This window comes from Eumetopias jubatus, unplaced genomic scaffold (assembly GCF_037043125.1).
Source record: "Eumetopias jubatus isolate StellerSeaLion01/CBP00866 unplaced genomic scaffold, mEumJub1_p1.0 scaffold_23, whole genome shotgun sequence".
In the NCBI taxonomy this organism is placed as follows: Eukaryota; Metazoa; Chordata; class Mammalia; order Carnivora; family Otariidae; genus Eumetopias; species Eumetopias jubatus.
This window is the reverse complement of record NW_028274829.1, coordinates 2085019-2157107: the sequence shown is the minus strand read 5'-3', so window position 1 is coordinate 2157107 and position 72089 is coordinate 2085019. Positions and strand designations below refer to the sequence as shown.

Below are 72089 nucleotides of genomic sequence, written 5' to 3'. Positions count from 1 at the left end.
CAGCAATTAGAGTTCCTGTTGCTCCACATCCTCATCAGCATTTGGTGTTTTCAGTATTTTGGATTTTGACTCTTTTAGTCGATATTTTTATCAAGTTGAGGAATTTCTTCTGTATTCCAAATTGGCTAATAGTTGCCTTTTATCATTAATAGATATTGCATTTTATCTGCATCTATTGATATGATCGTGCAATTTTTCTTTCTTAGCCTATTCATGTGACAGTTTACATTAATTGGTTTTGAATGTTAAATGAGCTTTGCATGTCTGAAATAAATCTACTTATTTGTAGTATATGTTTTTTTCTACATTGTTGGATTCTATTAACTAAAATTTATTGAAGATATTTAAAATCTTTGTTCATAAGTGATATTGATTTGTATTTGTCTTATAATGCCTTTGTCAGTTTTCAGTATTAGGGTAATGGTAGCCTCATAAGACATTGACAAGCAGTCCTTCTGCTTCTATACTCTGAAGAAGATTGTACACAATTGCTATAATTTCTCCTTTAAATGTGAAATTCACTGGTGAACCCACCTGGGTCTTGTGCTTTCTGTTTTGAAAGGATTTTTGGAGGTTATCGATAAATTTCTTGAAGAGATAAACCTATTTTAATCACCTATTTCTTCTTGTGAGGTTTTGGTAGATTGTGTCTTTCAAGGAATTAGTCCATTCCATCTAGGTTATCAAATGTGTGGGTATAGAGTTGTTCATAGTATTCCTTTATTATCCTTTAATATCCATGGGATCTGTAGTGATGTTACATCTGTTTTATGGCTCAGTGCTTTTTTACTCTGACTTCTTTTAGGATTTTTTATGTTTGATTTTCTGTAATTTGACAATGACAAGCCTAGGTAAATATCTTTTTTTTAAATTTCTGTTTTATTTTATTTTATTTTTTATTTTAATTATTTTATTTAATTATTTTATTTTAGTTATTTTATTTTATTATTTTATTATTTTATTTTATTTTGTCCTGTCTGGTGTTTTCTGAGCTTCCTGGATTTGTGGTTTGGTGTCTGATATTAACTTGGGGAAGTTCTTAGTCACTTTTACTTCAAATATTTTTTTTTCTTTTATTACTTTCCTCAACTCTTGGGCCATTGGCTAAAAGTCAATCTATTTAAGGTAAAGATCTCTGGGAATGTCTTGTGTCATGGGTACCCAAAAGATGCATTACAATAAAAGACGTGTCTGCATATTCTGTGGGCATAATGAAAGACCTTACCAGGAGACTCCTTATTCTCTTGGGAGTTTGAGACATTGTGATAGTGACCAAGACAACCATTTCATTTCTCCGAATACAGATGGTGGACTTTTGAAGAAGTCATAGTGGAAATTCCTCTCCCCCAATTACCCCTAAACTGCTGGTTTAATTAAGGAGCATAATAGAATATTCAAAGAACAAATATCTAAGTTACAAAGTGGCAGTTAGGTCCAGTTCCCCACCAAACACATACAACCACACACATATTGCTGAGATTTATTATTATCACAGGCTTTGATTAATATAAATTCGTACCCTGGAGACATTCCTCAGTATCATACTGTTTGGTGCATTTATTGGCCATTAAGGAGGACAGCTCTAACATTTATGTTTTGATAACCACCTTGCCTATGTCTCTTTCTTTTTATCAGGTTCACAGTTTGCCTTCTAAGGAGGCACCTCTCAGGGCTTAAAGACATTAGGGGATCAGGTCTGGCAAAGGGCTAAATTAAAGCCTAGTATTAAGTGCTGTCTTGATGGCTAGGGGAAACTAAGAATGCCTCAAGTGGCCTAATTTCCAATTCCTATTCCCATGAGTTAGGGTTCTGCATCTCATCAGTCATCTTTATCAAAGGGATCTAGCACATTTCTGGATGATACCAGAGTAGCAAGTTTTAGTTCTCTGACTAGTCAAATTACCCAAACAAGACAAATTATTCCTGGGAACCATGTGGCACTTCATTCTCTTGATACTAAAAGACCAATTCCCACAATGCCTATTCTTTTTTTTTTTTTTTTGAGTCTAGTACTCATGTGAAATGTGGTGTCCTCATATCCTGAGCTGTATGTAATTGATAAACCACTATTGATCTCATCTGTCTAGCCCTGGTTGTCGTGTGTTCAGGTATCCCCATAACCATAGGGCAGGAAGCCACCCTATCAATTGGTGGAGAGTGGTGATGAAAGCAGAGGTCCTTAAAATAGGGGTGGAATTATAATCAAATACAGAGGCAGGGAAAAAAAATGGGGGGGGAGGGTGCTTTGGAAAGGATGAAGGAAGAAGATGGTGGGTGAAGAGGATGAGAAAATATGATGTGAAGGAAATGACAGTTTCAATTATTTATAAAAGGTAACTTGTACTCATCTCAGCAAAGTAAAAGCTGCAGTTCAGTGCTAGGAATGAGTTTAAAGCCTTGAAATTTATGAAAATGGAACAGCAGCTTGTAAAAGATCAACAGAGTAGTCATCTAAGAACTAAGCAGTCTCCCTGAATCTTGGCAAGGGCCCCTGTAAATCAGTCCTGAATTCATTTCAAAATTCTTTAGAAATTTATTTTCTGGAAATTAGGTACTCACCAGAACAAGGTGGAAAACAGAAGGGAGAGGCAAAATGGGAACAGCACCTGACAGAATGAAGGTAGAGAGATAAAGAAGACACAGTGAACAGCAAGAAGCTTTAGAAAGTGGATAATAATAATTACCCCCCAAAACCCTCTAGAAAACTGGATGAAGAAAGGGTAATAATTATGACAGTTCTGTGCACTGATTTCTTCCATATCCCATCAGTACCTTGACCTAAGGAAATGACTCATTTACCATGTCCCAAAGTCATAGGACTGGTGAGTAGGTAACTTTTGAAGTTACTATAGGCATCCCTCTCCTTACCTTTCTTTCAAAGCAGTGAGAAAAGCTAAATATAACTTCTTAAGAGTTTAATAGTATAGGGGATCCTGGGTGGCTCAGTTAAGTGTCTGCCTTTGGCTCAGGTCATGATCTTGGGGTTCTGGAATTGAGTCTTGAGTTGGACTCCCTGCTCAGTGGGGAGTCTCGGCTCTCTCGCTCTGACCCTCCCCCATCTTGTGCTCTCTCTCTCAAATAAATAAAATCTTTAAAAAATGTTTCATAGTATAGGGAGGAGGGAAAAGATGGTGGAGGAGTAGGGGACCCTATTCCAACTGGTCCCCGGAATTGAGCTTGATATCTATCAGACCACTCTGAACACCAACAAAATCAGCCTGAGATGTAAGAAGATAGATCTGGATCTCTACAAACAGAATATTGCAGGAGGTTGGTTTCGAGGTATAAAGTGGGGAGCCGTGAATCCGTGGGTACATATTGGAGGATAAATGGAATGGAGAGGAAGCCAAGCCATCAGGATCCTATACCGCAGGTGAGCAATAGCCTCCCACGCTGGGGAACAGGCACAGACTTGCAGACTGGTAGCAATAGGGAAAGGACTTTAGAGCAGACCCTGAGACTGAAACCCAGAACAGCGGGGTCATGCCTTTGAACAGGTGGTGGCTGGTGGTTTTAGAAGCACAAAGGGCAGAGACATGACCTGACCTGGAGGCAAGGACTGGGAGCACTGCTGAGGGGTACACAACCCAGAATACTGGGTTGAAGAACAGACTGTGATCTCTCTGCTCTGAAGCAGAGGGTTGGGAACAAGCTCTTCTTTCCTGACTCTTGGAAGAGATGTGGAAAGCCGCAAGAGGAAAAAACCCCCAGGAAACTGGTTTTCCCTGAGCTCATGCCCCACCACAGGGGGCAGGGAAACTGCCCAAACAGGGTTGCCTGAGTAACAGCATGGCAGGACCCTCCCCTGGAAGACAGGCTGGGAGAACAAGAGGCCAGCAACCCTAAGATCCCTATAAAACAGGTGCATCTTGCTTGGGTTGTGGTCAATAATTTGGACTCTGTACATTCCCTCAACCATCCCTCAACAGAATGACTAGGAGGAGGAACCCCCAAAATAGGAAAGAGTCAGACTGTGACTACTTCTGCCACAGATTTACAAGTGGATACAGATATAACCAAGATGTCAGAGATGGAATTCAGGATAGCAATTGTGAAAGCAATAGGTAGAATGGAGAAATCGGTTAATGGCAACATAGAGTCTCTAAGGGCAGAAATGAAAGCTGAATTGGCAAAACTGTGGCTCAGTTTTTGGGCGTCTGCCTTTGCCTCAGGTCGTGGTCTTGGGGTCTTGGGATTGGGCCCTGCATAAGGCTCCCTGCCCCGTGAGAGGCCTGCTTCTCCCTCTCCCACTCCTCCTGCTTGGGTTCCCTCTCTTGTTGTGTCTCTCTCTGTCAAATAAATAAAATCTTTTTAAAAATGTTATCAATGAGATCCTATCTAATCTTGATAATCTAAAAGCTAGGATAAGCAAGGCAGAAGAATGAATTAGTGATCTAGAAGACCAATTAATAGACAAGAAGGAAAAAGAGGAGGTCAGGGGAAAACAACTCAAAATCCATGAAAATAGAATCAGAGAAATAAGTGAGTTCCAATGTCAGAATTATTGGGATCCCTGAGGAGGTGGAGAGAGAGAGGACTAGAATATATATTTGAGCAAACTGTAGATGAGAACTTCCATAATCTGGGGAATGAAACAAATATTCATATCCTAGAGGCAGAGAGGACCCCTCCCAAGATCAAGGAAAACAGGCCAATGCCCTGGCATGTAATAGTAAAACTCACAAATCTCAGACCAAGGAAACTATCTTAAGGGCAATTAGGGGGAAGAGATGCCTTACGTACAGAAGGTGGAACATCAGAATAACGTCAGACCTATCCACAGAGACCTGGCAAGCCAGAAAGGCTTGTCAAGACATATTCAGGGTACTAAACGAGAAGAACATGCAGCCAAGAATACTTTATCCGGCAAGGCTGTCATGTAGAAGGGATGGACAGATGCAGAGCTTCCAAGACTAGCAGAAACTGAAAGAATATGTGACCACTAAGCTGGCCCTGCAAGAAATATTAAGGGGGGTTCTATAAAAGGAGAAAGACCCCCAGGAATGATATGGAACAGAAATTTACAGAGACAATCTATAAAAACAAGGACTTCACAGGCAACATGATGACAATAAATTCATATCTTTCAATAATCACTCTCAACATGAATAGCCTAAATGCTCCCATAAAATGGCACAGGGTTGCAGATTGGATAAAAAGACAGGACCCATCCATATGCTGTCTACAAGAGACTCATTTTGAACCTAAAGATACATCCAGACTGAAAGTGAAGAGATGGAATTCTATCTTCCATGCCAACAGACCTCAAAAGAAAGCTGGGGTAGCAATTCTTATATCAGACAAATTAGAGTTTATTTTATTTTATTTTATTTATTTATTTTTTTAAAGATTTTATTTATTTATGTGACAGAGACACAGTGAGAGAGGGAACACAAGCAGGCGGAGTGGGAGAGGGAGAAGCAGGCTTCCCGCTGAGCAGGGAGCCCGATGCGGGGCTCAATCCCAAGACATGGGATCATGACCCCAGCCGAAGGCAGATGCTTAACGACTGAGCCACCCAGGTGCCCCCTCAGACAAATTAGATTTTAAACTAAAGACTGAAGTTAGAGACACAAAAGGAAACTATGTCATTCTTAAAGGGTTTATCTAACAAGAAAATCTAACAATTATAAATATCTATGTCCCCAACATGGGAGCAGCCATCTACATAAGCCAACTATTAACCAAAATAAAGAGTCATATTGATAACAGTACCTTAATTGTAGGAGATCTCAATGCTCCACTCTCAGCAAAGGACAGATCATCTAAGCAGAAAATTGACAAAGAAACAAGAGCTTTGAATGACACACTGGACCAGATGGACCTCATGCATACATACAGAACATTCCACCCTAAAACAACAGAATGCTTAATCTTCTCGAGCACTCATGGAACCTTCTCCAGAATAGACCACATACTGGGTCACAAATCAGGACACAACTGATAGCAAAAGATTGAGATTATTTTCTGCATATTCTCAGACCATAATGTTTTAAAACTCGAGCTCAGTCACAAGAAAAAATTTGGAAGAAATTCAGACACTTGGAAGCTAAATACCACTCTGTTCAAGAATGTTTGGATCAACCAGGAAATCAAAGAAGAACTTAAACAATTCATGGAAATCAATAAGAATGAAAACACATTGGTCCAAAACCTATGGGATACTTCAAGGGCGGTCCTAAGGGGGAAATACATAGCCATCCAAGCCTCACTCAAAAAAAATAGAAAAATCCCAAATTCACCAACTAACTTTACACCTTAAAGAACTAGAGAAAAAGCAACAAACGATGCCTCTGCCACACATTAGAAGAGAAATAATTAAGATTAGAGCAGAGATCAATGAATTAGAAACCAGAAACCAGAAATTAATGGATGCCTTCCTGGAAACCTATAAAACTCCCAAGACTGAAACAGAAAGTAATTGACAACCTGAATAGGCCAATAACCAGTAACGAGATTGCAGCAGTGATAAAAAAAACCTCCCAAAAAACGAGAGTCCAGGGCCTGATGGATCCCTTGGGGCATTCTACCAAAAATTCAAAGAAGAAATAATATTGATCCTCCTGAAGATGTTTCAAAAAATAGAAACAGAAGGAAAACTTCCAGACTCATTATATGAGGCCAGCATTACCTTACTTCCCACACCAGGCAAAAACTCCATCAAAAAGGAGAATTTCAGACCAGTATTCTTGATGAATATGGATTCCAAAATTCTCAACAAAATCCTAGCTATTAGGATCCAACAATACATTAAAAGGATCATCCACCATGACCAAGTGGGATTTATCCCCAGGGTGCAAGCGTGGTTCAACATTCACAAATCTATCAATGTGATAGAACCCATTAGTAAGAGGAGAGAGAAGAATCATATGATCCTCTCAATTGATGCAGAAAAAGCATTTGACAAAATATAGCATCCTTTCCTGATTAAAACTCTTCAGAGTATAGGGATAGAAAAACATTCCTAGTTCATAAAATCCATCTATGAAAAACCCACAGTGAATATCATCTTCAATAGGGAAAAACAGAGAGCCTTTCCCTTAAGATCAGGAACACGTCAAGAATGCCCACTCTCACCACCGTTGTTCAACATAGTACTAGAAGTCCTAGCAGCAGCAATCAGACAACAAAAAGAGATAAAAGGTATTCAAATTGGCAAAGAACTCAAATTCCATCTCTTAACAGATAGCCTGATACTTTATGTGGAAAATCCAAAAGACTCTAACCCCAAATTACTAGAGCTCATACAGCAATTCAGTAATGTGGCAGGATACAAAATCAATGCACAGAAATCGGTTGCTTTTCTATACACTAACAATTTAACTGTAGAAAGAGAAATTAGGGAATTTATTCCATTTACAATAGCACCTAAAACCATAAGATACTTCAAAACAAACCTAACCAAAGAGGTAAAGGATCTATACTCTAGGAACTACAGAACACTCATGAAAGAAATTGAAGAAGACACAAAAAGATAGAAAAACATTCCATGCTCATGGATCAGAAGAATAAACATTCTTAAAATGTCTATGCTGCCCAGAGCAATCTATACTTTCAATGCCATCCTGATCAAAATTCCAATGACATTTTTCAAAGTGCTGGAACAAACAATCCTAAAATTTGTGTGGAATCAGAAAAGACCCCGAATTGCCAAGGAAATGTTGAAAAAGAAAAACAAAGCTGGGGGCATCACATTGCCCGATTTCAAATTGTATTACAAAGCTGTGATCACCAAGACAGCATGGTCCTGGCACAAAAATAGACATATAGACCAATGGAACAGAATAGAGAGCCCAGATATGGACCCTCAACTCTATGGTTAAATAATCTTAGACAAAGCAGGAAAAAATATGCAATGGAAGAAAGACAGTCTCTTCAATAAGTGATGCTGGGAAAATTGGACAGCCACATGCAGAAGAATGAAACTCGACCATTCTCTAACACCATACACAAAGATAAACTCAAAAATGGATGAAAGACCTCAACGTGAGACAGGAATCCATCAAAATCTTAGAGAAGAATGTAAGCAGCAATCTCCTTGACACCGGCCACAGCAACTTCTTTCAAGATACATCTCCAAAGCCTAGTGAAACAAAAGCAAAAATGAACTTCTGGGACTTCAGCAAGATAAAACCTTCTGCACAGCAAAGGAAACAGTCAACAAAGCAAAGAGGCAACCCACAGAATGGGAGAAGATATTTGCAAAAGACACTCCAGGTAAAGGGCTGATATCCAAGATCTATAAAGAACTTCTCAAACTCAACACCCAAAAAACAAATAATCAAGTCAAAGAGTGGGCAGAACATATGAAAAGACACTTCTCTGAAGAAGACATACAAATGGCTAACAGACACCTGAAAAAATGTCATTTTTTGGCTATCATTAGCCATCAGGGAAATTTAAATCAAAACCACATTGAGATACTACCTTACACCAGTTAGAATGGCAAAAATTGACAAGGCAAGAAACAAATGTTGGAGAGGTTTTGGAGAAAGGGGAACTCTCTTACAGTGTTGGTGGGAATGCAAGTTGATACAACCACTTTGGAAAACAGTGTGGAGGTTCCTCAAAAAATTAAAAATAGAGCTACCCTATGACCCAGCAATTGCACTCCTGGGTATTTACCCCAAAGACACAGATGTCGTGAAAAGAAGGGCCATATGCACCCCAATGTTCATAGCAGCAATGTCTGCAACAGCCAAACTGTGGAAAGAGCTGAGATACTCTTCAACAGATGAATGAATAAAGAAGATGTGGTCCATATATACAATGGAATATTATTCAGCCATCAGAAAAGATGAATACCCAACTTTTACATCAACATGGACGGGACTGGAGGAGATTATGCTAAGTGAAATAAGTCAAACATAGAAAATTAATTATCATGTGGTTTCATTTATTTGTGGAACATAAGGAATAGCATGGAGGATATTAGGAGAAGGAAGGGAAAAATGAAGGGGGGGAGGGAATCGGAGGGAGAGACGAACCATGAGATACTATGGACCCTGAAAAACAAACTGAGGGTTTTAGAGGGGAGGGGCATGGGGGATGGGTTAGTCTGGTGATAGGTATTATGGAGGGCACATACTGCATGGAGCTCTGGGTGTTATACAAAAACAATAACTCGTGGATCACTACATCAAAAATGAATGTATTGTATGGTGACTAACAACATAATAAAATAAAATAAAATTTTAAAAAATTATCATAGGATACTTTCACATGCCTTCTTATTCTGATCCTTCAGCTTGTAAAGGATGTTTACCACCCTTTGCTATACATCTTTATCTTATAAATGGAGTTTAAAGAAGACACTTTCAAAATCAGCTAGCTGAACACAGAGGTGGGACTAAAAGAACCCAGGGAAATGACTGCTAGTTCATGCTTGCCTTCACAGTCTCACATGCTTTCTTTATTCTTTCTTTGCTTTCTGTGTCCTGATTCTGGTTCTACACTGATAGATTACTCTACCACTTAATATGCCTGCTAAATTTCACTTAAGTTACTTAACAGACTATTCTTTGCAGTCAACTTGAATCTAAAGCACACTGTACTTTGGGAAATTAGTCCCTTCCTTGATTGAGATGACATGATTGAGAAACTACTCTCTGGTAGGAATCATCTGAATTAAAAAAAAAAACCTATAATTTTCTGGCTTGCAGGTTGTATTTAAACAAAAATCAACATTATATCACTATGTATTTTTTTAAACATTTACGGTGTATTTAAAAATATTTTAATGTATTTCCTATTTTTGTACTCATCTGTTTTATAAAGGGTGATTGAAAAATCACCGATGACTGAAATGGAAAATAACTGAAAAGAGTATTCAATAAGCTGAAGAAAAATATGCTGATGGTAAAAATAGTTTTTAAAAATATCATTCAAGATGAGTGAAGATGGTGGAGGAGCAGGTGGACACTAATCTTTCCCCCTCCCTCAAACACAGCTGGATAAACATTAAATCATTCTGAACACACAAGAAATCGAGGACTGAGACAACAAACTGCACATCTACAGGTAGAAAAGTGGCCACGTCGTTGAAGGTAGGAGCTGCAGAGTGTTGATTTGAGGGAGAGAAGAACTGTGGGTGCTGTGGAGGGGAGGAAGGCCTGATCACAGAGAAGGGAGGGAGGGAGAGTGGGAAAGCACACAGGGGACTGCCCTAGAAAAACTCTTCCCCAAAACTGTTGACTGGGAAAAGGAGAGGGGCTGATTACTGCAAGTCATGAGAAGCAGCGGAGCACAAATCGGAAGCTTTAGAAGTCTGTGTCACCCCTGGGGTTGTGCCTGGTGGGCTTAGCGGTGCTCCAGTGGGGAAGGAGGGCAGAGGCCTGGGAGCAGGATCCCCTGCATCATGGAGAGAAACAGTTCCCCTTCTTGGAGGACATTTGGGACTGGTGGCAAGGCCTCTCCGGGGACAAAAGAACTGGCTGTGCCAACATGCTGCCCTGCTCATTAGCATAGGAAGAGAGACATCAGCTCATGGCAGCCAAACTTGGCACTGGCTTTTTGCTCTGCTTTACCATAAACTCTGAACTGTTGTGCAGTCTTGGGACTGCTTCTCTGGGACAAAAGGACCCTGGCCACAGCACAGTGAGACCCTCCCCCAGGGGATCAGTGAGGGCCTGTGCCATGTCAGTTCCTAAAATTTGGCAGGCAGACATCTCAGACACAGACAGCATGAGGGCAGGGATCTGACAGAAGCTGGGGACACAAGAGTGGTGATTGCTCTTCTGTGAGGGCTTCCAGTAACCCAGATTAGCACGCATGAATTTTCCAACTCAAGGGACAAGAGAGTGTGGAAAACCATACCCCTTCTTGCCCCCTATACCCCTCAGCCCATCAGCACTGATAAACTCAGTGAGCAGCACAGTGCCCCCCTGGAGGCCACAGCTGCTTACATCAAACTCTGACCCCTGCACCCTGCAGGTGCATCTTTACTGGGCCAAGTCCACCTGATAATCAGTATAGCAGGCCCCTCCCCCAAAAGACCAGCCCAAACCCCTTGCACACAACAGGTCTACTTATCGTAGAGTTGCAAAGCTTCAGCTCTAGAAGAAAATATGATCAAGCTGTTCCTTCTCCTTCTCCTCCTCCTCCTTCTTCTTTTATTCTTATTCTTATTCTTCCTATCTAGATTCTTTTAACAAGCAGACCAAAACACACCTAGTTAAAACTTGCCACACAGTGGACAAGGTCCAAATACCCACCACTGTAGGCAAGGAGTAATTTTGGAGAGGATTGACCTGAGCAAAGGGGCAGTCAATACACAACAGCAGAATGTGCACTCTGAAACACTTCCTGAAGCACCAGGCCCAAGGAGTATAGGATCTCTTCTTAATATAGCCAGTACTCTCAGGAGCAGGAATATAACATGCTTTCCTAACAATCATACAAAAAAACCAGTGACCTAGACAAAATGACAAGACAGAGAAATTCACCCCAAGCGAAAGAACAAGAAGAAGTAATGGCCAGGGACTTAATCAGAATTGATATAAGTAAGGTGCCTGAACCAGAATTTAAAACAATTATAAGGATACTGGCTGGGCTTGAGAAAAGTATAGAAGACACTAGAGAATCCCTTACCGCCTCTGAGGAAGAACTTAAAACTAGTCAAGCAGAAATAAAAAATGCTATAAGTGAGTTACAAAACTGACTGGATGCCATGAAAATGAGGATGGACAAAGCATAGGAAAGAATCAGTGATATAGAAGATAAAATTATGGAAAATAATGAAGCCAAAAAGAAGAGGGAAAGAAAGGCACTGGATCACTATATAGACCTGGATACTCAGTGACTTCTTAAAATGTAAAACATTTGTATCAAAGGAGTCTCAGAAGAAGAAGAGAGAGAAAAGGGGGCAGAAGATTTATTTGGGCAAATTATAGCTGAAAATTTCCCTCATCTGGGGAGGGAAACAGACATCCAAATCCAAGAGCTCAAAGCAGGCCATCACCAAGGCATGGCATTGTCAAATTCACTAAATACACAGACAAGAAAAGAATTCTGAACGCAGCAAGGGAAAAAAGTCCTTAACCTAGAATGAAAAACAGATCAGGTTTACAGGAAATCTGTCCACAGAAACATGGCAGACCAGAAGAACTGGCATGATATATTCAATGTGTAGAATTGGAAAAATACACAGCCAGAATTCTTTACCCAGCAAGGCTGTATTTCAGAATAGGGGAGATAGAGCTTTTCCCAGACAAACAAACCTAAAGGAGTTCATGGGCACTAAACCAGCCCTTCAACAAATATTAAAGGGGATTCTTTGGTGGAAAAAAGACCCAAAGAAACAAAGACTACAAAGGAACAGAGAACATGACCAGAAACACAAACTTTACAGACAACACAATGGCACTAAATTCATTTCTATCAATAATGACTCTGAATGTAAATGGAGTAAATGCTCCAATCAAGACACAGCATATGAAAATGGATTTAAAAGCCTATATGCTGCCTATAAGAGAATAATTTTAGGCCTAAAGACACCTGCAGATTGAAAGTGAGGGGATGTAGAATGAGCTTTCATGCTAAGGCATGATAGCTCAGAAGAAAGCTGTAATAACAAAAGTTATATCAGACAAACTAGATTGTAAACCAAAGACTATAATAAGAGATGGACACGATATTATAATTAAGGGGTCCATCCATCAAGATCTAACAATTCTAAATATTTATGCCCCCAACTTGGGAGCACGCAAATATACATGTCAGTTAATAACAAACATAAAGAAACTCACTGATAATAATACCATAAGAGTAGGGGATTTTAATATTCATAGCAATGGACAGATCATCTAAACAGCAGATCAATAAGGAAACGAGGGCTTTGACTGACACACTGGACCAGATGGACTAAGAGATGTATTCAGAACATTTCATTCTAAAGAGCAGAATACACATTTTTCTCAAGAGCACATGGAACATTCTCCAGAATAGATCACATACTGGGTCACAAAATCAGGCCTCAACAGTACGAAAAGACTGAGACCATACTGTGCATATTTTCAGACCTGTGCATATTTCACAACACTGTGAATCTTGAAGTCAACCACAGGAAAAAAATTGGAAAGACCACAAACACATGGAAATTAAAGAACATCCTACTAAAGAATGAATGGGTTAACCAGGATGTTAAAGAGGAAATTAAAAAATTAATGGAACCAATGAAAATGAAAACAGGACAATCCTGAACCTTTGGGATCAGCAAAGGTGGTCCTAAGTGGGATGTATATAGCAATTCAGGCCTTCCTCAGGAGGCAAGAACAATCTCAAATATACAACCTAACTTTACACCTAATGGATCTAGAAAACGAACAGTAAATAAAGCCTAAAGCCAGCAGAAGAAGCGAAATAATCAAGATTAGAGCTGACATAAATGATATAGAAACCAACCAACCAAAAAAACCATACAACAGGTCAACCAAAGTAAGAGCCGGTTCTTTGAGAGAAGCCAAATTGATAAACCCCTAGCCAAACTATTCAAGAAGAAAAGAGAAAGAACCCCCCAAAATAAAATCATGAATGAAAGAGGAGAGATCCTAACCAACACCACAGAAATACAAACAATTATGAGAGATTATTATAAGTAATTATATGTCAACAAATTAGGGGATCTGGAAGAAACGGACAAATTCCTAGAAACATACAAACTACCAAAAGTGAAACAGGAAGAAATGGAAAATTTGAACACACACATAATCAGCAAAGAAGCTGAATTGGTAATCAAAAATCTCCCAGCAAACAGAAGTCCAAACCTAGATGGCTTCCCAAGGGAATTCTACCAGACATTTAAAGAGTTAATACCTATTCTTTTGAAACTGTTCCAAAAAATAGAAATGGAAGAAAAACTTCCAAACTCATTCTGCGAGGCCAGCATTACCTTGATTCCAAAACCAAAGACCCCACTAAAAAGGAGAATTACAGACCAATATCCCCAATGAACATGGATGCAAAAAAATTCTCAACAAGATCCTAGCAAATCAAATCCAATAGTACATTAAAAGAATTATTCACCATGATCAAGTGGGATTTTTCCCTGGGGTTCAGGGATGATTCAATATTCACAAATCAATCAACATATCTCACATTAATAAAAGAAAGGATAAGAACCATATGATCCTCTCAAAAGATGCAGAAAAAGCATTTGACAAAGTACAGCATCCATTCTTGAAAAAAATTCTCAACAAAGTAGGGAATAGAAGGAACATACCTCGACATCATAAAGGCCATATACAAAAGACCCACAGGTAGTATCCTCAATGGGGAAAAACTAAACTTTTCCTCTATGACCAGGAATAAAACAGGGATGTCCACACTGACCCTTATTATTTAGCATAGTATTGGAAGTCCTAGTCTCAGCAATCACACAACAAAAAGAAATAAAAAGCATCCAGACCAGGAAGGAAGAAGTCAAAGTTTCACTATTTGCAGACGAGATGATATTCTATGTAGAAAACCTGAAAGACTCCACCAAAAAATTGCTAGAACTGATACAGGAATTCAGCAAACTTGCAGGATATAAAACCAATGTACAGCAGAAAAAGAAATCAAGGAATGGAGCCTATTTACAATTACACCAAAAACCATAAGATACATAGGAATAAACCTAACCAAAGACGTGAAAGCTCAGTGCTTCAAAAACTAACGAATCTTTATGAAAGAAATGGAAGAAGACACAAACAGTTGGAAAAACATTCCATGCTCATAGATTGGAAGAACAAACATTGTGAAAATTTCTATGCTACTCGAAGCAATCTACACATCTAGTGCAATCCCTATGAAAATAACACCAGCAAGAGGCAAAGGACACAAAAGGAAGAATAAACTATTGGGATCTCATCAAGACAAAAAGCTTCTGCACAGTGAAGGAAACAATCAACAAAAATATTGGCAGCCCATGAAATGGGAGAAGATATCTGGACATGATATATCTAATAAAGGGTTAGTATCCAAAATCTACAAAGAACTTATCAAATGCAACAACCCAAACCTAAATAATTCAGTAATAAATGGGCAAAAGACATGAATAGACATTTTTCCAAAGACCCAGATGGCTAACAGACATGTGAAAAGATGCTCAACATCACTCACCATCAGGGAAATACAAATCAAAACTACAATGAGATACCACCTCACACTAGTCAGAATCACTAAAATTAACAATACACGAAACAACAGGTGTTGTTCTTTCCCAGCATGGGGAAAAAGAGGAATCTTCTCATACTGTTGGTGGGAATGCAAACTGTTGTAGACAGTCTGGAAAACAGTATGGAGATTCCTCCAAAAGTTAAACATAAAACTAACTACTTCAGAAGCCAACAATTGCACTACTAGGTATATACTTAGAGGATACAAAAATACTGACTCGAAGGGGTACATGCACACTGCTGTTTATAGCTGTATTATCAATAACAGCCAAATTATGAAAAAAGTCCAAGTGTCCATTGACTGATGAATAGATAAAATAGATGTGTTATGTATATACAATGGAATATTACTTAGCCTTCAAAAAAATGAAATCTTGCCATTTGCAATGATGTGGTTGGAGCTAGAGTGTATTATGCTAATTGAAATCAGTCAGAGAAAGAAACACAATCTGATTTCACTCATATATAGAATTTAAGAAACAAAACAGATGAACATATGGGAAGGGGGAAAAAGAAAGAGAGGGAGGCAGACCGTAAGACACTTTTAATGATGGAGAACAAACTGAAGTTTGATAGAGGGAAGTGGGTGGGGGATGGGCTAGATGGATGATGAGGATTAATTAGGGCACTTGTTATGATGACCACTGGGTGTTGTACGTAAGTGATGAATCACTGAAATCTACTCCTGAAACCAATATTACACCATATGTTAACTAACTAGAATTTAAATAAAAATTTGAAAAAAATATTCAGCATGAGATAAACTGGGAATTGGCAGCTAAGGTGATAATGCTCTGAAGAGAGTGATCTGTAGGTAGGGATGGTATGCAAACAAGCTTTTTAATGGGTTATAAAAAAACTTTTGGCTAGGAATTTGTCATCTTCATTAAGTAGACCACAAGGTAAAACCATGAAAATCCAAAGTACAAATGGAGTCTTTAGTTTTTAACATATATAACACTCTTTCAACAAAATCTCATAATTTTCACATGGGTATAAGCTTGAGGAGATTTTGATTTGTCCAAATTTGTAAAGACCGGATTGTCTATTATTGTTTAAGAAACAAAGCTCTATCAATTACTAATGAATTCACTAGGGCTGAGACATTAAGTATGAAGTACTTAATGAGACAAAAGTCTGAAGTGCTACAGAGACTTGTAACACACAAATATAGTTTGGAAATTTGCTAAACTTAGCATGAAAAAGTAACCAATTTTGTAGACTCAAATTATTTTCATATACATCTCAAAAAACTTTTTTTTAAAAAAAGATTTTATATATTTATGAGAGAGAGAGAGAGAGAAAGCATGTGCAGGGGGAGTGGGAGAGGGAGAAGCAGGCTCCTTGAGGAGCAAGGAGCCTGACATGGGACTCGATCCCAGGACCCTAGGACCATGACATGAGCCAAAGGCAGATGCTTAACCCAACTGAGCCACCCCACCCCACAAAAAAATTCTTGCAGGAATTGTTTCATTAAATAATATATATTTAATTTAAAAATTCCTCCTTTCTCTTTAGAGTTCAAAAAAAAAATACCGTGAGAAGTCTCAAGAGTGGGCACACCACTATCTAGTGACAAACAGGAAAGATATGGTTGTGTTCCCATCCAAACCATTATTACTAGTTTTCTCAATGAAGGGAGGCTTTGAGATAGAAGAGGTTGCCTGTGAGAAATTATTGAGTCATTTAAAACAGATGACTTAAGAAAACTGTTTTTTATTATTTGTAAAAGTGAACCTGATACTAATTATAAGCAAGGCAGACACTCTTCACTGAATTAATGAGAACGTTACGAAGCTATCAGACTAAACTTGACACGAATATTTTAAATTTTTTTCTTTTCTTTCCCCAGTTTAGTTTCATAGGCTTTTCTCATGAAAAACCAGATGACTTTTAGGGATAATATTTGCTGCTCAGCTTTTTTACATGTCCAAGTGAGAATTTATATAATGTTTAAGGCTATTTAAAAAAACCCCAGAAAATTCTTAATAAAGATTTTATGTGTAATCCATTGTGATTTTTCATCATTTCATATGATACTATAATTATAAACCAAGAGTAATCTAGTCATGTGACATCCTTTCTCCAGCTGTAAAATTTATCATTTTTAGGCCTTTCATTGTACTAGGATAAGCTATTTCCCCCCTCAACTTGTCTAAGTTTTTGAATAAGAATAACCTATCCTATTAGTCAAATTCCAGGCCTGCATTTTGGAAGTTTCAATGTGTTCCTTCTCCAGGTGGGAAACCACCTCTCAAACACTCTCCTTTTTGTTCCATACCAGATTCTAGAAATGGTACATACAATGTTGTGTCTGGTTTTTACTTGTGACATCTTCTTCTTGAACACAACCCCCTCTTAGGTGGTGATACAAAGAGAAGGTAAGATTTACTGAGCACTTTCTGTGTACCAGGTACAATTATATATATATATATATATATATATATATATATATAAAGACATATTTATGAAATAAATATATATTTTTAAAAAGATTTTATTTATTTATTTGCCAGAGAGAGAAAGAGAGAGAGAGCAGGAGCAAGGGGAGCTCAGGTAGAGGGAGAAACATGCTCCCCGCTGAGCAGGAAGCCTGATGTGTGACTGGATCCCAGGACCCTGAGATCATGACCTGAACTGAAAGGCAGATGCTTCACCAACTGAGCCACCCAGATGTCCCCTACCAGATAGAATTTTAAAACTTTATATGTATGAACTTACTTAATTCTTATACCATCCATATGAAGCATGTGTACTATGACTACCCACATTTTACAGATGAGGAAATGCAAGGCACAGAGAGGTTGGTGACTTGATCAGGGTCTCATAGCCATCAAGTTGCAGAGCCAGGATGTACATACCCTGGTGGGAGACCAGTGCTGCCTCCAAGCTGGGCTGTTCTGGAGCTGCTCCTGTGGAAGACAACCCACAACTTGCAGTGGGTTGCCCATTGCATATCCCTTTCCAGAGTGACCTTTAGAAACCACATAGCAAACAAATAAGATAACTGTACTCCAAAGCAACATCTGAAGAATTTCCAGAAAGGGAGGAGGAAAACCATTTGCCGTTGTTCCCCTTTATCTTTGTACACCTTTGTACCTCACAGTCCAGCATTTTATATGTGGGAGCATTTTGGAAAAGTTCTTTAATGACAGTATGGTCACCAAAAAATGCACACAGATGGTTGGGAGGGTGACCACCAACCCAGTTTGCCTGGACTGGAGGGGTTCCCTGGGATGTGAGACTTAAAGTGTTAACCCATGGTCCCACAGCTCCTAACATGGGATGGGTTTGTCCGGTCTGTGTTTTCAGTGAAATCCCAGAGATCATTTCTTTGTACAAATACAGACGGGGTTGAATTGGTTTTGCCAGTGATACTAAGTCACTGAATTCTAACAAAGTGGGAAGGTGATTTTTTTTGTATTTGTTATTGCTTAGGTTTCTAAGGAGCTTTTCACTGCAGTATCCCTTTGAAAGTAATTGAAGAAATAAGGTGTCCAGGCATCATCTTTATCACACCTAGCATATCAAACATTGAATCCTACTGCCACCAAGAACTTGGCATCTTCTCTTTCAACACCACCTCATAACGTCTTAGCACTCTAAACTCACTTTTCTCCTCGCTTTGTATTTACATGGACCATTAAAAGACTTCTCACTATTTGTAGTTTCCTCAATCAGTGGCAGAGTTTAAGTTTCATTTCATTTCCATGGGCTTTTATTTGTGGGGAAAAACTAGCCAGAATTTTTTTAACTTTTACATAAATCTATACAGTACTAATAGTATTTATGCAAAATACATTCTGGTGAATTATAATATTTTGTGAAATCTTGATTGTGCATATTATTTAAAAGTGACACTATTCTAAGACAAAGAAAGATAGTATTTATGTGTGGTAAAAGGCAAGTGAATGAAGCTATAATTTTATTCCATTATTCTTACTACATTTGCAACCTATTTCACCTAAGTAGATGTTTGAAACAAGCATACACATGTATGTACACAAATAAGTATTGACTATTATTTACAAGTATTTATTGCAACACTTGAATAGAACTATAGGAAGCCCTTAGCACTGATAGAAAATACTGATTCACTGTTGGGTTATACAAATTTATACATAGCAAAATTTAGTGCTCTTTACATAAAAATTTTAGACTACTTAAACAAAACTTTAAAATATTCTTAGTAATAGTTACCAGAATTAGAAAAGTAAAATTAGTTTTGAGACATTGTCTCTTCTAGAATACTGGACCGCCACTACTGGAAAAAAAATATTTGTCTGTCATACAACAGGAAAACAAAAAAAAAAAGTTATTCTGGAACAACTGTTCTACAGAGAAGAGAGTTTCTCCCAATTAAAAAAACAAAAAGATCCAGTACACATTTTTAGGCATTAACCAACCAACCAAACAAAGTGGTATCATACTTGAGGATTTTTCAATCTTAATAGGATGTTGATAAAAATATGCTTTTTAAAAATTAAGACATTTCTATACATGTATGTTTTAAAATCCAGGGAACAGCCAAACCACAAGTAATTGGTAGTTAACCCTATATTTTAAGAATAATTTTAAAGAATAATGTAGAAGTTAAGAAACACACTGTGTTTACTTTTAAATAACCGTATTGCAAAGATTATTTTCTCCTTAAGTCAAAAACCAATTTCCCCCAAACACTTAAAGTAAGAACAGTGTTTATTTTGAGTAAATAATTTAAAAACTACATATTGAATATGGAAAAATTAGATGAATGTAAAAACAAGAAATTAAGATTAATAAGCAAAGCATGCAGTCTCTGTGTTAACAGATATTTAGAGTGCAACTACATTATTTAATTTTACAACATATAAAAATCCTTATTATGATTGTTTATAGTTGGTGTGGCAAACATTTCATTCATGTTTATTTTATTAAAAACGAAATATGTACCTCATGTATCTTATATTTCATGTTTACTTTTTGACATCTTGAAACTTTCAGAACAATTTATCTTTCTATTAAGATGTATACAGCTTGGGAATAGACTACTGAGGAGGCATGTTTCATTAAACATACCAATTTAAAGTTACCAGTTTTGGGACTGTAAAAGGAATCACAGGATTATGCCCCCCAAAATCACATATGAATTAATTCTGTTTTTGAAGGAAACATATTTATGCTTTTTTCTTTCAAATTCTCATCTGACCTTTTAGGAGTATTTGTTATAATAATGAGGCATACGGTCATAAAGTATTTTAAAGCAAAATATATTTGCAAAATGCTTTGCAGAAAAAGAATCTGATAAAACAAAATGCAGATTAAAACTATTCCCTTTCTATTTCATCCTTAACACTTCGTTTTTTTGTCACTGAAACTAGTTGCTAAACAAACAAAAATAATGGAAAAGGCAGGTATTACAAAGTTTTAATACTTCATTTAGACTACTGCTTGACTTTTAAGTTTAAGAAAATTACTCTTTAACAGATGCTGACCAAGGTCGGTACATAACTGAATCCTTTTCACAACGTGTAAAAAGCCAGATCTCATCATTTTGTAATTCACTCAGGGTAAGGCATCTAATTAATCTACAATGCAAAATGAGTGGACAAAAGCTATTTACAGATTACTGTTACCAAACTGCAGCAACCTAGATTCGGCTTTAGTCTGGAGCATCAGGGAATTTCAAGCTACTGAGGAGAGCCCCCTACAGCTCCTTGTTGGCCTTAAGCAATTTAGAATTTAGTGCAGCAATCTTCCCGACTCTTAAACTTCAAGACGGCATAGTTATAGGTAGTAGCCATCATGTAGATCAGCTGGTGGAAGAGAACAGAACACGACAGTAAGATACAGGCAGTCAGGGTGGGTGCCTGCTCAGGACCCCACAGTGTGGCTTCTTTCCTGTTTATAATCACAACATAAACTAGATTAACTGATATTCCTAGTCAACACCTATTCCAAGTATTGATATTCTCTCTTCTTCCAAAAGAATCCAAATTCCACTATATATACTCAGTTATCAGGAGAGGCAACCAAGACTGCCTGCACTCCAGCTCTGGGGTTAAGTCTACACAGGTGAGATGGAACGAGGGCTGTGTCCCAGAGTGTACTGCTGGAAGGCAAATCTGGCATTAGAGCCTCAAGGGAGGGGACCTGCACTAGGCCAGGCCTGGGGCTGTTGTTACTCACCAGGGCAATGACGGTGGCACCAGCTCCGGCGCAGGCCACAATGAACAGGTGATAGGACATGTAGAGCTAGGAAAGAACAGGGCACCAGGTGAGCATTGCCTGTGGAAAGAACGGGACTCCACCTGTTCTTTCTCCTCAAGAGCTCCTTTCTGCCAGGCTGCATGCCAGTGTACACTCCTTTCAAGTCTCTGTTTCAAGGCTGGCTCACTGCAGAAAAGCATCACCTAGGAGTTTTCTAAAACTTTCTGATGCCTGGGTTATACCCTACACCAATTAAATCTGACAATCTGGGGGTTGGACCTTATTCATGAGTAAAATTCTTTTCTATGACTACAGTGTGCAGTCACCTTTGAGAGCCCCTGCTTTGACACGCCTTAATTTGGATATAAAAACTGCCTAATGATGGAGACAGCGGCTGATTATTTCAGTGATTCATTGCTTTCCAAAAGCATGCTAGGATTCTCTTAAATATGCAAACTCTCATTAGTACATTTACGACTTTTCCTTTATAAACACTTATAAGCCAATGTCTAAATATATTCTAGAGCTGTGATATTTTAAACAAAGGTTTTAAATCTAATTAAAAACAAACAGACGTACCAGTAAAACACTATGGAAATATAAATAATTAACTATAATTGACTTAAAAAATTAGTTTATGCACAAATTCAGGGGAATCTTTTCAAGAAAATTATGTTTATTCTGTGACAAATGTCCTACTTTCAAAAAATATGTGGCTTGCAGTGAAAGAGAAGAAGCTACATGTGTTTTGAGCTACATGTTATTGCCAAAAGAGGAATCTTTCTGATTGCTAAGATCTTTACTGAATAGCTGGACCACATAAAATGGCCATTTGCTAGGTCAAAAGTGACTATTAGTGATTACATACAATTTAGTCTACATAGAGAGACTTTCCTTACTAGCATTTGCACCATTTCCTGCTCTTTCTACCTCAGAGAGCTCTTTCCTCAGCCTGCTTTGACAAGTGACAATGTCCAGGCCCTGACAGGAGAAGTGTTTACCTCATTGGTGTTGCAGATGTTCTCAAGAGCAGAGCCACATATTTTTCCTGGAAAAGCATTCCAAGGAATGATACCTGTGAAGTGAATCCCAACAGAATGTTAGTTATTAGGACACACTGCAGTGCCGCATGCTCTCACTAGTCCTCACCACTTCGGGGTCCAGTTACACTGTAATTTTACACTTTTCTTCAACAATACTTGACATGTCTGTCCTCTGCAGACCAGACCTTTTGAAATAAAAAGTAAGCCCCATCTGGGCAACAGGGCAAGATCATAGTTGAATAAGAAATTTAAACAATATGACCCTTTCCCCTGACTTTTTTCCTTTTACAAATTATGCTTTGTTCACTGAATATTTACTGATTTACAAAACTAGGATTTCCCTACAGTGAATTTATGAAATAAAATTATTTCACAAATAAATAACTATAATATGACTCTCTTATAAAACTATTCTTTATATCACATATTATATTACACTTAGGTCAAATATATTTCTATAGAAATGTCTTGGTTTCTGGCCTTCCAACTGAAAAAGAGGTGTTCACAAGATCTTTTTAGTCTCCCATGAGATAAGCACTGAAATTGAGAGTATACACTCACAAAGTTTTCATGGAAATTTGGCAGAGTAATTACAAATTACAAATACAAATTTGAATTTGTATTTTGCATGTATTTTACAATACATTTTATTATGTTTAATGTATTGGAAATAATTTTGGATTGAAAGTCTAATTGTAAATATATTGGAAATAATTTTGGATTGAAAGTCTAATTGTAAATATTTAAAAAGAAAAACACTGTCTTTCACCCCAGATGATGGTACAAGCACAGTCTATAATGTGTCTGTCATGGTAACCCTGAGCTCTCTCTGTATTTAACAATTGTCCATAGGCTGTTGCTTCTCTTTTCCACTTAATTTAGAGGTAAGTCCATATGTTTTCTACATATATGTGTACTTAAAAGTTAAAAATAGCTCAAATTACACTTTTCTCAACATATAAGGAAGACAGATTAAAAAAAATAAAATCTGGGGCTCCTGGGTGGCTCAGTTGGTTAAGCGACTGCCTTTGGCTCAGGTCATGATCCTGGAGTCCCGGGATCGAGTCCCACATCGATCTCCCTGCTCTGCGAGGAGCCTGCTTCTCCCTCTAACCCTCCCCCCTCTCATGTACTCTCTCTCTCTCTTTCATTCTCGCTCTCTCAAATAAATAAATAAATCTTTAAAAAAAAGACACTTTGCATTACAAATCATATTCATCAAAATAAAACTGATCTTTAAAAAAATAAAAAAAATAAAAAAATAAAATCTGAATATCCTTCCATTCTTTGCCATCAGCCAGAAGTAACTCTTTGTTTCAGAAGAGAATGGAGTCTACTTGAGATTCTCTTTCCATCTTCCTCTGCCCCTCCTCCCACTTACTCTGTCTCTCTCCCTCTCTCTCCTTTTTTTAAAGAAGAATGTATGAAACTGATCACAATGTTTAAAAAGATACCCATGTAATAACTAAGATGTAGACATACGCACAAGAGGATAAAAGTTCATTGGGGGTAATGCAAGGAGGTACCGTATTGTTGGATATCCACGCAGATCTGCTCCACAGCTGTTGTGCCATTGATCTGGGATTTGATGACCTCACAAGTTGACCAAATGTTGTAGAACATAAACACGGGAACGGTGGAGAAACCAAACACTCCCAGCCAGGCCACTCCCAGCACGTAGGTGAGGAACACGAACTGAGTTGAAAAGGAGAAGGAGAAAGAATCATCACGGATGGGGGCAGTGTCCATCACCTGGGGAGGAAATGATTACACAACTCTGGCTGGATACCGAATCCGTGGGATGCATTCCCAGCACCGCCTGGGCTACCAGAGAGACAGGCAAAGTGACAAGGGAGAGGAGAGCGAGGGCTGGGGTAGTGTGGTCATGCTCTCCAGAGCTGCACGATGGAGAATGTGACTGCCCAAAGCCACCTCAGGGACTTTGTGCAGGTTCCTTTCTCAAGGAACAAGGCCAGGAGACCCCACCTGGTGATCTCCGTTTTTCAAGTTTGCAGAATGAATTAGAAAGGTAGGCAGCCATATATACCATGGTAATTATGTCACAGGATTGAATTATAACTTCATATCTGTTTCTCAAAAATTGCCTTTATTTTACACAACATATGGATAGTACAATAACAAGTACTTCAGGAAGGTCTTTCTCAAGAGGAACTTGGCTAGTTTCATTGCCCTGTGAAATTAGTAAAAGCATTGGACGCTCGAGCCTTTATTAGAAGTTTAAAATTACCTAGAACACAATCTTAATGAACAGCGAGGTGACAAAAATCTCATTTCTCTTCAGTTTTCTTTCAACCTTAGCATTCATAGCAGTTCTATAAGTCTAAGTTCTGGCTTAGGAAAAAATCTTCATTGTGTTCTTCTATACATTGCTATGGGCAATTTCAGGAAAAATATAATGATAATCACTTCATTTTATTCATAGCCTTCTGCCTGACTACTAATTTTAAGAGAACCTTGAAAGACTATAAACTGTTATGGTATTTATATTCCCAGAATATATGCCCTCAGAGTGTGTGGCAAGTGTTTGGATTTTTCCTGGTTTTGCTTTAATTCTTAAACTGATTCTGAAGACCCAATATTTGAACCATGGGAGGTCCATTTGGTGTCAGGCTCAGACAGGCCACTTCCTGTTGGTCACCCCAGTAAACTCTAGAAACAGGTCATTTTTTATTTTATTTCAGGATATTTACAATTTCAAAAACATTACTATTTGTGAAAATATTCAAAGAAGTAGATTTCAGCAGTTTCACACACCCTTTGTCCTCAGTGCTTTTGGATATACTACTCCAAACGAGGGCTTCTTTTTCTTACTCTTTAAAAGAAAACTACTTTCTTTTCAGTTAACACCACAAAAACTTGAAAAAGGACTGGGTAGTTCCTTGCTCCGTCAGCTTTGCCTTTCAGTGATGGCCAGGGTTCCAAACTGTAGGCCAGGGCCCCATGGAGAGTGTCCCCGTGCAGACTATTCCTATCATGGCGGCCTTAAGTATTCAGAGTTGCTTCTTAGTTTGTTCCCAGGTAGAAGCCTCCCATAACAGACCATAAAGTACCAGGGATTCTGGTGACAAAATTATTTTGCTGTCCATGGTGAGCAAAGCTCATTTATCTTTTGCACCTCACACAACTTCCTGTCCTTAGCATGTTCCTCTAGCTGTCAACAACCCTCCCTGTCACTTCTGTCTTCCTAATATGCTCCAGAACAGGTCTGTTGAATGATCCCCTTGAATGTATCAACAAAATCACAGTGTTAAGGATCAAGTGACCAATAAGAAAATGAATGAAGCGTGCCCTGAACAACAGTTTTTCCAACTTTTTAGAACAGATATTTTATATAAATAATTACAATCTAACAGATTCAACAGACAAAAGTGACTGTGTTGGTTAAGAGGAACTCTTCCAGAAGTCCCCCCAGGACACCTATGCTTTCTCCAGGAGAACCAGTCGAAACATAGGTCCACATGTGGAAACTATACAAGCTCCTGATACTGTGCTATATGACAACAAAACTAAAATTTTACTTTGTATAATTTTCACGTCTTAAAAGAATCATCACATTTCGGGAAACCCCAAACATTTAAAAATGCAAGAACCATTCTTATCTATACAAAAACAGGTAGTGGCCTGGATTTGGCCTGCGGGTTGCAATTTGCAAGCCCGATCTTAGCCTATAAGCTTTTTGAGAAGACTGTATTTTAATCTTTGCACCACTAGCAATGAGCAAAATTCCCAGCTTTTTGCCTATTTGTTATATACTTCCAGAACAGTATGACAAGTAATTATAGTACATATATAGCTTTAGGCTCAATATGAATATTCAAAGACATAGGATAGCATTGAGATAATATAAAGAACTTTTAGTATTCTTATTTCCCATACATTGATAGGAGAAATGTTTAATACTGTTAGCCATAGATTTTCATTTATTATAAAACTATGTTGAAGGTCTTTATTATATTAATCCCCAACTATAAATAGGTAAGAACAATATTTGTGTCATGGACTCTTCATCCACCTTTGATTTTCTCATACCTTTCACCAAATACAAAAAACCTCACCAGAGGTGAGGCTCTGGTGTATGTCAGACAGAAATTTGTACTAACCATTCCACTGATGCATCGGCCACAGACACTTGTTTTAAACTTGCCATGCAGCTCCTTCACTGTATTTGTGATATAGAAGCCTTCTGCCAACAGAATGATTCCATACAAGAAAAAAAAGGATGCAATCCCGTAGATGATATACTGCATCAGTTGTATTCTATGGAAAGGAAGACAAGATCCAGAAAAGTGACATTCACCACATGGTGAAGAGATGTTTTCAGCCTCTGGAGGGAGGACATGAGGGTTAGTAATGTCCTGTGACATCTCCCACCCTGCTAATGGATTCAGTGGGCTCATGGGGCATTCTGGGAAGGCATCCCTGCCCACCCTATAGCAAGCTAGGCCTTTCTTCCAAGGTGGACCCAAGGTTGAGATGGACAACCTTCCCAGGCAAAGGAGAAGGCTACATGGTCAGGGGCAGAGGCTTAGTTGTCATCTTTTAATACTCACCCGCATACTTTGCTGTGAGGGCTAGAATCCTTATTTTGCATGTAAGTAAACACAGACATTGAGAAGTTAAGTTACTCATCCAAAGGTACATAGTCAGTGGCAGAGCCAGCATTTGAACTCTGGTCTAAGGACAACATGTTTTTTCTGCCATAGCAAAACGCCTTCTAATCAGGCCTACTGATTGTTTTTCTGTTAGAACCCCCAACATAAGCACTTAGGGCTTCCTTAATGATTTATATGTATACTTGGCTGTTACCAGGTGAAATTCCACTGCCAGTCCAAAACACCCTGGATTCCAAATAACCATCAGTGCCTTGCTTTTATTGTTTCCATCTTTTGTAAACCATTTTTGTTATGTGCACACAGTGAACTTTAATTAAAGCATCAGTTTTCTGTTGGCAGAAAAAAAGTCTTTTTTTCCTATTGTTTTTATTGTACTAATATATTCATATTATAACTTGCTATCTTAATCATCATTAAATATATAGTTCAGAGGTACTAATTACACTGATATTGTCTAATCATCACCACTATCATTCTCCAAATTTTTCATTGTACAAAACTGAAACTCTATACTCTCAAAACAGTAATTTCCATTCCCTCTCCCTCTAACTTCTGACAACCACCATTCTAATTTCTGTATCTATAAATCTGACTATTCATAGGAAAAATTTTCAGTTTTTCACAATTGAATATGATGTTAGCTCTGGGTTTGACTTTCTTATGTTGAAAGACGTTCCTATTAAACCAAGTTTGTTGAGAGTTTTTATGTTTGTGTATGTAGTTTTGTATGTTTATGTTTGTTGAATTATGTCAAATGCTTCTTCTACATCTATTGAGATGATCATAGACATTTTGTCCATTGTTTGTTAATGTGCTGTATCATATTGATTTGCAGCTATTGAACCATACTTTCATATCTGAAATAAATCCCCCTTAATTATGGTGAATGATCCTTTTAATGTATTATGATTTCAGTTTGCTAATATTTTGTTGAGAGTTTTTGTGTCTATGTTCATCAGAGATACTGGTTTGTAAATTTCTTTGTTTGTCGTGTCCTTGTCTGATTTTGGTATCATGATAATACTGGTTTCATAATATGAATTTGTAAGAATTCTTTTCTATTTTTGGAATAGTTTAATAAGGATAGGTATTGACTCTTCTTTAAATGTTTGGTAGAATCACCTATGAAGTCATCTGACCCTGAATTTTGTTTATTGGGATTTTTTTGATTACTGATTCAATTTTGTGACTAGCAATCAGTCTGTTCAAACTTACTATTTATTCCTGATTCAGTTTTAGAAAATTATTTCCAGGAATTTGTCCATTTCTTCTAGGTTGTCCAATTTGTTGGCTTATAATTTTGCATAGTAGTCTTTCATAATCCTTTGTATTTCTGTGGTATCAGGTGTTACCTCTCCTTCATTCCTGATTTTATTTTTTGGAGTCCTCTCTCTTTTTTTCTTGATGACTATAGCTGAAGGTTATCTTTTCAAAGTACCAGCTCTTACTTTCTTATTTTTTTTGCCAGTCTCTCTTTATATCTAATTTTTATTATTTCCTTCTAATACCTTTCAGCTTTGTTTGTTTTTCTTTCCCTAGTTTTTTGAGGTGTAAAGTTAGATTGAGATTCCTCTTGTTTCTTGAAGTAGGCTTGTATCATGAAAACTTCCCTCTTACAACTTCTTTCACTGAGTTGCAAGGATTTTAAACCAGGATGCATCCATTTCATTTTTCTCAAGGTATTTTGTTTTTGTTTTTTCCTCTTTGATTTCTTTTTTTAATATTATTTTTTAAAATGTTATTATGTTATGTTAATCACCATACTTTACATCATTAGTTTTTGATGCAGTGTTCCATGATTCATTGTTTGTGTATAACACCCAGTGTTCCATTCAATACTTACCCTCTTTAATACCCATCAGCAGGCCAACCCATTCCTCACCCCCTCCCCTCTAGAAACTTAAGTTTGTTTCTCAGAGTCCATAGTCTCTCAAGCATCTTTTTCAACCATAGTGAATGAAACTAGAAATCAATTACCAGAAAATAACCTGGAAAATACAGAAAAACATGGGGACTAAACAAGATGCTACTAAAAACCAGTGGGTCAATGAAGAAATCAAAGAGGATTAATTCCCACTGGTTAAGAATGTTGATATAAAATCAAACATTCTTAATATAATATAAAATCAACATTCTTAAACTTACTGAGATTTATTTTGTGTCCTAACATGTGATTTATTCTTCAGACTGTTTCATGTGACCTTGAAAAGAATGTGTACCCTACTGACTTTGGACGGAAAGTTTTTTATATATCTGTTACATCCATCTGATCTAAAGTGTCATTCAAAGTCACTCTTTCCTTAGTGGTTTTCTTTCTGGACAATCTAACCACTGATGTAAGTGGGGTGTTAAGTTCCCTACTATTACTGTATTACCGTCAATTTCTCCTTTTATGTCTGTTAATATTTTCCTTATATATTTAGATGCTCCTATGTTAGGTACATTAGATATATAAAATTATCACACCTTTTTGTTGAATTGATCCCTTTATCACTATGTAATGTCCTTCTTTTTCTTTTGTTACTGTCTTTGTTTTAAAGTCTGCTTTGTCTAAATATTGCTACCCTGGCTTTCTTTTTTTTTCAATTACGTTTGCATCTGAAATATCTTTTTCTACCCCTTTACTTTTACTCTGTGTCTTTAGGTCTGAGGTAAGTCTCTAGTAGGCAGCTTATATATGGTCTTGTTTTTTTCTCCATTCACTCATCCTGTATCTTTTCATTGGAGATCATATTTCATATATACTTGAAGATATTATTGATATATATGTACTTATTGCAATTTTGTTTTTATTCTGGTTGTCTTTGTACTTCTTTCTCTGTTTCTTCCTCCTCTTGCTCTCTTCCCTTATAGCTTGAGGACTTTCTTTAGTGTTATGCTTGGATTCCTTTTCCTATTTCTTGGGTATTATAGCTTTTTGATTTGTATTTACCATAGGATTCATGTATAACATCCTTTGCATATAACAGTTTATATTAAGTTGATTATCATTTAAATTTGAATACATTCTAAAAGCACTAAATATTTGCTCACCCCTCCAAGTATGTATATCTTACATTCTTTTATTTCGTGGATCCCAAATAATTTTCATAGATATAACTGATTTATCGAGTTTGTCTTTTAACCTTCGCACTAGCTTTTTCGGTAAATGATATGTTTGTTTTACAAATGACATTTTTTTCCTTTCATAATTTTCCTACTCCTAGTTATGGCCTTTCCTTTTCCACTTAAAGAATTCCCTTTAACATTTCTTGTAAATCTCATTTGTAGTAATAAGCTCTTCTAAATTTTGTTTGTCTCAGAAACTCTACTTCTCCTTCAATTCTGAATGATAGACTTGCTGGCTACAGTATTCTTAGTTGTAGTTTTTTTCCTGTCAGCACTCTGAATATATCATGTCAGTCTCGTCTGGCCTGCAAAATTTCTACTGAAATATTAGCTGATAGTCTTATGGACTTTCCTTTGTACATTAAGTGTTTGCTTTTCTCTTCCTGCTTTAAAAATGCTTTTTTTTCCTTCAGAGCTTTTTGTTATTTTAATTACTATGTGTCTTGGTATGGACTCCCTTTGGTTGATTTTGTTGGAGGCTACCTATGTGCCTCCTAGATCTGGGTGTCTTCCCCAGGTTAGGGAAGTTTTCAGCTATTTCTTCAAGGAAATTTTCTGCCCCTTGTTCTCTCTCTCTTTGCCTTCTTTATAGAGACCTCCCTAATGCAAATGTTACCATGCTTGATGTTGTCCAAGAGATCCCTTAACTGATTCTCATTTATTATTATTATTATTTTTGTTTTTGCTCTTTTGATTAGGTGCTTTCCATTACACTGTCATCCAGATCACTGAACTGTTCTGCATCTTCTAATCTGCTGTCAATTCCCTCTAGTATGTATATATATATTTAATTTCAGTTAGTGAGTTCATCTCTGACTGCTTTTTAAAATACTTTCCATCTCTTTATTGAATTTATCTCTGAATTTGAACAAATAATCCTAAAATTTGTGGACCAGAAATGGAACCAGAAAAGACCCCGAATAGCCAGAGGAATGTTGAAAAAGAAAAGCAAAGCTGGTGACATCACAATTCCGACTTCAAGCTCTGTTACAAAGCTGTAATCATCAAGACAGTATGGCACTGGCACAAAAACAGACACGTAGATCAATGGAACAGAATCGAGAGCCCAGAAATGGACCCTCAACTCTATGGTCAACTAATTTTCAACAAAGCAGGAAAGAATGTCCAATGGCAAAAAGACAGTCTCTTCAACAAATGGTGTTGGGAAAATTGGACAGCCACATGCAGAAGAATGAAACTGGACCATTTCCTTACACCACACACAAAAAACAGACTCAAAATTGTTGAAAGACCTCAACATGAGACAGGAGTCCATCAAAATCCTAAAGGAGAGCACAGGCAGCAACCTCTTCGACCTCAGCCACAGCAACTTCTTCCTAGAAACATCGCCAAAGGCAAGGGAAGCAAGGGCAAAAGTGAACTATTGGGACTTCATCAAGATAAAAAGCTTTTGCACAGCAAAGGAAACAAGCAACAAAACTAAAGGACAACCGACAGAATGGCAGAAGATATTTGCAAATGACATATCAGATAAAGGGCTAGTATCCAAAATCTATAAAGAACTTCTCAAACTCAACAACCAAAGAACAAATAATCCAATCAAGAAATGGGCAGAAGACATGAACAGACATTTTTCCAAAGAAGACAACCAAATGGCCAACAGACACATGAAAAAGTGCTCAACATCGCTTGGCATCAGGGAAATCCAAATCAAAACCTCAATGAAATATCACCTCACACCCATCAGAATGGCTAAAATTAACAAGTCAGGAAATGACAGGTGTTGGTGGGGATGCGGAGAAAGGGGAACCCTCCTACACTGTTGGTGGGAATGCAAGTTGGTGCAGCCACTCTGGTGGCTCCACAGTATGAAGGTTCCTCAAAAAGTTGAAAATAGAGCTATCCTATGACCCAAGAATTCCACTACTGGGTATTTACCCCAAAGATACAAATGTAGTGCCCTACATTTGTAGGCACTACAAAAAGGGGTACATGCACCCCAATATTTATAGCAGCAAATGTCCACAATAGCCAAACTATGGGAAGAGCCAAGATGTCCATCAACAGATGAATGGATAAAGAAGATGTCATATATATATATATATATATATATATATATATATATATATAGCAATGGAATATTATGCAGCCATCAGAAACCCCCCAAAATCTTGCTATTTGCAATAATGTGGATGGAACTAGAGGGTATTATGCTAAGCGAAATAAGTCAATCAGAGGAAGACAAGTATCATATGATCTCACTGATATGAGGAATTCTTAATCTCAGGAGACAGACTGAGGGTTTTGGGAGTGGTGGGTCGTGGGAGGGATGGGGTGTCTGGGTGATGGACATTGGGGAGGGTATGTGCTATGGTGAGCACTGTGAATTGTGTAAGACTGATGAATCACAGACCTGTACCTCTGAAACAAGATAGTAGGAAGGGAAAAATGAAGCGGGGGAGATCGGAGGGGGAGATGAACCATGAGAGACTATGGACTCTGAGAAACAAACTGAGGCTTCTGGGGTGGGGGATGGGTTAGCCTGGTGATGGGTATTAAAGAGGGCATGTATTGAATGGAGCGTGTATTGAATGGGTGTTATATGCAAACAATGAATCATGGAACACTACATCAAAAACTAATGATGTCATGTATGGTGATTAGCATAATAAAATAAAATTAAAAGAAAAAGAATTTCTCTCTCAGTTCATCCACTCTTCTCTCAAGTCTTATGAGAATCTTTGTGACCATAATTTTGAATTCTTCATTAGGTAGATTGCTTTTCACCATTTTGCTCAGAAAAAGTTCTGAGTTATTCTTTCATTTGGAAAATGAAAAGTTATTCTTTCATTTGGAGCATATTTCTCTTTTTCCTCATTTTGTCTGACTCTCTGTGTTTGTTCCTCTGTGTTATGGAGGTTAGCTATGTTCCCTAGACTTGAAAGTAGTGGTGTTGTATAGAAAACATCTTTTAGGACTTAGCACTCAGTTTCCTCTAGTCACCAGAACAAGGCACTCCAGGGCTGCCTCCTATATGTGCATGAGTATGCTACTGTTTTTAAGGGGCAGTGACTCCTTTTGTGTGTACTCTGGTCCCAAGCATTCCTGGCTGCAGTTACCAGGTGTTACTACTGTAGTGCACAGGTGAGGTCTAGCCTCTGGCATGGTTGACTGAGAGGCCTGGCTAGAGTTACTGTAGCTTGCAGGTAGATGGGGTTGGATCCTGGCACAGCTGATTGACAGGCTGAGCTGTACCTATGGTGGACATACAGGTGCATAGAGTTGCCCCCCACCCCCACTTCTTGGAGCAGTAGTTGCTCCAAGGGCTACTATTTTGACTGGAGCTCCCCACCAAGTGTAGTTGACTACTTTAGAGAAACACCATATGTAGGGCATGTTAGGTGGGACAGATTTGCTTTGGAATGCCATGGCAGGATGAGAATTGTTAGCAACATAGTGTCAAAACTGCCTTCCACCAGCTAGGCTAAAGGAATCAGAAAAATGGCCCTCACCAGCACTTCTATTTCTGGATAAAGCTCCTACAGATCCCCGCCCTATTGATGCATGCCCTAAAATTAGTTAATAATTCCCCTTCACATATAAATCTGGCACTTTTCAAGCTACCGCCTCTGTGCTTGGTCTTGGACTGACTGAATATAGTGCTCTGGCCCTTTAAGAGTGGAGTCTCAATTTTCTATAGCCTTTTGGCTCTTCTGAAGTTAGACCTCCTGATTTTGAAGGCTCCCAAAGTTAAGTCCTGCTCTTTTTCAAAGATAGATGTTATAAAGGATTTTCTTTTCTGTTTAAATCTCTAGAGTTACAGATGCCCAGTGTGGGGCTTAATTCCATTGCTCTTCAGGGAGGACCTCCCTTCCTGTAATATCCGTCTCCCTTGTGGGTCCTCATGCTGGAGGTTTTGTTCCCAACCAGGTCTCTGCCCCTCCCCTTCTTCATCATTAAAAACATATTTGCTGTAGAAGAGCTGTTCTGCTAGTGTTCAGGTTGTTTTCACAGTAAGCTCTATTATATGTAATTGTAATTTCAGTATGTCCATGAGAGGAGGTGAGCTCAGGATTTTCCTAATCTACTCTTTTCCCACAATTTCACTGTAGTTCGGATTTGCATTTCCCTACTAAATATTAATACTGAATTATATTTTTATTGGCTACGTGCATATCTTCTTTAAATAAATGTCTATTCAAGTTCTTTGCCCACTCTTAAAAAGATTTACTTATTTATTTTTAGAGAGAGAGAGCAGGGGGAGGGGCAGGGGGAGAGGGTGTCCTCACTAAGCATGGAACCCAACTCACGACTCAACATAGGGCTTGATCTCAAGACCCTGAGTTTATGACCTGAGCTGAAACCAAGAGTCAGATGCTCAGCCGACTGAGCCACCCAGGCACCGCAAGTTCTTGGCCCATTTTTGAATCAGATTGTTTGTTTTTCTGTTGTTGAACTTTTACAGTTTTTTGTATACTCTGGACATTAATCCTTTTTCAGATATGATTTAAAAATACATTCTCCTATTTTGTATTTTGTCTTTTCACCCTGTTGATAATATCTTTTGATGCACAATTTTTAAATTTTCATGAAGTCCAGTTTGTCTGTTTTTCCTTTAGTTGCCTGCTTTGGTTTCATATGCGAGAAATAATTGCCAAATCTAATGTAAAACTTTTGCCCTATGTATTTTCCTAAGAGTTTTATAGTTTTAGGTTTTACATTGAAGACATGGATCGATTTTGTGTTAAATTTTGTATATGGTGTTAGGTGAGAGTCCAGTTTCACTCCTTTGCATGTGGATATCCAGTTTTCTCAGCAGAATTCATTGAAAAGACTGTTTTTTTCCCAGTTGAATAAATGGCTTGGCACATTTGGAAATCTTTTGATCATATAAGAAAGAGTTTATTTCTGGGCTCTCTATTTATTCTATTCCATCAGTCTATATGTCTGTCTTTATGCCAGTACATTTTGATTACTGTGTCTTTGTAATAAGTTTGAAATTAGAAAGTATGAGTCCTCCAGTTTTGTTTTGTTTTTTTAAGGATTATTATGTTTATTTGGCATCTTGGAATTTCCAATAAATTTTAGGGTCAGTGTTTCTATTTCTGCAAGAATATCATCATGCAGATTTTGGTATGGATTGCATTAAATCTGTAGATCATTTTGAGTACTACTGACAATTTAACAGTAACAAATTTTCCACTCCATGAACATGAATGGCTTTCCATTTATGTATTTTTAAATTTCTTTCAGAACTATTTCATAGTTTTTATAGTACAAAGCTTTTACCTCTTTGGTTAAATTAATTCCTAAGTTTTGTTTGTTTGTTTGTTTTTGTATAGCACTATAATCAGAACTATTTTAATTTCATTTTCAAATTAATCTCTAATATTGTATAGAAATCAATTAATTTCAAGTGATAAATTTGTATCCTGCTACCTCACTGAATTTAAGTTCTAACAGTTTTGTGTGTGTGTGTGTGTGTGTGTGTGTGTGTGTGTGTGTGTGTGTATTGTGATCCTTAGGGATTTTATATATTAGATCAGACCATCTGTGAGCAGAAATAATTTTACTTGTTTCTTTTACTCACTTAATTGCTAGACCAGGACTTCTAGTAGTATGTTGAATAGAAGTGTTGTAAGCAGACATTCGTGCCTTGTTCTTCATCTTGGAGGGAAAACTGCTAGTGTTTCAGCATTGAGTATAATGTTTGATGTGGGGTTTTCATTAAAATTTTTATAATGTAATGTTCTCCTACTCCTAGTTTGTTGACTGTTTTTATTATTAAGGAGTATTGAATTTTGTCAAATGTTTTTGCAAAATTTGAAATAATTGTGCTTCCTCCTTTCCCCATGTCAATATGGCAAATTACGTTGATAGATTTTCTTATGTTGAATCATGGTTGAATAAATCCCTTAGTCATGGTATATGCACCCTATAGTGTACTGCTTAATTCAGTTTGCTAGAATTTTGTTGTGGATTTTTGCTTCAATGTTTATAGAGATTGATCTGTAGTTTTCTTGTAGTGTTTTTATCTGCCTTTGGTATTAGGGAAATAATGCTGGTCTCACAGAATGAATTAGGACATGTTCCCTCCTGGTCAATTTTTTGAAAAAGTTTGAGAAGGATTGATATTAATTTTTAATATGTTTCATAGAATTCACCAGTGAAGCCATCAGGTCCAGTGCTTTTCTTTGTTGAGATATTGTTGATTACTGATTCAATCTCCTTAATAATTATATAATTGTATACCTTACGTTTTTTGTTGAAAATTGTATATTTTAATCTAATAATGTGGTAACTTCAGAAATCAGATTCTCCTTCCTTAAGCTTCACTATATTTTTGTAGGTTTTTTTTCATTGCTTTTGATTGTTGCAGAATATCTGTGCTGAGGATCATCCTGAGATATAAATTTAAAATCTTCTCATCTTTTCTAATCCTGTGCCTTCCCCTGAGAATGTGGAGTTACTTTCTACTTTCTCTCACATACATGGTTGCTTTTGAATGCTGTAGTCTTCAATGTCTTGCTCCCAACAAAGAAAAAAGAAAAATAAAGGAGGGTGAAGATAAGCATTGGCTCTCTAAATTCCCTGGAAGTCATTTCAGCCAGAGTGGGAAGGGCTCAGAAAAATGAGAAGAGGAACAGTGGCTGCCTAACCCTGCAATCAAAAGGAGAATTCCATAATTAGAGCATAAATGCCTGATATTTGTACAGTAGGATACTTTTTGCCCACCCTAGTTCTACCAGCTGTATACAAGCTGCTCAAAGTCTGCAGGGGTAGAAGGTATGGTATCTGCAGATGTTAATGTTGAGGGCTAAAAGTGAATAAAATTAATCATCCAAGACTCTCCCTGGTGGTTGTAAGTCTTAAATAGCATCTGGAGTTCTAAAATAGTTGTATCAGACAGATCCTGCCAATAGAATCATTGTCTGCATGGGAAGACAGCTTCCTGGCATTTCATATTTAACCATCTTTCAATAATCCTTACTGCACTATAGTTTTTAAGAAATGCCATGAGGTGGTTGCATTTTAAGTACACTTTTTTAAATTTTCAACTTTAATTTTTTTATTTAAGTTAATCTCTGTGGGGTTTGAACTCACAACCATAAGATCAAGAGTCATCTGCTCTACTGATTGAGCCAGGCACTACTCAAATACACTTTAAAAGGTAACTAATACTTACACCTCGCTGAACAAGGCATGGTCACTGGTGTTGGTGGCGAAGTGTTGTTCAAGAATTGCCACAGTGCCTGCAAGGGCCACATGTCCACAGCCACAGAACAAGGTGACCCCAGAGAAGCAGAGGATGGTGGCCACAAGAGAGGCATAGGGGACTCCTCCCAGACACTTGATGCAGCATTCGAAGCAGCCTGGATGCAAAGGAGAGAAAATGCAGTGGTTATGGGCAAATCATCTCTGTCTTCATCAATAGCACACCTTCACAGAGAGGACTCTCCCTTGCCATGTCCCCTCTCATGCTCTGTTGTTAACAGCTCAACATGCCAAGGGCCAGTTTTGTGTAGTTGTCCTCATCTCACATTCTGTGGGGAGGACCCTGAGACTCCAAGAGGGAATGTAATTTAATTTACTTGGGATTAGTAGTAGAGCAACCAACTGACAAATAATTAATGGAGAAAGTCACAATTCTACAGTTTCCTCATTGACCTGGAGCTATAGTATTGGGCTGCTCGAATGACAATGAGGGGAAATCATTCCACTAACAAAGTCAAGAGAGAGGACAGCAGTGAAGCTGCAGTTCCACGAAGAATAATGACTCCCCCAACTTAACCCTGGGGGGTTTCAAGTACCTCTATTTCTGTATCAGCCCATAGCTTTCTCCCAGTCTTGACCTCCTGGGCAACCAGAAGAAGCAGATATAGTAATTACACTGTTGTTGGGTTCAGAAAATATCAACATGGTCATTTTGGAAAGTTGATGGGTATTTTGGTCCCTACAAGTACAAAGTCATCAACCTCCACTCAGGTGGGTCCACTCAACATCAACATTTCATTCATGTCAACGTCAAATTCCCTCAACTTTTTAATAAAAATATCTCTCCAGCCCAGCCAACACCAGCAGTTTATCCCCCATCCTCATTCTCACTGATTTCTACCTGCATTCTTCTCTGATATATGTGTTCAGAGTAAGAACCCAGAACCAGTGAATGACCTCTAAGTATTGAAGGAAAAGGAACAGAAAAAAAACAAAAGACAAAATGAACATCAATAAAGTGAAATGAAAAAGTTGAAACAAGCTGAATCTTGATTAATTAAAAACAGGCTTAATCATTTTTAAAATAAACTATTTACTTAAGATGTACATAAAGCTCTCTCAAAAGGGCAGAGCCAGGTGATATTTTCAGTTCAGAGACATTTATGTTTCAGTTGAAGTGGCACTGGCTTGGGGCAATGTCAGTACCTCTTCTGACTTCCCATCCCTTGTTTGTATTATCCAGACCTTTAAATGGTTGTCAGGGAAGTAGAACTCTGAATGCATTATGATATTTAACTGCAATCGAGATAAGTTCATTATCTCAAGGCATGCACATTAAGCCAGTTAAATTTATTTTCCCCAGTAGACACAGAATAACTACCCAGCATAAAGCTTTGGAGATAGTCTTTTCTATTTTGATGAGCATCCCATGCAAAAGTAGTATTTGCTAAAACCCCACTGCAAGAGGTGACTATAAACCCTCATTACCAGATTTCTCTTCAGTTCACTGGAAATACAAAAGGTCAAGGCTCCTCACAGATATGAGGAATTTTTAATCTCAGGAAACAAACTGAGTGTTGCTGAGTGGTGGGGTGTGGGAGGGATGGGGTGGCTGGGTGATAGACATTGGGTAGGGTATGTGCTATGGTGAGCGCTGTGAATTGTGCAAGACTGTTGAATCACAGATCTGTACTTCTGAAACAAATAATGCAAGATATGTTAGGAAAAAAGAAAAAGAAGAAGATAGCAGGAGGGGAAGAATGAAGGGGAGTAAGTTGGAGGGGGAGACGAACCATGAGAGACTATGGACTCTGAGAAAAAAAACTGAGGGTTTTAGAGGGGAGGGGGTGGGGGGATGGGTTAGCCTGGTGATGGGTATTAAGGAGGGCACGTTCTGCGTGGAGCACTGGGTGTTACGCACAAACAACGAATCATGGAACACTACATCAAGAACTAATGATGTAATGTGTGGTGATTAACATAACAATAAAAAATTTAAAAAAAAGGTCAAGGCTTCATAAAAAAAGTGTGATTTCTTTTATTTCAAAAGATAGTTGGCTGTTGTCATGAAGACAAACCTCCCTAAAATGGACTTATGAAACTACATACAATGGGAACCAGCAATACACAATTCAATTCAATATAATACAATTCAATTTCACCAGCAAGTCAATACCTTCAAGGCTTTTGGATACTAGAGATTTGGCAGCAAGGTTGATGGAATTCCATCTTATTCTGTCATACAACTTTCTTGGAAATTTGAAGGGAGGTGAGGGGAGAAGACAACTGAAAGTCCAAATTCTCTCCAGACTCCCAAAGCAAGAAAAACTACAACCCTCAGCCTCCTGTCCCACTACATAAAGGGCAAGTAGACCTGTTGGTATGGTGTCATTCACCCCCTGCCCCATTCTCTCCATTTAGGATGGTGTGAAGAAATAGATAATGCCTGCTTCCCTAGCTAATGAAGTTACAGCTGGTCTTCATTGGACACAGATGTGTGGCCTTGGGACTGTGCTGTCCAATATAATAAGCACTAGCACATGCAGCTATTTAAATTATTTAAAATAAAATTTAAAAAATCAATTTAGTTGTGCTGGTCACATTTCACATGGGCAATATCAGAGAACATTCCATGTCTGCCAAACAGTACTTTGGAAGTCACATTTTTGACTTGTAACATAATTCAATTTTCTATAATATGAGTTAAATAATAACTGGGTCTTCTTTTGAATTTCATTAACTCAGCACTTTTTATAGAATTGGTGGGTGCTCACCACTATGCTTATGAAATAAGACATCTTTGTGTTGAAGGAGATCAGTCTAACACTGGAGGCAGACAAACAACAATTATTATAGTAGTGTGATGAGGGCCAAAATATAGACTGCTGGAGAATCAGTGATGATGAGCAGGGAGGGAAGAAGATGGGGGATGATAATTTATACTGGAAAGGGGTCAGGAAGTATTTTGTACAGAAAAATCTAGTATGCAAGACATACACACAGCTGACATACTGGCACTGATATATAATCTGATAAAATTCTCATTTCTTCCTGCATATTTTTGTTGCACACATATTTTAATAAGTCCACATTCTTCCTCATCGTGATGAGTTAGGGTGAGGTGGGTTGACATGGCATGCTTGCCCTTTAACAATAGAACTCAGCCTTCTAAATGCACAGCTGCCACTTCAAAACAGTCTTTCACCCAAAGATTTAGAGCAAAGATCGCAGCTGCTTCCTGGCTCAGAAAGACAAGTGGGGTTAGAAGAATGATGCCATTCACTCCCAGATTTACCAGGGAGTGGTAGCTGTGGGAGGCTCAAGTTTCTCTCTGATTTCTCTCTCTGAAGGACTCCAGATACTCCATGCCATGGGTCTACCTTTAAGCAGGGAAAACAAAGGACTGGAGAATTTGGGGGATCTCTTCTAAGACTCCTACCTTCTCAGCTGATGCAAAGTACTTCCAATGCTCTTACATGTTCAGTAGATGATTTTATTTATAACTATAGGAATTCTGGCCCCTCAGAAGAGAAGTCAGTACATTGATCATCTTATTGCATAAATACAGATAAAATATTCATGGATCCCGACTGTAAATATGACAAGAAGCTTGTGTTAAACATAAAGGGAAAATATATGAAATAATATAGCAAAATGCAGAGCTTATTTTTTAAAATTTATTTTATTATGTTATGTTAGTCACCATACATAATATAATTAGCTTTTGATGTAGTGATCCATGATTTATTGTTTGCGTATAACACCCAGGTGTCCAAACAATAAGTGCCCTCCTTAATACCCATCACGAGGCTAGCCCATCCCCCCACCCCCTCCCCTCTAAAACCCTCAGTTTTTTTTCTCAGAGTCCATAGTCTCTCATGGTTCGTCTCCCCCTCCAATCTCCCCCGTTCATTTTTCCTTTCCTACTATCTTGTTTCAGAGGTACAGGTCTATAATTCATCAGTCTTACACAATTCACAGTGCTCACCATAGAACATACCCTCCCCAATGTCCATCACCGAAACTCCCCATCCCTCCCACCACCCACCACTCCCAAAACCCTCAGTCTGTCTCCTGAGATTAAGAATTCCTCATATCAGTGAGATCATATGATACCTATCTTCCTCTGATTGACTTATTTCGCTTAGCATAATACCCTCTAGTTCCATCCACATCATTGCAAATAGCAAGATTTTGGGTTTTTTTTTGATGGCTGCATAATATTCCATTGTGTGTGTGTGTGTGTGTGTGTGTGTGTGTGTGTGTGTGTGTATATACTACATCTTCTTTATCCATTCATCTGTTGATGGACATCTTGGCTCTTTCCATAGGTTGGCTATTGTGGACATGGCTGCTATAAACATTGGGGTGCAAGTACCCCTTTAGGGCACTACATTTGTATCTTTGGGGTAAACCAGTAGTGGAATTTCTGGGTCATAGAATAGCTCTATTTTCAACTTTTTGAGGAAACTCCATACTGTTTTCCAGAGTGGCTGCACCAGTTTGCATTCCCACCAACAGTCCTCGCCAACATCTGCTGTTTCCTGACTTGTTAATTTTAGCCATTCTGACGGGTGTGAGGTGACATCTCATTGTAGTTTTGATTTGTATTTTCCTGATGCCAAGTGCTATTGAGCACTTTTTCGTATGTCTGTTGGCTATTTGGATGTCTTCTTTGGAAAAATGTCCGTTCATGTCTTCTGCCCATTTCTTGATTGGATTATTTGTTCCTTGGTTGTTGAGTTTGAGAAGTTCTCTATAGATTTTGGATACTAGCCCTTTATCTGATATGTCATTTGCAAATATCTTCTCCCATTCTGTCGGCTGTCTTTTGGTTTTGTTGCCTGTTTCCTTTGCTGTGCAAAAGCTTTTTATCTTGATGAAGTCCCAATAGTTCATTTTTGCCCTTGCTTCCCTTGCCTTTGGTGATGTTTCTAGGAAGAAGTTGCTGTGGCTGAGGTCGAAAAGGTTGCTGCCTGTGTTCTCCTTTAGGATGTTGATGGACTCCTGTCTCACACTGAGGTCTTTCAACCATTTGGAGTCTATTTTTGTGTGTGGTGTAAGGAAATGGTCCAGTTTCATTCCTCTGCATGTGGCTGTCCAATTTTCCCAAAACCAATTGTTAAGCAGACTTTTTGCCATTGGACATTCTTTCCTGCTTTGTTGAAAATTAGTAGACCATAGAGTTGAGGGTCCATTTCTGGGCTCTCCATTGATCTATGTGTCTGTTTTTATACCAGTACCATACTGTCTTGATGATTAGAGCTTTGTAATAGAGCTTGAAGTCCAGAATTGTGTGTCACCAGCTTTACTTTTCTTTTTCGACATTCCTCTGGCTATTTTGGGGTCTTTTCTGGTTCCATACAAATTTTAGGATTATGTGTTCCATTTCTTTGAAAAAAGTGGATGGTATTTTGATAGGGGTTGCATTAAATGTGTAGATTGCTCTAGGTAACATTGACATCTTCACAATATTTGTTCTTCCAATCCATAAGCATGGAACATTTTTCCATTTCTTTGTGTCTTCCTCAATTTCTTTTATGAATATTTTATAGTTTTCTGAGTACATATTCTTTGCCTCTTGGGTGAGATTTATTCCTAGTATCTTATGGTTTTGGGTGCATTTGTAAATGGGATCGACTCCTTAATTTTTCTTTCTTCTGTCTTGTGGCTGGTGTATAGAAATGCAACTTATTTCTGTGCATTGATTTTATATACTGCCACTTTACTGAATTTCTGTATGAGTTGTGATAGTTTTGGGGTGGAGTCTTGGGTTTTCCACATAAATTATCATATCATCTGCAAATAGTGAGAGTTTGACTTCTTCTTTGCCAATTCGGATGCCTTTTATTTCTTTTTTTTTTTTTGTCTGATTGCTGTGGCTAGGACTTCTAGTACTACATGAATAGCAGTGGTGATAGTGGACATCCTTCCCACTAGGGGAGGGGAAAAGCTCTCAGTTTTTCCCCATTGAGAATGATATTCGCTGTGGGTTTTTCATAGATGGCTTTTATGATATTGAGATATGTACCCTCTATCCCTACACTCTGAAGAATTTTAATCAAAAAGGGATGCTCTATTTTGTTAAATGCTTTTTCTGCCTCTATTGAGAGGATTATATGGTTCTTGCCCTTTCTTTTGTTAATGTATTGTATCACATTGATTGATTCGCGGATGTTGAACCAACATTGCAGCCCAGGAATAAATTCCTCTTGGTGATGGTGAACAATCCTTTTAATATACTGTTGGATCCTATTGGCTAGTATTTTGGGTGAGAATTTTTGCATCCATATTCATCATGGATATTAGTCTGTAATTCTCCTTTTTGTTGGGGTCTTTTTCTGGTTTTGGGATCAAGGTAATGCTGGATTCATAAAATGAGTTTGGAAGTTTTCCTTCCATTTCTATTTTTTAGAACAGTTTCAGAAGAACAGGTATTAATTCTTCTTTAAATGTTTCATAGAATTCTCCTGGGAAGCCATCTGGCCCTGAGCTCTTGTTTGTTCGGAAATTTTTGATTACTGCTTCAATTTCCTTAATGGTTATGGGTCTATTCAGGATTTTTATTTCTCCCTGGTTCAGTATGGGTAGTTTAGACATTTCTAGGAATGCATTCATTTCTTCCAGATTATCTAATTTGCTGGCATATAGTTGCTCATAATATGTTCTTCTAATTGTTTGTATTTCTTTGGTGTTGTTTGTGATCTCTCCTCTTTCATTCATGATTTTATTTATTTGGGTCATTTCTCTTTTCTTTTTAGTAAAACTGGCCAGGGGTTTATCAATCTTAATAATTCTTTCAAGGAGCCAGCTCCTAGTTTTATTAATCTGTTTTACTCTTCTTTTGGTTTCTATTTCATTAGTTTCTGCTCTGATCTTTATTAGTTCTCTTCTCCTGCTGGATTTAGGCTTTATTTGCTGTTCTTTCTCCAGCTACTTTAGGTGTAGGGTTAGGTTTTGTATTTGAGACCTTTCTTGTTTCTTGAGAAAGGCTTGTATTGCTATACACTTTCCTCTTAGGACTGCCTTTGCTGCAACCCAAAGATTTTAAACAGTTGTGTTTTCATTTTCATTGGTTTCCATGGATTTTAAAAATTCTCCTTCAATTTCCTGGTTGACCCATTCAGTCTTTAGTAGGATGCTCTTTAGCCTCCATGTATTTGAGTTCTTTCTGACTTTCCTCTTGTGATTAAGTTCTAGTTTCAAAGGCTTGTAGTCTGAAAATATGCAGGGAATGATCCCAGTCTTTTGGTACCAGTTGAGACCTGATTTGTGACTGAGTATGTGATCTATTCTGGAGAATGTTCCATAGGCACTAGAGAAGAATGTGTATTTTGTTGCTTTGGATGGAATGTTCTGAAGTCCATTTGGTCCAGTGTGCCATTTAAAGCCTTTATTTCCTTGTTGATCTTTTGCTTAGATGATCTGTCCATTTCAGTCAGTGGGGTGTTAAAGTCTCCCACTATTATTGTATTGTTGTCAATGTATTTCTTTGCTTTTGTTATTAATTGCCTTATATAATTGGCTGCTCCCATGTTCGGGGCATAGATATTTACAATTGTTAGATCTTCTTGTTGGATAAACCCTTTAAGTAGGATATAGTGTCCTTCTAATCTCTTATTACAGTCTTTGTTTTAAAATCTAATTTGTCTGATATAAGGATTGCCACCCCAGCTTTCTTTCGATGTCCATTACCATGGTAAATGGTTTTCCACCCCCTCACTTTCAATCTGGGGGTGTCTTTGGGTCTAAAATGAATCTATTGCAGACAGCATATCAATGGATCTTGTTTTTTTATCTGATCTGATATACAGTGTCTTTTGATTGGGGCATTTAGCCCATTATGAATTTAGGGTCATTGTGTATTGCCTGTAAGGTGACTGTTACTGTATATTGTCTGTGTTCCTTTCTGGTCTATGTTACTTTTAGGTTCTCTCTTTGCTTAGAGGACCCCTTTCAATATTTATTGTAGGGCTGATTTTGTGTTTGCAAATTCTTTTAGTTTTTGTTTGTCCTGGAAGCTTTTTACCTCTCCTTCTATTTTCAATGACAGCATAGCTGGATATAATATTCTTGGCTGCATATTTTTCTTGTTTAGTGCTCTGAATATATCATGCCAGTCCTTTCTCGCCTTCCAGGTCTCTGTGGATAGGTCTGCTGTCAATCTAATGTTTCTACCATTCTAGGTTACAGACCTCTCATCCTCATCTACTTTCACGATTTTCTCTTTGTCTCTGAAACTTGTTAAGTTTTAGTGTTAGATGTTGGGGTGTTGACCTATTTTTATTGATTTTGAGGGAGGTTCTCTGTGCCTCCTGGATTTTGATGCCTGTTTCCTTCCCCAAATTGGTTACGTTCTCTGCTATAATTTGCTCCAATATGTCTTCTGCCCCCCTCTCTCTTTCTTCTTCTGGGATCGCAATTATTCTAATATTGTTTCGTCTTATGGTATCACTTATCTCTCGAATTCTGCCCTCAAGATCCAGTAGTTGTTTCTCTCTTTTTTTCTCAGCTTCTTTATTCTCCATCATTTGGTTTTCTATATCACTAATTCTCTGTCCTGCCTCATTTATCCTCACAGTATCCATTTTTGATTGCACCTCATTAATAGCCTTTTTGATTTTGATTTGGTTACATTTTATTCTTTTATTTCTCTAGAAAGAGATACTCTAGTATCTTCCATGCTTTTTTCAAGCCCAGCTAGTATCTTTATAATCATCGTTCTGAACTCTAGTTCCGACATCCTACTAATGTCCATATTGATTATGTCCCTGGCAGTTGGTACTGCCTCTTGGTCTCTTTTTTGAGGTGTTTTTCTGTCTTGTCATTTTGTCCAGAGGAGAATAGATGAATGAGAAAACAAAATGCTAACAGGGTAACAACAACCCCAGAAAAATATACACAAAACAAATCAGAAGCTACCTGAAATCAGGGGGAAAGGAAAGGGAAAGAAAGAAAAATAAAAGAATATGCTCAAATATTATCAGGCTTGTGATTAGGCATATTTTGGTCTGTTAGAAGAAACTGTCTCCCAAAATTTTAAAGAAAGAAAAACTTATATATGTACAAAAATAAGAGTAAAAACGATGAAGGGATGGAATATGACTGTAAAGATGAAAATTATAAAAGATTTTATAAAAGGAATTGATAAGAAGTTGGTTGAAAAAAGAAAGAAGAGAAATTAAAAAAAACAAAAAAAAAGGGGGGGAGAGAATGTGATCAGGTGGGAGATTAGAACAAAGCCATTCACTAGAGATTTAGGGTATATTTTGGTCTGTTATAAGAAACTGTACCCCAAAACTTTGAAGTAGAACAAGTTGTATATATACACAAAAAATAAGGTTTACTACAATGAAGGGATAGAATATGACTCTAAAAATGAAAAATAAAAAAGATTTTTCATAAAAAAAGGGACTGATAAATAAGATGTTGGTTGAAAAAGGGAAAAAGAAAAATTCAAACAAAATAGAAAAAGAAAAAATAAGAATATTTTAAAAATTAACTTTGAAAGACTAAAGAATCATGGGGAAAAAAAGCCATGAATTCTATGTGCAGTATTCCACTAGTGCTGGAGTTCTGCCATTCTCATTGATTGGTAAACTTGGTCTTGGCTGGATGTTCTTGCTGATCTTCTGGGGCAGGGACCTGTTGCAGTTATTCTCAAATGTCTTTGCTTGAGGTGGAATTGCACCACACTTGCCAGGGGCCAGGCTAAGTAATCTGCTCAGGTTTGCTCTCAGTAGCTTTTGTTTCCTGAAAGCTTTCTGTACAGCTTTGGAGGATGAGGAAGAAAATGGCAGCCTCCCAATATTCTCCCTGGAGGAGCCAAGAACTCAGGGCCCCACTCTTCAGTGAGCCCCCAGAGAAAAGCAGTCAATCACTCGTGTCTCCTGGTCTCCAGCCGTACTCCACACTCACCCGGCCTGTGACTGAGCATTTCTATCTCTGGCATATGACCCAGTTTGGAATCTCCAAACTCAGCAGATTCCTGGGGAAGGAAGGGGACTCTCCCCAGATCTGCTGGTTGTTGGGTCCCTGCTCAAAGAGTAGTGGCCTGACTGTGCTACAGATCACAATTTATGGCAACCCCGAGCTGAGAGCCCATTCCTTGGCTCCATCTTTGTGGCCAGCTTCCTTGCTCCGATACCTGGGAGCTCTACCACACTCAGGCACCCCCAGTCTTTCTTTGACCCTGAGGGTCCTGAGACTACACTGTCCTAGTGAGGGTTCCACCCCCTGCTTAGCTGCTGGAGTGAAGTCCCTCAGCGGAGCAGACTTCTAAACATTCCAATTTTGTGCTCCGCTCTCTATCACTTGCCGTAGTGGCTGACAGAGTCTCCTTCTTGGAGCCTATCTTCCTGAACATCACCTCGGATTCACTTCTCCGCACAACCTACCTTCCAGAAAGTGGTTGCTCTTCTGTTCAGAGAGTTGTTGCTATTCTTTTCTTCGACCTCCTGTTGAGTTTATAGGTGTTCCAAATGGTTTGATACTTGTCTAGCTGAATCCCTGGGACCAGATGAAATTTAGGTCTCCTACTCCTCTGCTATCTTGCTCCTTCCCCTCGCAGAGCTTATTTTTATTTTGCTGATCACTTATCTGCAGGTTTAAAGTTGCTTGTGTGGTGCATATCTGAGCAGACATACAACCCTGCTTTTAACTTGTATGTGAATCTAGAAGGTATCTCTATCTGTAGTGTGTTAAGATATCCTTGAACACAGGGCAATCTGACCATATGCTACTCCTCATTCCAAAGAAAACAAAACTGATGTACAAGGTTAATAAGAAAAAGTTAAAGATATTGTATAAATATGACACTATACTAGTAATGCTTCTAAAGTTATAGAATTTGTGAATTGAAATTCATGTAGGTGTGTATGTGATAGACGTGGTGACAGAGACCATGATGGTTTTGTCTCTTCAGGCTGGACTCATGTGCACGTGGCCTGTTTAGTTACATAGGGCTGTCTTCTTAGTTTAATGCTCTGCTGCCACAATGTAAAATATTTAATAAGTTTTTAACAAGGGTGTCTGAATTTTAATTTTTTAGTAGCCCTGCAAATTATGTGGCCACTCTTGGGTTATTCAGGGAGGGAGATGTAGGTATTCTTATAACATATGTACATAGTAGTGTTCTCTTTCATAGTGTTAGAATACAAGCCTAGAAAGGCAAACATAATCTTCCCTACTACACTATTCTCAGTATAGTAACCATCAAACTCTATATAAAGGTATTACGCATGTGCTAGAATTAATGACTTCTCCTTTGCTCTGAAGGTTGGCAGCAAGTACTATTGTATCCCTCACGGAATCAATGTTAAGTTTCTCCTAAAACAGTGGTAGTCAAACTGTAGCCTATATTTTTGTAAATAAGGTTTTATTGGAACACAGCTATGCCTATTTACTTACATATTTTCTGTGGCTATTTTCACATGGCAGAGTTGAATAGTTATGAGAGAGAGTGCATGTCTTATATAGCCCAAAACTCTAACTCTACAGAAAAAATTTGCATACCCATATCTGGGAAGCACTGGTACTCAGAGTGTGCACCACAGATCAGGAGCATTAGCATTACCTAGTAACACATTAAAAATGGGAGATCTTGGGCCCTCCTCCAAAACAACTGAATCAGAAACTGGGAGCTCACCCAGTAATCTGTATTTTAATAAGCAGTATGGGTGATTTTGATGTGTGCTTAAGTTTGAGAACTTCTGTCCTGAAGAGTCATGCAAGCACTTTGCAGCATCTGTTCCATCAACTTACTTTTATTGACTTCCTTTTAGTCCACTGTAATAAAAGTGTAGTGACACAAATCAATTTCTGGTTTCTGGCCAAAGTGGAATAACAGAGACCACATTTCCTCTCTTTCTGAATCAGCTAAAAAACTGCACAAAATATATGAAAGGCATGGGAAGGCACGAGGGGTCTACTGGAGCTGGACCACTGAGGGCTTTCTAAGCTACATTAAGGATTCTGGACTTTATCCTCAGAAACAGGTGAGACTGTGGCACATTTTTATGCAAAGGAACAGTTTGGGTTATACAAGAGCAGTCTGGTTGCTGTGACAGGAACAGAGTGGATGTGGAGAGGAGTAGGAGCCCAGTGTAATCATTCAGGTGGAAAATGACAGGAGCCTGGACCTGGGCAAAGGCAGTGGAAGCCGAAGAGATGGATGGCTCTGAGAGATGTTTACGATGTCAAATGGGCACAACTTGGTATGGATTTGCTGGTGAGGCTGGGGATGGAGGGGTGAGTACCAAGGAGGACTCCTAAATGTCTGGCATGTGTAACTGGATGGATGTTGTGCTGTTCCTTGAGCTAGGGTTGCCCAGAAGAGGGTGAGGCTTGGAGAACAAAGATGATGAATTCAGTTTTAGACATGTTGAGTTTGAGGAGACTGCATATCATCTCAAGGGAAGCTTTCCAGTGGGTAACTGGATTCCTGGCTCTATAGCTCCAAAGAGCTAAAATTGGGTGCTATCAGCTGTTGTTGGATGGCAACAAGAACTTTCAGAGGCCAAGAAAATATACATATTAGTTGAAAGTGATTTAGACCCTTTGCTTCACAAAGCATTGTTCTTGGATAAGCAACAGCAATTTCATTAGGGAGCTTGAGATAATGCAGACTCTTGGGCCTTACCCTGCGTCAGCTGAATCAAAGTCTGCACTGTAACAAGCCCTCAGAGGATTTGTGTCTGTAGGGAGTTTGAGAAGCCCATTTCTGTCAAAACTCCCATCTTCACAGTTCTGGGGGTGTGTGTTCCTGAGTCTATTTGAAAGGCCTGCTTTTGTGCTCAACACTGTTTTCAATTTTTTCCATAAAAGACAGTCCAGTAGACTTGGCCATAATACTGTAGCCATTTGCCAATCAAATGGTAAGTTCCAAGATCTGCAGTGAAGACAAACAAATTACTCAGTTATCTGAAAAGAGTACAACCAGTGCTATCTCTGAGCCATGCAACTACTGCTCACCTCAGAGGTGCTGGCAGAAATGCTTTAGTGCCATACCAGAGTAGATCCTGAGAAAGCCAACCTCACAGTCCCCTCCTCCATGGTGCTAAGGGTGCCTCTAGAAAGGAACTGGACCTGTGACTTGGGCTGTCCCCAGTATGAAGAGTCATGGGTAGGGCTAATGTTTTCAAATGTGAAGGTGTTTCTAAATATCAGCAGAGCAACCCACTGTTAAAAGTTAATCCTAGCTAAGGGACATCAATGCTTTCTTGGATACCCCTATACATCCACAGATGGAGTTTTCCCAAGTGTCAAAGCAGCAATCATAATGTTGATTGACATGAACCAGAAAAGGCAAGGAAAGCATTTTTTGATGATTATCTTCTATTCACGTAAAGGAAAACAAATGCCAGGCTACTACATTTTAGTACAAATTCTCAGTACTTCTTAGCAAATATTAAAAACCTACATTGGGCTAATAATATCATAGCCTTCATTTATCTAGTTTCTGGCTAAAAAGAATTTTAGGTTTGGATTCAAACAAAAACTTCAGTGTGAATTAGCCTAATACAGTTTAAATATAAACTACAAAGTAGGGGAAAAAACATGTTATCAGTGCCTCTAATTCTCAATGGCCATTTTGTCTCCAGCATTCCTGGTACTTTTTGTGCAGAACAACAGAATAAAACACATTTTGTCCTCAGGCTTGCAGATGATTTTTGCTGTGGCTATAAGTTCACAAAGGCCTAATGATTTGAGCAAGCGTCTGTAATCCTGGCAGCAGATTTAATGCTGCCTCAGAAGGAGGGCCAGCAGGAACAAGGGCTATATTCTTCCCCAGGGAATGAATGTCATAGACACACACAAACACACACACACACACACAAGCACATACACGCATGCACACACACACACAAGCACATACACGCATGCACACACACACACACACACACACATCTCTATATACAGCATTCCTAGCTACTTTACTGATTTTTAATGAGCCACAAAATTTAAAAAAAAGAAAGAAAAGAAAATGTGCCAACTTTACAACTTTTAAGCCACCAGCAACAGGAAAATGAAGGTGGAAAGAATCTGACTTAGAGAAGCAAAAGTGAACAGGCCTCCCTGATTCAAAATGGCGTACATGGCAGTTCTCAACAGGGGTGACTATGGCTCACAGGACATTTAATAATGTCTGAAGATATTTTTGTTTGTTACTTCATGGGAGGGGGTATTGTTACTGGATGCTAGTGGGTAAAGGCCAGCATGCTGCTAATATTCTACAGTGCTGAGGATGGCCCCTAAAAAGAAAAGCTGTGTCTACAAAGGAACTGGATTCGTGACTCAGGCTGTCCCCACAGTAAAGAGTCACCGGCAGGGCTGATGTCAGTAGTGCCAACTGTGAGAAAACTTGCTCTGTTTATTATATTTATTATTATTTATTACATTATTTAGTATGTTTATTATGAGATATTTGGCAACACTGCCAAATGCTATTTTTTAACAAAAAAATAGCAATGCTTACAACAAAATTAACTTCAACTAAAATGTATTAAAAATCAGAAGTTCTCAAGCTTTGCTGTATTTTAGAATCATCTGGAGATTATTTTAAAATCCTAAAGCTCAGCCTTCACCACATCAATTACATCAGAAGTTCTATGGACAGAATGTATGAATTAGTTTGTTTTTTAAATCTCTTCAGGTGATTTCAATGAGTACTCATAATTAAGAACAAGTATTATAGATTAGAAAGTGTCAAACTGTGATGCCTGGATAAGCCCAACTCTGCCAAGAATGGTTTTTGCATTTCTAAAATGTTGGAAGAAAAGGTAGGAAGGAAGAGAGGGAGGGAGGGTGAAAGAAAAAAAAAGAAAAAAGAAAAAAGAAAAGTCAAGAAGAAAAGGAAAACTCAAAAGAAAATCTTGTGAAACATGGAAAGTATATTGCTGTATCAAAAAATAACATTTTATTGGCAGATAGCTATACTCATTTTTTTTTGTCAATGTTAAAAAGGCAGAGCTGAAGAACTACCATAGATATTTACTATCTGGCCATTTATAGGAAAATTTTACAGGCCTTTGTGAAAGAACAGTGGTTCTCAAACTTTAATGTGAACATAAATCCCTTTGGGATCTCATTAAAATGCTGATTCTATAAAGGCAGATCCACATTTCTTATCTTTTCCAGGTGATTAGATCCTACCAGTTCACCCATTCCACTTGGAGTCACAGGAGAATTACATATTTTATCAAAACTGGGTCTCTGCAGCCCTGTGAAATGGCAAGACCCTTTCAGGAGGTCTGTGACATCAAAATTTTTATAAAAGTACTGAGATGTTCTCAACTTTTTTCATTGTATTGCCTTCATATAATAAAACTAGTTATGCTATATGAAAAATACCATGTTACCAAAATGTACTAATTAGCAGTACATTTCCCCCCACCATATATTCTCAATTAAAACAATTAAATTAAATTAAAAAGCTGCTTCAGTTAAGAATGTCTTTTCATATTTTTTCAGCTTTATTGAGGTATAATTGATAAGTAAAAATAATATACATTTAGGTGTATATCATGACAGTTGAGATAGATAGATGATAGATAAATGACAGATGGTTAGATACATAGATATATAGACAGAATAAATAGATCAGCTGCATTCTTTTGCAGAGATTTATTCAGTTTTTCCAACACCATTTATTACAATTCTCTATTGTATATTCAGACACCATGTTTTAGATTAGTTAACTATATATATGTTTATTTCTGAGGTCTCTGTTTCACTGATGTCTGTTTTTATGCTAATATCAAACTGTTTTGATTTCTATAGCTTTGAAATAGTTTCAAGTCAAGGAAAATTGAATATAAAAAAACTATGAAAACTTAAAAACTATAATAATAACTGTGCCTACAATAAGTTATTAATGGATGCATATTGAGTTACTTAAGCATCTGCCTTAGGCTCAGGTCATGATCTCAGGGTCCTACTCAGAAGGGAGTCTGCTTCTCCCTTCCCCTCTGCTGCTCTCACCAACTTGTGCATGCTCTCTGTCTCAAATAAATAAATAAATAAAATCTTAAGAAAAAGAAAACATGTAAATTGACACATCAAAAAACATGAAATGTGAGAAAACAGAAATAAAACTATGGTTTTTGTACACAATTGATAATAAGTTGTTACCAGCTTAAAGTAGACAGTTATAACTCTGACATGTTTTATGTAAACCTCATGGTGACCACATAGCAAAAACCTAAATTTGATACATAAAAGAGAGAAAGGAATAAAAGCACTACAGAAAATTGTTAAAGTCACAAAAGAAGAAAGACAAAAAGGGAACAAGAAAGTACAAATTAGCCAGAAAACAAAAAAAGATAGCAATAATATGTCTTTACCTACCAATAATTACATTAAATGCAGACATTAAATCTCTCAATCAAAAGAAATACAGTGGCTAATGAATTAAACAACAGCAACAACAACACAAACAAGAAACAACTATTTACTGTCTACAAGAGGTTCATCTCAGTTTAAAGGCACACATGAGCTAAAAGTGAAGATGAAAAGTGGCATTTCATGCAATTATTAAACAAAAGTCTGTACAGATAACTATAATTATATGACAGAAGAGAAACTTTAAGCCAAAAACTATAGAAAGAGAAAAAGAGGTATTATATAATAATAAAATGGTCAATGCATAAAAGGTTTTTACAAATGTAAATATAAAGATGCCCCAAATCAGAGCACCTAAACATATCAAGCAAATGCTAGCAGATGTAAAGACAAAAATGCAATAACAACACAATAATAGTAAGGTATTTCACTGTACCACTTTCAACAATGGATAAATCATCTACTTAGAATCAATAATGTTGAACTTGAACTACGCTTGAGCTGAAATGGACCTTACAGACATATATACAATATTTCATCCAATAGCAACAGAATACATATTCATCTCAACTGCACATAAAACACTCTTCAAGATATGTCATATATTAGGTCATCAAAAAAGTACTTAACCCAGATTTAAGCAGACAAAAATCCCACCAAGTGTCTTTTCTGACCACAATGGCCTGAAACTAGAAATCTAACAGGAAAAAACTGGAAAATTCATAAAATATGCGATATTAAACAACACACATCCAAATAACCAATGAGTCAAAGAAGAAATTTAAAATAAAACCCTGAAACAAATGAAATGGAAACCCATATACCAAAACTCCTGGGATACACCAAAAGCAGTTATAAGAGGCAAACTTACAGTGATAAATGTCTACATTAGGAAAAAGATCTCAAATAAACAACCTAACATTATGACTCAAGAAACTACAAGAGAAAAGGAACAATTGAAGCCCAAATTAAGCAGAGAAAAGAAAAACAAAAACCAGAGCAGAAATAAATTGAGACCAGAAAAACAATAGAAAGCCCAATAAAACTAAACCAGAGCAGAAATAAATTGAGACCAGAAAAACAATAGAAAAGCCCAATGAAACATTTAATTTTATTTAGTCATCAGAGAGAGAGAGCACAAGCAGGAGGAGGGGCAGGCAGGGGGAGAAGCAGACTCCCCGCCAAGCAGGGAGCCTGATGTGGCACTTGATCCCAGGACCCTGAGATCATGACCTGAGCCGAAGGCAGATGCTTAACCAACTGAGTTAACCAAGCATCCCTAAAAGTTACTTTTTTTTTTAAAAGAAAAACAAATTTGACAAACCATTACCTAGACAAAGAATTAAAAAAAGAGAGAGAGAAAGGAAATCTAAATCAAATTAGAATTGAAAGAGTAGACATACAAATGATGCAATAGAAATATGAAGGTTCATAAAACACTATTTTGAACAATTATACACCAACAAATTGGATAACCTAGAAGGAATAGATAAATTCCCAGAAACAAATAACTTATTGAGACTGAATCATGAAGAAAAAAAAATCTTAGCAGATTAATAACCAGTAAGAAGTTTGAAACAGTAATCAAAATCTATCGACAAGTAAAAATCCAGGACCAAATGGCTTCACTGCTGATTCTACCAAACACGTAAAGAAGAATTAATACCAAACATTCTAAACAATTCCAGAATTTTAAAGACCGGGGACAATTCCAAACTTATTAACCTGATGAAGACAGCATTTTCCTAGCACAAAAGCAAGACAAGGACACTATAAGAAAACAAAATTACTAATCAATATCCCTGATGAACATAAATGCAGATATTTTCAACAAAATATTAGTAAACATAATTCAACAGCATATTATAAGTATTATACACCATAATTAAGTGGAACTTATCCTTAGTGACAAGCATGGTTCATTATACAAAAATCAATAAATATATCACATTAACAGAGTAAGTGATAAAAATCATGATCATCTCAGTAGATGGAGAAAAAGCATTGAAAAAATTCAACATCCTTTGATGACAAAAACTCTGAACAAATTAAAACTATTTTAAAAAGTGCATGGCTAACATCATACTAAACAATGAAATGGTGAGCGCTGCTATGGTGAGCACTGTGAATTGTGTAAGACTGATGAATCACAGACCTGTACCCCTGAAACAAATAATACATTATATGTTAAATAAAAAAAGGAAGAAGATAGGAGGGGAAGAACGAAGGGGGAGAAATTGGAGGGGGAGATGAACCATGAGAGACTATGGACTCTGAAAAACAAACTGAGGGTTCTAGAGGGAAGGGGGTAGGGGGATGGGTTAGCCAGGTGATGGGTATTAAAGAGGTCATGTTCTGTATGGAGCACTGGGTGTTATACACAAACAATGAATCATGGAACCCTGCATCAAAAACTCATGATGTATGGTGATTAACAAAACATAATAAAATAAAAAAATGTGGGAAAAAAACAATGAAAAGCTGCAAATTTTTTTCTCTAAGATCAGAAAGAAGACATAGTGACCACTCTTGCCATATGTATTTACCATAGTACAGGAAGTCCTAACCAGAGAAATTACACAAGAAAGATATATAAAAGGCATCTAAATAAAAAAGGAAGAAATAAAGTTGTCTTGGTTTGCAGATCGTATGGTCTTACACCGAGAAAACTCTAAACACCCCACCTAAAAACTGCTAAAAATAATAATTTAACAACATTGTAGGATACAAAATCACTATAGAACAAACAGACACATTTCTATATACAGCTGGCCCTTGAACAAAATGCATTTCAGCTGTTTAGGTCCACCTATAAATGGATTTTTAACAGTACAGTACTATAAATGTATTTTCTCTTCTTTATGATTTTTCTAATAATGTTTTTTTCTAGCTTACTTTATTATAAAAATACATATATAACACATATAACATACAAAGTATGTGTTAATCAACTACTTATGTTCAGTTAGCTCTTGGTCAACAATAGGCTGTCAGTAGTTGTGTTTTGGGGAGTCAAAATTTACAAGTGGATTTCAACAGCACTGGGGGGAGTGAGTGCCCCTACCCCTCGTATTTTTTAAGGGTCAACTGTATTAGCAATAAACTATCAGAAAGGGAAAGTAAGAAAACAATCTCATATAAAATAACATCAAGCAGAATAAAATATTTAGGAATGAATATAATCAAAGAGATGAAAGACCTGTTCATATTTTTATGGAAATTGAAAAAATAATCCTAAAATTCATATGGAACCACAAAAGACCCCAAGGAGCCAAAGCAATCTTGAGAAAAAAGAACAACCCTGGAGGCGTTACATCCTAATTTCATACTATATTATAAAGCTATAGTAATCAAAAGAGCATGTTACTGGCATAAAAACAAATACATAGGCCAATGGAACAGAATAGAAAGTTTAGAAATAAAACTGTGCATTCACAGTCAACTAATCTTTGACAAGAGTGCCATAACATACAATGCAAAAACAAAAGTGTGTTCAATAAATGTCTTTGGGAAAACTGGGTATCCACATGCAAAAGATTGAAACTGAACTATCTTTTACCATACACAAGAAAATTGACTTGAAATAGATTAAAGTCTTATATCTGAAACTGCAAAATTTCTATAAGCAGTATAGAGAAAAATCTCCTTGATGTTGATTTTGGCAACAATTTTTTTGGATAAAACACCAAAGGCACAAGAAATAAGAGCAAAATTAGCAAGTGGGACTACACCAAAGTAAAAAGTTTCTTTCTGCATTGCTAAAAGAAAAGGCTACATACCATACTGGAGAAAATATCAATATACTATATATCTAATGAGAATACCTAAAATAGATAAGACACCCATAAAACACAATAGCAAAAAAACACACAAAAACAAAAGCTGATTATAAATTGGACAAAGCAATGTCTGCAATAGCCAAACTGTGGAAAGAGCTTCAACAGATGAATGGATAAAGAAGATGTGGGCCATATATACAATGGAATATTACTCAGCCATCAGAAAGGATGAATACCCAACTTTTACATCAACATGGAGGGGACTGGAGGAGATTATGCTAAGTGAAACAAGTCAAGCAGAGAAAGTTAATTATCATATGGTGTCAGTTATTTGTAGAACATAAGGAACAGCATGGAGGTCATTAGGAGAAGAAAGGGAAAAATGAAGGGGGGGTAAATCGGAGGAAGAGATGAACCATGAGAGACTATGGACTCTGAGAAACAAACTGACGGTTTTAGGGGGGGGTGGAGGGATGGGTTAGCCCAGTGATGGGTATTCAAGAGGGCACGTTCTGCATGGAGCACTGGGTGTTATGCACAAACAATGAATCATGGAACACTACAACAAAAACTAATGATGTAATGTATGGTGATTAACATAACAATAAAAAAATTTAAAGAAAAAAGAAAAATGGGCAAAGGACATGAATAGACATTTTTTACAAAGATAACAAATGGCCATCAGGTACATAAAAAGTGCCTGTCAGGGTGCCTGGGTGGCTAGTCGGTTAAGCGTCTGGCTCAGCTCAGGTCATGATCCCAGGGTGCTGGGATGGAGCTCCCCATTGGGCTCCCTGCTCAGTGCGGAGCGTGCTTCTTCTTCTCCCTCTGTCTGCCTCTCTGCCTGTGTATACTCTCTCTCTGTCAAATAAATAAATAAAATCTTTTAAAAAAAAGTGCTTGTCATCACTAATCATCAGACAATGCAAATCAAAACCACAAAGAGATAAAACTTCACAGTTGCTGAGATGGCTATTATGAAAAAGAAAAGAGTAACAGACATTGGGAAGAATGTGAAGAAAGGAAACTCTCATTCTTGGCTGTAGGACATGTAAATTAGTAAAGTCATTATGGAAAACAACATGGAGATTCTTCAAAAATTTGAAAATAGAACTTCCATACAATAGTATGTATATCCATTTCTGGGTATACGTACCTGAAGAAAATTAAATCAGTATCTCTAAGAGCTATCTGCACTCCCACATTAATTGTGGTATTACTCACAATAGCCAGGATATGGACAGAACCTTAGTACCCATCAAAGGATGAAGGATAAAGAAAAGGTAATGTGGTTCCCAGGGGCTGAGCTTGGGAGAAATGGGGGAGATTTTGGTCAAGGGTTCAAACTTTCAGATATAAGGTGGATAAGTTTGGCGATCTAATGTACAGCATGGTGACTATAATTCACAATACTCTATTATATACTTGAACATTTATAGGAGAGTAGTTCTAAGCATTCTCATCACACCACATATACAAAAGGTAAGTATTTTGGTGATAGATGTGCTAATTCCTTGAATGTGGCAATCATTTCACTATATATACATATATGAAATTATTACATTGTATTCTTTAAATATATGAAGTTTTATTTGAGAAAAAGGAGACTAAAGTAGATTTCTAATAAGAAAAGATGCTATTCTTCCTAAGACTGGATTTTGTTTTCTCTTTCTTTATGCTTTGATTTTTATTGTGGTTGATTAACTGAATAAAGTTGTTTGTGTTCATTTAAAAAAAATAAGTGGATAGAAAAAATAGGTGAAAAGTCTGTCTTCAACAAATGATTTTGGGAAAGCTGGTATCTAAATGAAAAAGGATGATGCTGACCTTTATACAGTTAACTCAAATTGGATTAAAGATGTAAATGTAAAAGATAAAGTTATAAAGCTTTTAGAATAAAACATAGGATAAATCTTCATGACATTGGCTATTGCAATGATGTCTTGGGTATGATATCAAAACACAAATAATAGAAGTAAAAGTAGGTAATTGGACTATATAAATATTAAAAATTATGTGCATCAAAAGAGTAATCAACAGAATGAAAGGCAACATCAGATGGCAGAAATATTTGGAAATCATATAAATGATAAGGGGTTAACATTCAACATATATAAAGAACTGCTAGAATTCAAGAATTAAAAATAAAACTCAACATTAAAAAAAGAGCAAATGATTTGAATAGATATTTCTCCAAAGAAAATTAAAAATGGAATTAACATATGATCCAGTAATTCTACATCTAAACAGATATGCAAGAGAATTGAAAGCAAGGTGTCCAACAGATATTTATTTGTTCACCTGTGTTTATAGTACTGTTCTTAATAACAATCAAAACATAGAAGCAACCCAATTTACTACCATGCACAAATGGATTAACCAAATGCAGTACATATTTATACACAATGGAATATTATTCAGCCTTAAAAAAGAGATTCTGAGACATGTTACAGAAAGGATGAACCTTTAGGACATTAATGTTAGTGAATTAAGCCAGTCACAAAACAAACAAAAAACAAATTAATGGAGATAGGAAGTGGAATGTTGATTGCTAGGGGGCAGTTTTAGTTTTTCAAGATGCAAAGAGTTCTACAGATCGTACAACAATGTGAATGTACTTAATGCTACTAAACTATACAATTAAATGGCTAAGATGGTAAATTTTATACTGTGTATATATATTTTAGAAAGTAGTGACTTCTTGCCAGCACTTTCAACTGGCACCCTTTGTTGTCCTCTCACTTGTTCTGATGAAATCAGTTGCCATGTCATGAAGTAACTGAAAAGAAGCTTATCTGAAAGATAATCAAAATAAACCATATCTCAGGTGAGCAAAGTATGAGAAACTGGGGCTTTGGTCAAACAGTCTGTATGGAACTACAGGTGAATCGGTAGTAAACTTTTCCTATATAAATGAGACCCAGCCTCAACCAACTCTTTAACAGCAGCCTCATAACAGAACCTAGGACACAGGATGAGCTAAAGTTTAAGAAAATTTGTTATGCAGAAATAGGTAACTAATACAGTCTTAGCTCTGGTGTTTGCCTACAGCTCTACAAAAGAAATGACCTTGTTTTTTTTAATACACAAAGATACAGTGACAATATAAAAAAGTGTGTATTTCAAGAGGAGTTTGTCTAAAAGTGGTCTAAATTAAATCAATTTAAAAGAATAAAGTTAGGGACACCTGCATAGCTCAGTTGGTTAAGCGTCTGCCTTCGGCTCAGTTCACGATCCCAGGATCCTGGGATCAAGCCCCATGTCAGGCTACCAGGTCGGTGGAGAGTCTGCTTCTCTCGCTGCCTGCCACTCCCACTGCTTGTGCTCTCTTCTGCTCTCTTTCAAATAAATTAATAAATAAATTCTTTAAAAAGATAAAAGAATCAAGTTAAGGCAAAAACAAAATAAAACAAGATTGGAATCACTTTGACCCTACCATCAAGAATAAGGAAATTGGAAGCCCGGAGTGGTATCTGCTATTATAACTACATATATAAGACAGCAGTTCCCTTTTCAAGGATTTCCTTGTTAGTTAATATCAAACCTCTTTTTCTCCCCAGGAAAACAAACTGAGAACTATGTAGAGAAAGATAAAAACACAGGAGAGTCATATGGAATTGCCTATTTTTCCCTAACATCATCCAGTTTAGGATCTAGTACAGAATGGCAAATACATTGAGTTAGGAGTAAACAAAGTATCTGCAACTGGAAAGATAAGAACATTCATAGGATCAGTTCCTCTGCCTCATGGCCTGTGCTGTATTGTTTACTCTGTCCTGTATAAGGTCTCTGAGACTGGCTCCAGACATAAAAGGTCCCAACATTTCTGCCACAGAGACATATTTTTTTGGAATGATTTTAGTTACTGCAGTTAAAAATATGTGTGGGTAGAGGACATTTCCAGATCTGGTAATAGTCTATAAATCAAGCTCAGTGATTTCATTTCTCCCCCTCTAACAAGAATCTGCTGGTTCACAGAATTCTTACATGAAATATTACTAGCAATTGGATACTATTAGAGTTCTATATTCCTTATCATACTATTCCAGAATTCCTAAAACTCTAAAACAAAGGATGATGATGATGATGATCTGTTCTCATATGAACTTACTTGCTGCCAAAAGCAGACCTGAATAGACAAAAAAGAGGTTCTTTATTGGCTTTATTTATCTAACTCCAACTCTCTAGAAGAATTGAAGCATTGAATTTGAGGTAGTACCTGGACCTTCCTGTAGTATACAATGTTGTACCTTGTTGCCTCTCAAAGACCCAAATTCTTCCAAGTTCTAAAATAAATATGGCATCAGAGGTTTTGGAAAAGAAGCTAAAGACTTGTACTTTTGTTTTCAGCTATAACCCAAACAAAAATTACCCATACCCTTACATTTAGTCATATGGTCAAAGCTCTTGAGTCTTATTTTAATGCATTTACAGAGAACTGCTCAACAACTACAGAAAACTTCAAGATCAATAGATAGTGTTTCACCTAAGAAGATTTCTGCTATTCTTTACCACTGGTTTAATGAACTAAAATCCAGAAAAGACTCAGTTTTAGGCCTTATGTCTTCCAACATTCATTCTTAAACTAAAGGCCATGTTACCTCAAGCAGTAATTTCTTATAACTTGGGGGCTTCTACCATGTTAAAATGAACTTCTCTCAAATGACACTAATTGTGCATATCTGGTAGCATTTTTACATTTTTCACAAAGCTTTATTGAGATATAATTTACATACAATAAAATTCACCTATTTTAAGTATACGATTCAGTATGGTAGTAAATTTAGAGAGTTGTGCAGACATTACCACAATCTAATTTTAGAATATCCCCTTCACTCCTCCTTTTTGTCCATTAGAAGTCACTTTCTATTTCCTGCTTCCTGAGTATTACCCCTGGAAACCACAAATCCACTTTCTGTCGTCATGGATTTATCAATTCTAGAATTTAACATAAACAATATCACACATTATGTCTGGCTTTTTTTCACTTAGGGTAATGTTTTCAAAGTTCATCCAAACTGTAGCATATATCAGTACTTTGACCTTCTAATTATATCATAGTATTCCATTACATAGGTATGCCATATCTAAAGACAATTTTTTAAAAAGATTATTTATTTATTTATTTGACAGAGACACAGTGAGAGAGAGAACACAAGCAGGGGGAGCGGCAGAGGGAGAAGCAGGCTTCCCACGAAGGAGGAAGCCCAAGGGGGGCTCGATCCCACGACCCTGGGACCATGACCTGAGCCGAAGGCAGATGCTTAGCGACTGAGCCACCCACACGCCCCTAACGACAATTTTTTAATCAAGATTTCAGAACTTCTTTTCTTTAAAGCATCTATGAAAATGAATGCCTAGTGTCTCCTTTTACTCGCTTTTTATAACTCTCCATGTGCTGGCATAAATTATGCCTAATAACTGCAAATTGAAAGAACAAATTAATTAGTAAGAACTCAAGTTAACCTGAAGCCACAATTCAGGTTGTAATGGAAGAAATTATTAAATTAATTATAGGTTTATGATTTGTAATTCAATTAGTGTCTTATATTATATATCATGATTGCTTTATCTAGAGTTGTAAGTGCTATACTTTCATCTTTTATTTATTCCTGAAAAAATAAGTCACCATCTGTGAGACATGACACTATGAGCTCACACAAAATCATGGCAACATTTTAAGTTGGCTGCGTTTATTTGATCTGCCACTATCTTTCACATCCACATTTTAGGCAACCTGGATTGCAGTTCTACTTAGGCAAACTCACTGAGTTTTAGCTAAAGGATCTGAGTAATAAGACATATGTAAACATTGGAAATGTGGATCAATAATTTCATATTTCTCAGAATTCTCCCTCTTTGGCATCCTCAAATGAACTGACCCATATTTCACCTAGTCCAACCCCCTAGAAGTTCAGAGAGACCAGCATTACTCATGAACAAGGAATCCAGAAACTGGAATGGACCTATGTGATGAGATGGAGTGTACAATTTCCATGTCTTTGAGCTTTGATTTTTCCTTCTCAAAAGTACCTGCCACTATTAAAACAGAGTAATACAAAGCAGGAAGGCCAGAAAGACATTTGGGAGTGCCCACTGATTCTCAGAGCTAAGGCTCCTCCTGCCACAGTTCTTGGCCCCATGGTAGACATGTGTGGACCCCCTTCCCCATTATTTCTTTAGATATTGGAAATATTGTGGTCAACTCAAAGACATTTCTCACTGTACACTGGTCCTTTAAGAAGGAATGGGAAATGAGTGGGAAGAAGGAATGGGAAAAAGGAGAAAAAAGGTAAAAGATGAAGGGAAATGGAGATGGAGAGAGAAAAAGAAAGTTCACTAAAATCCTTTAAGGGCCAATTCTGCCCAAACCCATGTGAATGAATTAATGCATCAAGAAAAACATGAAATATTATTAAGTTGAATGTGCCATCCCAAATAACATTAATGATAACAGTTAACTTCCTATTAGAATTCACCCCCAGGCTATATTTTACCTGTACTGCTCAAGGCTAGCCCTGTCCACCAGGTTGGCATAGATCATACTGTTTGTTGTTTGAGCCTGAGGACATCCAGTGGTACCTGCAAATTTCCATTTCAGCTCTGATGTTCACTGCCAATTTTAGGTAGCAAAGAGTCAGTGTTTCTATCTCCAGGAAATGTTATGTATCAGCAGTTTTATTTAATGTTTTGCCATATAGTTAAACTAATACTGGCACATACATATGCTATTGGAATGCAGTCCTTTATATCAGCTTGTCAACTCAGCATGGTAAATGGGAAATTTATTGAATCTCACCCTCTGATTTTGAATTAAATTTATATAAATCACCAAAATGTTTTTACATCCTTCCCCCCCATCTTTTCTACTCCTCTACTCATAGAATGGTCATTTTGGGCAGACACTACTTGTATACTAAAAATTTGGTTTCTGACAAATTTTTCTTTCTGCCTATTTCATTTTCAAACCAAAAGTGAAATACAATTATTGCTAGCTGCATAAGAAAAACTGAATAAAGATGCACTGTTCATAATGATACCCAGTCCAGGTCCTAAAAAATCTGACAAATAATCCTGAAGTCTTCTGAATCTATGGTGAAATTGCTGCCCTCTTACTGATGTCTGTGATATTCTGTCACACCATCTTAGACTCAGCACTTTGGAGAACTGAGTGTCCTAGAATGTTATAGATTATATCTTGCTCCAATTGCCTTTCAGTGTGTTATAGAAAAAAGGCTGCTGGTTTGGGCTTACACCATTACTTACTGAGACACATAGTAACAATTGGCTTTGCAGAGTCAGGTCCCTATGTGACAATATGACTGTATTTCTCAGTATTCCTTGAAGATCAGGGAGGAAAATATCTCCAAATTTGCTTAGGACAAAGTAGGCATACAGTAACTTGTTGATTTAAATCTTGAAGTCCCTAAAAAACCATAAAGTTGTATGGCCAGTTTATGTCTGAGAATCCCATAAACCCTAATAAGGGGTTATGTTCCTCTGCAGTGTTACAAATAGTAAAGGTAAAAAAGACAATTCTGATTAATTATTCCATCTGAGGTTGAGCATATAATCCTCAACTGGTTACCTGAGATAACTAAGGATAAGGACCTAACAAACAATCAAATTTCCTGGCTAGGTATACTTAAAACCTCAAAAAGCCTTTATCATCATGCTAAGCACAGGTACACATTATTTTAGCTGTCAGAACCACAGGAAGATATAGGTATGTCTATCATTCTATTTTTACAAATGAAGAAAACAAGGGCAATGAGAGAGTAAATCACTTGCCCACAATCATTCACACAAGGGGTAGAGAAGCCTGTGTATGGATCTGGACTCCATAGTGTACACTTCTGAAAACACCGTAACATCTTAATGTGGTGTGGAAATTTGCTCCCTTTTTTTTTTGTCAAGGTAGTGGTTAGCACATCGAGTTTTTTTTTTTTGAGGTTCGTTGGATGTTATCTATGCTTCTGTGCCTTCCAAAGCAATAATCTAGATCATAGCTCAGTAATGTTATTTCAGGGTTCTAAAACCTTGTTAAGTCTCAACCTTCCCTAGGTTTAATTTTTTATTTCTTGATTAAGAGGTTCTCTCTCAGATCTAAATTATGTTACATTCTCTGAAAATTAACAGGTAAAGTGGGGCTACTGGAAAGAACCAGATGGTTAAATTGCCTTATGGTATGATCTGACTTTCTCTTCATAAAGTGGCTGTGAGGCCCCCACACTGACTCTAAGCAAAAGGATTCCAAGTAACTGAATAATTTTTTATCTGTTGAATTTTACCCTCCTCTTAACAAGTTATTCCTACATACCCTGCACAAATAGATCTCCAATAAATATTTATTAAGTAAACATTTGGTTAAAAGCAAAGAAGCAATAGTGTTATGATTGAATGTTAGTGTCCTCCCTGAATTTATATATTTGAGCCCCAGCACCATAGTGATGGTATTTGAAAATGGGATCTTTGGGAGGTGTTCAGGATTAGACGAAGTCATCAGGGTGGGGCCCCATGATGGGATTTATGTCCTTATAGGAAGAGACCACAGTGATTGCTTTATCTCTGCTTGACAGCTTGATCTAGGACTTCTCCTCCACTGAAACTGGAACCATAACACTCACTCTTTTGGGTCTCCAGGTTGCTGACTGCTGACAATGGACTTCAGCTACTGTTCTTGTTTCTCTGGAGAAGGTTGACTAAGACAAATATTGATACTGAAAAGTGAAGGTGGTACTGTAACAAATACCCAAAAGTGTGGAAGTGGCTTTGGAAATGGGTAAGAGGTAGATTCTGGGAAAGTTTTTGAGGTGCATGTTAAAAAGAAAAACCCCAGACTGCCATGAATGAATGAAATATGAACATTTTAGGCAATGCAGAAGAGAGCTCAGAAGGAAAAAAGAAGAGTTATAAAGAAAGTTTCCATATTTTAAACATATAAATAACCATGAACAGAGTGTTGGTAGAAATATGTCAATAAAAGGCTATTCTAGTGAGGGGCGCCTGGGTGGCTCAGTCGGTTGGGCGACTGCCTTCGGCTCAGGTCATGATCCTGGAGTCCCGGGATCGAGTCCCGCATTGGGCTCCCTGCTCAGCGGGGAGTCTGCTTCTCCCTCTGACCCTCCCCCCTCTCATGTACTCTCTTTCTCTCTCATTCTCCCTCTCTCAAATGAATAAATAAATCTTTAAAAAAAAAAAGGCTATTCTAGTGAGATCTCAGATGGAAATGAGGAACATACTATTGAACAAGGGAGAAAAGACAATCCTTGTTATGATGTGGCAAAGAACTTGGCTGAATTGTGCTTATATCCAGTGTTTGTGGAAGGTATAGTTGATTCCTCCTGACTGCTTATAATAAAGTGTGAGAGAAGAGAAATTAATTGAAGGAGTTGTTAAACAAACATGTAGAAAATACTCAGCCTGTCCATTGTAAAAAAAAAATGAGAACAACTTTTCAAAAAAGAACATCAAGATTATGGATAACAACTTGATAAGGAGATTAGTATGGGTATATACCACAGATCTAATAAACCCTATCAGCAGAACCCAGAAATACAGATAGGACTGAACCAGCAGAAACACTGCTGGTGAGGATTGATGAAGGAAGGCTACAAAATTGTTATCCTTCAAGAAAAGGGAAGAAAGACCCAAAAGGAAATTGAGAGATCATCAGAGCTGCTATTCCACATTTAAATTTTCTAAAACAGTAAAAGAAAATGATGTTACAACTCCTACATATATCTAGTACCATTTGGCCAGGCACGGTTTTCTCTACAAGCCCATTCTCTAGATATTCACTTTTTAGATGTCTTCCTTGGCATATGCTTACACAGTGAATATCATCAATCACTACTCAATCATCACATTTTGATTTAATTTAAAGTTATCAATTTTAAAACTGCTAGTTGTAATAATTTGGGATCTCTCTGAGAAACCTTGTAACCTTTCTTTAAAAATCCCTGAGTATCAACTAAATAGTTACCAGTTTTGGTCACCTACGTGTGTTCTGTGACACATATAAAACTGTTTCAAACACAGTCTTTCTTCTTAAGGACTTGGAATAGTTTTGGTTTACAACAGGAAGTCATTCTGATATATTTTAAAGAAACAGTTGTCTTAAGTAGGTTTCAGTGAACCACAGTAGCTAAGATATGTTGTTCTATCCTCAGAAAGGATACTAACTAGAAAAGCTGAGGCCAATTTATATTCACAAATTTAATTTATATCCTTAAAAAACATTCTAATAACTATCAAATGCTATTTATTCACAAGCTATGGGGTACTGCAATAACACCCCAAATTAAGAGACAGGCATTGCACGTAGTGCCAACAATTGAAAGAGGATGAGAAAAGAGGAAGGGGGGGAAGTAGGTATAAAACTACGTGATATGATAAAATGTATAGGATTAAACATAGTAGTAAAATTCCTTACTGAAAGAAAGAAAAAAGATTATGGGTCAGGGAATTTATTTTAACTGATCTGCAACAACACAGGTTGTGATCACAAAGTGACCTACCAAAAATGCTGCTCTGGAGGTTGGCTTATCTACCAATTCTCACGAAAACAAACAAGTGCTTGTGTATGCTTGTCACTCCACTATTCCTTCAGATTTAATTTTAAGTTTTATTACTTTCAGTTTGTAACTACGGAACTGTAGCGCCATTAGAAAGTGTGAATTTCCAAATAAATCTGAACACTTGTCTTTATTTAAAAAAAAAAGAATTGTCTTTAACTTCTTCCTTTGCTGTTTTGCAGTAGATAGGTTTGAAGCAGGAACTCAAATAAACTATCAATTTATAAATAAAATTGCTCTGTTTATTATACAATATTATCAAAGTATTATGTACAGAAGAAATCCCACATAAAAACAGTCTCTATCCCAGCATGCCAATTTGAGATCTACATGAAATTGCCATTTTTATAGGTGTAAAATAGTTGACTAACAGCAATTTCAGACAGTTCAATTTACAGATTCATAAGTAAAACACACTTGTGTCTCCACCTTGAAGAATTACTATGTTTAGTGATGGTCAGTGGTTGCTGTAGCCTTGAGAAATAACCTTAATATTAAGATTCTATGGGTATAGAATACGTTCTTGTGCCTTTATGATAATCTGTAAGTTTGGGTGAAGAAAATAAATTCCAATGCAGAACGATGCCCTTTACATAACAGCGGCTGAGAGGATTCTACCACCTATGCAACTTGAAAGCATTATCTAGGAAAAGACAGATTAATTTTAGCTTCTGTTTTCTACCATTTTCTTACTAAAAAAAAACTTCTCAAAAAAGGCCATTCTGCATATCAGAATCATGATATATTCCAAAATTCCTTCTAAGGAACAGAACCTTTATCTATTTTCATCCCTCAAATCTCTAAGTTGAAATAGCAGAAGGCCCCCAACTCCCCACAACTCTTTCAAACAGCAGTAGGTGACTCATCTTATATCATGTCTCTCAAGCTTCAACAGTAATTGGTTATTATATGTCAGTCAGGACCTGAGACACAAAAATAGCAATCATATTAGATAAGGAAATTAGAGAATGTTCAAATCACTATAGCACTAGCAGAACCGAAGCATAATTAGTAGTTCTTCCTTGCCATTAGGAGAAAACAATGCATTGCACCTCCTTGGAATATAACACAGAGCATCGAACCTAAGTTATGTCTCATTTCATTAATGAAAAAAAAAAGTTTCCCCAGTCTAAGGTGACAAACTGCAGACATCCTGGGAAATCCCACACTCGGTAGGAAAATTTGGAACAGGAATGGGCTGAAGAAAGACTGCTCTATTAATTTAACATCAGCTTACAGGCAAAAACCACCGTGAAAGGACGACCTTGCCAGAGGGATTGTTTCAGAGCTATTTTATGAGACACAAAACCAGGCTCCCTCTTTGAAAGCACCCCCCAGTGAAAAGCTTGAAACAGGCTATTGTCAGAGTGCCGGGTACCTTTTCTCTCTTGGCTTTGTTCAGTATGTTCCTCGGCTGCAGTTTCCATGGCTGGCTTCATACCATCCACCAAAAATGCTTTTCCCCGCTCCCCCGACACACACTTTTCCCCTCCTCTTCCTTTTCTTTTGGACTCCCCTCCGTCTCTTATTTACACCGTGTGATTGAGAGGTTCTGTTCTTCACTACAGTAGATTGCAGTCCCTTCCAAGATGCAAAAGGCTCGTCAGCGTCAGTTTCCCCTCTGCCTACTGGTCCAAAAAGACAGCTGCCAAGGAGCCGGCGGCCACACGTCAGCGAGGATCCCAGTTAGAACACGGCCATCCTGCGCCCCGTCCCACTGCGGCTCCCGAGGGACAGCCGCGCCCCCGTCCGCCAGCCCCCGCGCCACTCACTCCCGGCCAACAGCACCCACTGAATGCTAATCAGCTCTCCCAGGGAAGAACAGACTTGTGACATCAGAGGACGGGATGTGGAGGAGAAGGGGCGGGGGAGAGACAGAGAGAGAGAGACAGAGAGAGAGAGAGAGACAGAGAGCCCCCTCCCACCACGTGACTCAGCTGGTCGGGATGTCAGTTCTCTCCGCTGAACGCTGGGCTTCCACCCCTGCAAACTCCTTCCTTCCCGGGGGACCCCTTCATGGGGCATCACAGGTTGACTGAAGTTCGTTTACCTGACCCTGGCAGAATATAGGCGGAGGACCAGCCCATGGTCTGTTTTATTAGCTTTCTCTAGTATTTGACTTTCACACAATGGATAGAGTAACTAATTGATTTTAGAATATATAGGACATATAAATAGGTACATTTTCATATACGTTGGAAGGGAAAATACTAGAGGGAAGAAAACTCAAACATGGATATAGCAATAGCACTGTAATAATTCAATATTAGAATGAATTTCTTGGTCTATAGCTAAATATGTGATAAAAAAAGGTCAAGCCTAATTCATAAAAAGGCATATGTCTCTTTTAAAAATAACCATAATATGCTACAAGTATCTCTACTTAATATTTTGGAGGATTCTTGGAATGAATATCAAAATACAGTTTTCTTATTGAGCAGTTATTTCTACGTGGAACTTTATTAACTAGAGCTCCTCATTCAAAGTCACCACCATGTTTTAACATTCTTAATGTACACCATAAAGGCTATTGTACCTATTGTATGATTTTGATGTTAGTTTTACAAGCTTTCTTACATACCCAGATATTAAGATACCAAAGTTCTCAACCCATCCAAACACATGAGCCTTTATCATAGTTTTGAAGCACAGCTTCCAAATTTCACAAATTTCTGCTCAATATATTATACATTTTATTAACTGCTTACCTTCATAGTCTCTACCAAATATATATGTCTCTACCAAATATATTTATATATGTATATATATAAACTAAGTATATATACATATAAACTCAAGTATATATACACATAAACTCAAGTTAAATTCACACACATATAAACCCAAATTAAATACTGGGGTATTTAAGTCAATATACTTAATATATAAATACTGGGAATAAACTCAGGTATATATAATATGATATATATATTAACCAACTGAGCCACCCAGGCACCCTTGGATGGAATTTTTTAGTTGACTTTACTTAACTCCCATTCCTGGAAGGAATTCACCCAAATTTTGAGGATTGTTGCTCTAAACCTAAAAAAAAAGTATGTAAGATACTGAATTAAAATTATATAGCAATCTGATCTTTTAATGTTTTAGATAGTCCTCAAACTCTTATATTCAGTACCTCTGCCTGTAAACCAGAAAAGATTTTTTTAATATCATCTTGACTCGTTTCAACATTTTCCTTAATTTTTCACCTTTCTTTTTTTCTTATTGTTCTAGAAGACTATACTATGATTAATTTGTTTCTTAAATAATGGTCTAGGCAATATTATTTCATAGTAAGGAGATAGAGAAGCATGTTAAGCCTAAATCTGCTGACTTCTGAAAAATATTAGTTTGTGATATAAATATCTACACAGAAAACTCAATTATGTATTCTACTAGAATAGTGTAAAAGCATTTTTGTAAATACTACTAGGTCGACTTCGCCAGAAACGTGGTAAATGTTGGTTTGTGATAGAATGTATCACTAGCACTTCAAATGAAGATTAAAATCAAAACAAAAGTTAATTCAGCACAAAGGAACAGTCTGAATTACCTGACATCTTTGTTTTTCTCTTATTTTTCAATTGACATAATTGGCATAATTTTTATTCATATATAATTGACGTCAAATTATATGGTTCAAGTGTATAAGATCATGATTTGATATATGTACAGATTGTAAAATCAAAATGATCACCATAATAATTCTAGTTAACATCCATCCCATAGTTACTAATTTTTCTTTTGTTGAGAACTTTTAAGATATTCTCTCTTAAAAACTTTCAAATATACAATACAGCATTATTAATTATACTTGCCCTGCTACACATTACATTCCCATTACTTATTTATACTAGAAATTTGTACTTTGGATCATTTTCACCTCTCTCACACCACCCTCACCTCTGACAACCACCAATCTGTTCTCATTTCCATGTAGCTTGCTTTGTTTGTTTTAGATTCCACATGTAAGGGACATTATATGACATTTGTCTTCCTCCTTCTTACTTATTTCACTTAGCATAGTGCCTTCAAGGTCTATCCATGTTGATCCAAATGTCAGGGTTTCCTTCTTTCTTATACCTGA

At 37.3% G+C, this 72089-nt stretch overlaps 1 protein-coding gene across 1 annotated transcript; it reads right to left on the bottom strand.

The window, feature by feature from the left end:
• Nucleotides 1-20869: 20869 nt before the first annotated feature.
• On the bottom strand, nt 20870-69441 carry LOC148162086 (neuronal membrane glycoprotein M6-b-like). Its single transcript, XM_088020314.1, has 7 exons — nt 69381-69441; nt 37277-37463; nt 26509-26665; nt 23914-24082; nt 22346-22419; nt 21324-21389; nt 20870-20950 (listed from the first exon to the last, which is right to left on the bottom strand). Exons 1-7 carry the CDS (start codon nt 69439-69441, stop codon nt 20870-20872), a joined length of 795 nt encoding a protein of 264 aa, XP_087876440.1.
• Between the last annotated feature and the right edge of the window lie 2648 nt (nt 69442-72089).

What these genes read in the sequence shown, in the direction of transcription:
- LOC148162086 (XM_088020314.1), bottom strand. Translation starts at nt 69,441, where the DNA reads ATGAAGCCAGCCATGGAAACTGCAGCCGAGGAACATACTGAACAAAGC. An exon ending in ACAAAGCCAAGAGAGAAAAG is followed by an intron (nt 37,464 to 69,380) that starts GTACCCGGCACT and finishes CTTTGCATCCAG; the next exon opens with GCTGCTTCGAATGCTGCATC. An exon ending in GCCGATGCATCAGTGGAATG is followed by an intron (nt 24,083 to 26,508) that starts GTTAGTACAAAT and finishes TTTTCAACTCAG; the next exon opens with TTCGTGTTCCTCACCTACGT.